General features: G+C 41.5%; 2 long non-coding RNA genes across 3 annotated transcripts; both read left to right on the forward strand.

Annotated features, from left to right (window-relative positions):
- Positions 1-40,228: 40,228 nt before the first annotated feature.
- LOC123384849 lies at positions 40,229-46,788 on the forward strand. 2 transcript variants are annotated; one of them, XR_006596532.1, is made up of 3 exons: positions 40,229-40,505; positions 41,031-41,311; positions 45,244-46,788. It is a non-coding gene; the product is annotated as an uncharacterized LOC123384849 (long non-coding RNA). The 2 variants fall into 2 exon arrangements; XR_006596533.1 differs by lacking the exon at positions 40,229-40,505 and adding an exon at positions 40,650-40,918.
- Positions 46,789-48,710: 1,922 nt separating this feature from the next.
- LOC123384850 lies at positions 48,711-51,194 on the forward strand. The gene is made up of 3 exons (XR_006596534.1): positions 48,711-49,692; positions 49,770-50,680; positions 50,802-51,194. It is a non-coding gene; the product is annotated as an uncharacterized LOC123384850 (long non-coding RNA).
- The last annotated feature ends 20,895 nt before the right edge of the window (positions 51,195-72,089 follow it).

Below are 72,089 nucleotides of genomic sequence, written 5' to 3' on the forward strand. Positions count from 1 at the left end.
CCACTCCTATGCCAGCCAGCTATGTTTGGGAAGAGCACTTTGCATAGAACAAAGGTTCTGAAGGGGAAACATTTTCGGTCAGAAACAATTGCAGTATTATTGTCTGGCCGAGGTTTACTTGCCTCCACTCCCCAGGGGGATAGGGTTTGTGACAAAAAAAATCAAATGAATTAGAGAAAATATCAAGATCATTTTCTTTGTACATCTAAATTGTTGTTGGAGCAAATTTGAAAGCTCACTACTTGGCTACGCGATTTGATAGTTTCCCCTCTCTAAGCTAAACACCTTAAGATTAGGGAGCAGTATGTCCTTCTCTTGTGAGCTGGCTCAGCTCACAAGTGGGCAAAGCAGGTGTCCAGGAATATTTGTTGACACGCTGCCCCAAGTCCTAGTGAATGGAATGAATCTCTCTAGTACCTTTTGCCTCCAATTAAAAGAAAGAAAATAACACACTTAATGTGGCTCTGTTTGGAATAATTTTCGTTCCTCACATCTAACTGTCTTGGTAAGTGTTGGTTTGGGAATCAAATCTGGCCTTGCTATCCAGCCTCTTCTGACTGTGTTATAACCCAGGGAGCTGCTCCAAAACCAGACAGGCCAATTAGTGGCGCATCTAATTTTTGTAATTTCCAAAACCCTCCATCACAATGAGGCTATTACAGGAAAATTAACCTCTAGCAGTTGAAATCACTCAGTGTGGAGTTTAGCCAGGGGCAGGAAACAAAGCTGACTTAAGTAGAAAGAAAGCATGGGGCTTTTCCTTTCCAAGGACCGTGTGAAAAGTCAGCCAAAATGCGAAAACCTTGTTATTCCACTGACTTTCACATTCCTTGGCAACAGACAGCTGAGGGCAGACTTAAGTGAGGGAGGCAATAGAGTGAAATCAGTTTGGAAGGATTGGTTTTCACCCAATGGCCTTGGGTGAATGAGCACGAAGAACGGAAAATAGAATAGAGAGTCAGAGAAAAGAAGAAAGAAAACAGCTTCTAAAACCGTGTCTGGCGCACGGAGACAATAATTGAATGCCTTGATGAATGAATGAAGATTTGAGGTGGATACGTGTCAGATAACATAATAGGTACATTTTTTAAAAATTGAGGGTGACCAGATTTAAAATAAATCCAATCTGTGTTAAGTTCTGTTAGTGAAATATGCCAGGTCCTATTATTGTTATGTTTTAATAAGAAAAAAGTAGTGTTTCATAAATCTGTTTTACAAATTTGTGACTCCCTTTATTCTTTTTTTTTTGTTTAACACAGACCATTAAGTAACCTGACCTGATGTCTTCTCAGGAAGTAAAACCCAATGAGAAACTTCACAGGCTTCCCACTTCAACCAATGCAGTAAACCCCCCTGACAGTCCTTCCTTGAGACAAACGTACAGGAAACACTCACTTGCCTTGCTATTTACCCTGAAATAAATCTGAGTTAGAGTTCGGAGAAGTTGCCTCCTCTACCAGAATAGTCTGAAGTTCTGGATTGTATTTCTCCAACAAGTAAACCTGGTGAGAAATCTCCTTACTTTGAGAGAATTTAGCAGGGAGCTCTATCTGTTTTTACTGGGTTGATGAAACAAAACTTCCAGCTACTTAGTATTAAAGGCACTGACTGCATGTTAAATTTCTTATTGGACCTGTCTGATCCTCTCTCCAGAATGTAGGCTTATTGCCACTTATGCAGACTGGTCAATGAGGCCCAGAAGCTAATGACTGTTTCTCTGGCAATAGCCAATAATTAACTAGAATTTTTATAAAAGCAAGGATGAAAAGATGTCTGGGGGGTGTGGCGCCTGGGTGGCTCAGTTGTTTAAGCTTTGGACTCTTGATTTCACTTCAGGTCATGATCTTGTGGTTTGTGAGATCGAGCCCTGCATTGGGCTCTGCACCAAGAGCCTGGAGCCTGCTTGGGATTGTCTCACTCACCCTCTCTCTCTGTCTCTTCCCCACTCACTTGTACCCACACACACACTTTCTCTCTCTCTAAAAATAAATAAATTAAAAAAAAAAGATGTTTGTGAGAATGAACACCTACCTACCCAGCCCACCATCATGTGTGGACAACAGAACGGAGGCAGTTCAGAGAATTCAGAGTTCCTCTCTGGGACTTGTCAGGCAGGAAAGAAAAGAAACAGTGTTCCTCACACCTGAAAGCTCACATCAATCACCTGGGGATTGTATTAAAAATGAAGATTCTGGGGACGCCTGGGTGACTCAGTCAGTTAAACGTTGGACTTCGGCTCAGGTCATGATCTCACCGCTTGTGAGTTCAAGCCCCGCATCGGGCTCTGTGCTGACAGCTCAGAGCCTGGAGCCTGCTTCGGATTTTGTGTCTCCCTCTCTCTCTGCCCCTCCTCCATTCGCACTCTATCTCCCTATGTCTCTCAAAAAATAAGTAAACATTAAAAAATATTAAAAGAAATGCAGATTCTGATTCAGAAGTTCTGGATGGGTCCAGGATTAAGCATTTCTAACAAGCTTGAAGCTAATGCAGGTGCTACTGGCTTACGGACCACAGTTTGAAAAGCAAGGCATGAGATAACATGACATTGGTTTGGAATCAAAAATAAAGCTTGTAGAGTTCAATCTCTTTGTCTTTTTTTTTTTTTTTTTTTTTTTGGTCCTTATTGCTATCTGTGTAAGCACATAAACACCAGCTTAAGAACACTCAAGCTGCAAATGGTTGTGGCTATAGAGGAATGGAAGTAAAAATGGAACAATTTTGTTGGGGGGAGATCAAGTAAACATTATCCCTCACATGGGACCAAATGGTGCAGAATTCTGTGCTCCTATTTAGGGCTACATCGACTGAAGGTCGATTTACTTCAGGGAAGTAGCTTAACCTTTACAAAAGCACGGGGAAAATGCTGCCGAGATGGGCATTAATCAGAGGGCGGCAGGAGAGTAATCCTAAATGGCTTCCCTTATAGCAATAATAAATAATCAGCAATTTTTACTTTGCCCCTATTTAAAGGCTCTCAAGCTACTTTGCATATTTAATGTCAGGAACCCTCACATTACTAAATAATACAATGAAAGACAGACACTTGAGTGTTATCGAGGAACAGGCACACCATACATCCATGTTGTGAAATATGAACAGAAATGTGTAAAAGGATCAGCTCATCCAACAGAGTCAACCACCAAGCTATGAGTGAACGAAAAAGGCCTGAATTTCACAGAGTCAGGCTTAAGGATCCTTTCGTGAAGCCATTAGAGTAGAAAATTTTCTCATGAAAGTAACAATCGCAAGCAACATGTAAACTGGGGAGGAGACTGTCCTTTCCACAGAAAGGACAGAACCGGGGAATGCCCCAGAAGCACGCATGCTGTGAATTATAGTCTGTTATTTACGCCCTCTGCCAATATGTTTTAAAAGGCAAAAACAATCTGAAGAAAAAAGATTGAACTCAGGATTACACAGAAATACTATATATTGAGATTAGATGATCCAGCCTTATGTCAGCAAATTTACTTTAAAGAAGAGACAATAAAACACCTGGTTAGGGCATGCATGAATCTTTGAAATCTAGAGCTCTCAATTAGAGGAGAGAAATCTAACAGCCACCAGAGAGACAATGAGGAAAACACTCCAGGGATGGATATATGTTTTCTTGTTTAGTGATTAGGAAATTAGAAAAAATAAATAAATAAAAGGATGGAATCAGTAAAAAATCTGCAACATACAAAATGGAAAACAAAGCACTCAAACTGTAGATAAAGAACATATAGGTATGTTTTCTAAAGACACTGCAGAAAATAAATTTTAAAATATATCACGTTGTACTCGAAAATTTCAAAGAAATATGGGCTATATATATTAAGAAATTACAGATAAAATACAAACCCCAAAAGATTAATATTTGAGGCTTGCTCAGAAGCACAGTTTTTTTAAAAAAAGTAAAATAAAAAGAGAATTTAAAAGAATCTAAAGCTATAATCACAAATTTAATGTCAGCACTGAAGCATTAAAGAACATGATTGAATCAGAAATTAAAACAAATTAAAACGCTGTGATGGAGGGCAAACTTGCAAATATTTCAGAATCTATTAGAAAAGAAAAGAGATAAAAACTTAATCCTGGGGGGGGGGTGCCTGGGAGGCTCAATCGGTTAAGCATCCTACTTCAGCTCAGGTCATCATCTCACAGTTCATGAGTTCAAGCCCCACGTCAGACTCTGTGCTGACAGCTGAGAGCCTGGAGATTGCTTCAGATTCTGTCTCCCTCTCTGTCTCTCCCCCCACTTCTCAAAAATAACTAAACATTAAATTAAAAAAAAAAAAACGGAATCCTAGGTATGCATGGGTGGCTTAGTCAGTTAAAGGTCTGACTCTGGATTTCAGCTCAGATCATGATGTCACAGTTAGGAAGTTCAAGCCCCAGGTCAGGTGGTGTGCTGAGGGTGCAGAAACTGTTTGGGATTCTCTGTCTCCCTCTCTCTCTGCTCCTTCCCCTTCACATGCTCATGCTCATACTCTTCTCTCAAAAATAAATAAACATTTTAGGGGCACCTGGGTGGCTCAATTGATTAAGAGTCGACTCTTGATTTTGGCTCAGGTCATGATCTCATGGTTCGCGAGCCCCACATCAGGCTCTGCGCTGACAATGCAGAGCCTGCTTGAGATTCTCGCCCTCCCTCTCTTTCTGCCCCTCTGTCTTCTTGCTCTGTCTCTCAAAAAATAAATTAACTAAAACAAAAATGTTTAAATAAATAAGTAAACAAACATTTTAAATAAATAAATAAACATTTTGAAAAGTGGGATCCTAATGATATATATGGAAGACAAAGAATAGTGATGTAACATACATATAATTGGTGTTTCTGAGAAAGAAGACAAATCAAACAGAAGCAATAATTTAAAATATGATAGAATTTTTCCAACATTGAATAAAATCATGATTCTGCAGATTAAAAACATTCCTAAGTACATGTGAGAATATAAGTAAAGACTAACTTCCACATTAACCTGGTGAAATTTTTAACTCTGAAGCACAGAGATGATTCTAAGTTCTATTCTGGTTATTATTGTTGCAGAAAAAAAAATAGTTTAAAACTGAAAATAATATTGCTACGCTCACAGATTGTGTGGGTCAAGTGTTTGGAAAGCACTCGCTGAGGATGGTTGAAGACAAAATGCACCTGAACTAAAGATATGATTTTTTTCAGGCTTTTGCAGTGGGGAAAAACGCTCATTAATGAGGGCTTTCACAAAGAAAAGAAAGGGGTCTGGGATTTTATAGAGGCGGTATATGGAGCAGTCATCCATGAGTCTAACAGGAGTCGTGAAGAAGGATCGAGAGGGTCTTATCTTGGATAATGTGAGGGCAGAGTGGTCCTTTGTGGCTGGGTGTTTCCTGGCATACCAAGGGTGGGAGTATTTCTCGAACATCACTGCTTTCTGGAAACACAGGGCTCCAATAATGTTCAACATCGTCAATTGCTTATCTCTGTCCCGCAGCCCGTAGGAACTTGGCTGGGAATATTTGATGGCTGGAGATGACTCTGGCTGGAATCGTAGGAAAGCTTCCTTATTCACACACCTGATAACATTGGCCAGGATGTCCTGAGGGCCAAGCGGGCAAACTGAAGTGTGGCCTCTCTACAGAGCCTAGCTTTCTCCCAGCATGTGACCTCAGGGTGGTTGCACTTATTCTGTAGCAGTTTAGGGTGACAGGTGTGCATTTTCCAAGAATGGTATTCCCTCCTGTGGCCTAGTCTTGGCAGTCACATGGTATCACTCCCACCTAACTCTAGTGGTCCAAGCAGCCACAAGCCTGACAAGACCCCAGTAGAGAGGAAATAGATGCCCAATTCCAACTGCAAGAGCATCAAAGAATTTGTGGCCTTTTAAAAACACAGTCCAAACCAACACTCTGACTATAAATGATATATATTCAGCCACAGGAAAAACAAACTTACTCCCCCTAACAAGATACCCAAAATCTCATCTGATCGCAGCAGCGACTCAAAGTCCAGGATCTGATTATCCAAAATGGGTCCAGGTGCAGATGAGGTTCTTCAGGTGTGGGTCCAACAGTATGGTTCCTTTCGTTCTGGCAATCTGTGAGCACAGCAGACTCGTTACCTGGCCCATGCAATTGGAGGGGCTGTAATTCTGAAAGTCACAGGCAGGCAGCAGGCTGGAGACCCGGAAAAGAGCTGATGTTGCTGCTCAAACCCAAAGGCAGTCTGGTGGCAGAATTCCTTCTCTGTTAGAGGACTTCAGTCTTTTCTCCTAAAACCTTCAACTGGTTGGATGAGGCCCATCCACATGATGGAGGGTAATCTACTTTCCTCAAAGTTGGCTGATGTGCATGTTAATCACATCTAAAAAACACCTTCACAGCAACATCGAGACGGGAGTTTGACCAAAAACCAGACACTGTGGCCGAGCTGAGTTCTCACATAAAATTAACGATCACGTTGTTCTTCCCGGTTCTTGGCTCCAAGAAATTTTCCAAGGAAAATTGTGTTTGCAAATGAATAGTGTGGAGTCCAAAGGCCCCTGTATGTTGTAATGTGTACTGTCTCTGTGTCTTTGGGGTAAAGCTTTTGCTTGCTTCCTCTTCCTCTTCCTCCTCGTTGTACAAAGCTTGCTCTCACAAATGTGCCCTGTGCTGCCCTGCATATGCTATAGGAATGAACTCATTCCATCCTCCCAACAGCCGTGTGAGAGAGGTACAACTGTTTTCTCTTCTGTTCAGGGTCAAAAATGAAGCTAGTGGAGAGGCATTTGCACAAAATCACACAGCCTTCCTCGGCAGAGCTGAGATGCTAACCAAGCGCTCCGGCCACACACTTAACCGCTACTGGCCAGCGTATGTCACGTGTAAGTAAAAGCTTCTTTTACTGGCCTGACTCAGCTTCCCTCCATCGACAGTGACAACGCACTCGTATTTTCAGATAACTTGTTAAAATGTAGTCAACGCGGTAGAGGCAGCCGTCTCGGTTATGAGAAACAGACATCTGTCAACTTCAGTTAGAGGTTTCGGGAATGTCCAGAAAGAGCAAGCCCGATGAACTAACAATGTTTTCACAGCGTAAAGCCAAGGGGGCGAGATGGTGCAGGGAATTTGGCCGCACGTAGCCTCAGGACTGTGTTGAGCCCGCTTGAGAAGCAGAGAGATTTCTTCCCATTTTATTATTTCTCTCTGTTCTTTGACAAGAGAAGAAAAGACACGTTGGTAGGCTGTAGCAGCGGTCATGCGTTTGTTAATTACGGTGCTTCTCACATCCAAATATTTGGCTGCTCTCTGGAATTTTCAAAAAGTTGTGAACAAAAAAACGGTCCTATCGCAGAGCAGAAAGAAGAGAGCAGCAGGCACAATTTAAACTGGGCTTCTATTTTTGGATCTTGCTTTTTTCTCCTTCCTTCCTCCCTTTGATTCCTCTGTTGTGTTTTTCCTATTCTCTTTACCTATCTGAAAAAAAAAAAAGGAATAAAAAAGAAACTTTGTATCTACATTTTTCTCCCTTTTCCAATAAGTCAGTAAGTCAAGAAGGGAAGAGACCCACATAAGTTTGAAGGAGGCAACCTCTTCCCAGTGGAAAGACACAGAGGTCTCCAGGAACTGTCCGGGATCTAGAGGGCATTCTCTTTGCCCCCCACCCCACTGCCCTGCCCGAAATTAGAACAGATGCCTCTGCCGGCAAGCCATCTGTTTGGACATGTGCAAGGGCATCCTATGATTTTTGCGTGAGCTCTATTTGCCTGCTTCAACCGTGTGGCAGATTGGAGATATGAAAATCTAGTGTTCAGTAGGGATCTGCCATCACCTACTGATCTCCTCCTTTTCCAGGAGTCTGTTTTTATTTTTTAATTTTTTAAATTAAAAACAAATTTTAATGTTTATTTATTTTTGACAGAGAGAGAGAGAGAGAGAGAGAGAGCATGAGCAGGGGAGGGGCAGAAAGAGAGGGAGACACAGAATCCAAAGCAGGCTGCAGGCTCCAGCTGTCAGCATAGAGCCTGAAGCAGGGCTCAAACCCACGAATGGTCATGACCGGAGCCGAAGTCAGACGCTTAACCGACTGAGCCATCCAAGCACCCTAGGAGTCTGTTTATAAATAGAGTGAGCACACCATATATAACTGCCTCACACCTAAAATTCAGCCTCTGGAATAGGGGACAATAGAAGCTGGAGAGCAGATCAGAGACGCCAGAAAGAGCGCATCATTTTTAACCAGTCATATGTCTGGGCGAGGGACCAACAAAGTAATAATCCCTCCCAGGAGGCACCTGGGACTCTCCCTAACATCTTCCCCTTTCCTCAGCATTGCCCACTTCTGGTCCCCTTACTTGAACTAGATATTGAACCAGAATATATCTAGTGACATTCACTGTAGACCTCTCCAGAGGCCCCTCCTTTCAAAACATTTGGAATGAATTGTCCAGGAACACTTGGCAAAGAGCAATTAAATGCCACTCTGCATGCTTGTGCTTAATTATCTTGTTAGGGACACACTAGAGGTCATTGCATCTAAATGCAAATTTTTGTATTTGAGATTTTTTTTGGATTTGAGAGGTCAAATGATTGCTATTTTATATGGAAAGCGATTGGAGCTGATTAACTGTGGGAGCCCCGATGAGAAACAATGAGACATATATTTCCTTGTTTCTTTTAGAATAGACTCCCCTCCCCCTGTTGTGTTTCCTTTCCTGAAATGTTATTTCTCCTCTTGTGCTGCTGAGCTCATTTTGTTGATGAGGAAAATGAAGATAAATAGCACTTTGAAGAGCAGGTGGCAATGAAGCAATAACATGGCAGGATGGGGCAACTTGACCCAAGACTGGTGCTTGTTCAGTCTGGGGGTTAACTATTCTATTGGTGATTGTCCAGCTTTGGCCCATATTTTACAGCATTATACCCACACTATATATATATATATATATATATATATATATATATATATATATATTTATATTTATATTTATATAAAATATAATATATATTTATATATAATATATATAAATTTTCTACTATGTTTACATATATAATTTATATATATAATAATTTTTATATATACATACATATATATAGATATAAAATTTCATGAACTTACACTTGCCCTCACTATTATAATTTATTTTCTATATTATGCTGCTCCGTTCTATTCTTTAAAAATGTTTAAATGCAGGTTGTAGCCCAGCTAAAAGATTTTACAACCCAATAAGGAGTCTTGATCCTCAGTTAAAAAAAAAAAGAAAGAAAGGAAAAGAAAGAAGAAAGGAAAACATTGCATTAGATGGTGCTCCTGCTCACTGTATTTCTAAGCTTTATTAAATCCCCCAATGAATGATGGAAACAGTGTTCCTAAACAACACTGCCGGCCCAAAGTGCTAATTATAAAGGGTCAGCCTAAAATCAGATAAAGCAGCAGGACTAAGGAAAGCAGGACAAGTGTGCTGCAGAATTTGCTGAAGACGAATGCTTGGCAGCAGAAAGTCTCCCCTGGTAGGGTGGCATTATGTTTAAAAGGATGCCAGCTTCCAAGGGCATTTCATGTTCACAAATGGAAATTCTGGCTGTGTTTGAATGGTTCCTCGGCACTACTCCCTCTCTCCATCACCCCTGCTCTGACTGTTAAGGCCACCGGGGATCTTGCGAGGTGAGGTGACCCCATGTCCAGTGCTGGCCATGGCTATCATTTTTCTCACTGCCTTCCCAACTGAGGTTGGTGTCATTACCTTTCATAACATTCTTTTATGGTAGACACACCTATTTTGCAGATTCTGGTTTGTTGATCAAGATACATCCTTTGTCAGGAGTAGCCCTCGGTTAATCTAGAACCCAAAACATTAATGCCACACAATCTAACTTAACTAAGAGAGAGTGTAGGGAAATTATAAACTCCTTGAGAAAAAGGAAGGAATGGGAGGTGGCAGAGGAAGAAAGGGTAGAGAAAATACTGATTGAATGCCTTCTCTTTAAGACACTTTGTTTAATTTAATACTAATAACCCCATTAAAATGATGGCAATTAATCCTATTTATCAGTAGATGATCTTCCGAAAGGTTGAGCTAAATTTTCCAATGTCACGTAGCTAGTAAGTCATAAGATTAAAATATAGATCTGCCCATTGTTCACGATAGCCAAGATACCGAAATAGCTCAAGTGTCCATCAAGGCATGAATGGATAAAGAAGATGTCATTTATATCCATATATAGATAGCATAGTGACAATGGAATATTTTTCAGCCCCGAGAATGAAGGAATTTCTGGCATTTGGGAAAACGTGAATGGACCTTGAGGACATTAGGCTAAGTGAAATAAGTCAGATGGAGAAAGTCATCTAGTGTATGATATCACTTATGTGTGGGATCTAAAAAAGACAAACTCTGAGGAACAGAGAGTAGAATGGTGGTTACCATGGGTTCGGGGTGTGAAGAAAATGGGGAGCTGTTGGTCAAAAGGTGCAGACTCCCAGCTATAAGATTAACAAGTTTGGGGATCGAATGCACAGCATGGTGATTATAACAAATCATACTGCATCATACCTTTAAATGTTGCTAGGAGAGAAGTTCTCAAATGTCCTCAGCACAAGAGAAATAGTAACTATGTGGTAAGATAGAGATGTGTAGCTGATATTCTGATGGTGATCATTTTTCAGTTTAAATGTATCAAATCACCATGTTGTACACCTTAAATTTGCACAGTGTTAGTGTCAATTATGCTCAATAAAGCTGGAAAAAGAAATAAGAAATAAAAATCTCCCTCTATAGGGATCCTATATTCTCACTTTGAACCACAGAGAGTATCAACTGGGACTTCGACAGAGAAAATCCACTTTCGATATTATACTTCCACCCTCAAAATTTCCCTACACATCTGTAGACTCCAAGGAGACATTTGAAATAGAATAAAAGCTGAGCCTGAGATCATGAGATTGAGTTTTTAGATCACTTGATGGGTCAGGCAAGATATTTCCTTTGGGACTTGAGTGAAGAAGATAAAAAGAGTGGAGAGAAGAGAAGGAAAGTAGGGGACAGTAGGGGAGAAAGAGACATTTAATTAGATACACCACTCAAGGAGAAAAAAAAAAAGTAGGATACGTACTTTCAGATAACAGAAAGTTTTGATCCAAAACCAATTGTTAGCATCCCTTTTCTTCTCTGTAATCACGATCCACTGTGCAGATTTGGACTTTGTTCCTGATTGCTTTAGACATGACCGCTGTTTTAGAGACCTCACCTTCAAAAGCTTTCCATCAAATCAAATGGATGTTTTTATGATTGTTACTTAATGTTTTTGTGTAAGGAAGCTACCTATTTATAACTGAAAACAAGGAGAAATAGTTTGATTGTGGTTTGGGAGTTACTCCCTAGAAAAGGGGCCCTCTGCCAGGTGCTAATTAGATTCCTATCGTATTTTGGCTTCATACTTCCTACACTAGGGGGAGGAAGAGTTGGGGCTGGAGGGGGGGGGGATGCGGAGGTGGCGCATGGAAGGTTTGGAAGATAATTGAACAAGGTAAAAATGAACGCTCATTAAATTCCAGAATACAGGAGGACTCATTTCATATGAGAGGGCTGTAAATATGACTTTTAATGAAGTTACGACATGGTTGCCAATAAAAGTCATTTACTCTGCCGTATTACAGTTAATTATACACAGCTGTAGCCATTTATGGCCTGTCCCGTGTTAGCTTTCCCTTCCCTGCATATTAACCCTTTTAGCACAGATCGCCCAGGAACCAGGAGGTTTTAAACCTAAAAAAAAAAAAAAACCACAAAATAAATAACCCATATGACTCAGGATAGTTATCACGAATTGTGGGAGAACATACCAACCTGCCCCACTTGTCAGCACACCCTCCTGTTCAAGAGCACATTGAGGAGGATCACAGACAGAGAGGGGAGAAGCAAAAAGGAAGATGTATTCTTTTTTTCCTGTTCCCTTCTTGGAAAGGAAATAAACAGTTTCCTTGATTGGTGAGAAAATGTATAGACATAACTTTTTTTATTACTAGTGTTAGGAGCATCCTAAATGCAGTGTAAATGATAGCAGTGTAACAAAACTACTAGAACAAAACAATCATGACAAAGTGAAACTGACATACTGTCTTTAACAGGCTAACTAGCCCTGTTGACAAAAAGCCTATCCCATAACACGGCTGGAAGAGATTTCTGTTTCTGAAGATCTTGCATTCTGAGATGGGTCAATAGTCATAGAAACCCATAGGATAATAGCAATCACAAATATCTCTAACGTATCACGCTTGGTTATATTGGAGCCAGAATGGCACTGCATCCTAACAGCCCTGTCCTAGATGTGCCATGAGCAATGGAAAGATCCTATTCTTCTATTTATTAAGATGATCTCAACAATAGATGCAGCTTTGTCTTTATTCTGGGAACCTGGTTGTTGTGAAGGCAAGGGCACTGCCTTGTGTTTTCTTTATTATGGGGTGGGAGTGGGGGGACCTTACTCAGTGACCAAAACTTACTCAGTGATAGGATTTTGGTTTTGATGGGTGTTAACAGTTTTCTATACGTGAGGACTTTTAGCTACCAGAGTGGCCAACATGCAGTGCTCAGTAAATGTATTTCACAGGTGTCTTTGTTGGTCCCACCCTTCTTGGCTCCCAGAATGAGTTGCCATGTACAGTAAATGGCAGAAGCTTGCTGAGACTGTTTCTCGACTATTTCTGATTCATAACTGTGTGGTTGTCTGGTCTATTTCTGGTTCGTGACTGACGTGAATTATTGCTGTCACTAATTAATGACCGTCTGGTTTCTCTGCACCAGTGTTAAGAGCTAGTGGATTGATACTGTGTTGTACATCTGTAGGATTTCATAAAATTTCCCGACTCACGCCTTCCCATTTCTCACAATAGATCCAAGGAGCAACTCTTAAGAGCCCAGCCTCAACTTTGTGGTTGAGAAAATTGCCCAGTGTCAAACGTTATACCATTGATCCTCTCCCTGGGGAGGAGATGGAGTAGGGCAGCATAGAAAGAATCCTCAAGTTGCTTGTCTGTCTTCCCTGGAGGGGTCGCTTGCATACAGTCCCCATTGTATTTGCTTTTTGAGTAATGCCCTCAGTCTTCTGTGTGTCTATAACAGAAAAGCTTCTTTACAGATGGAAGAGAGTGATAATAAATGGTCTGTTTATAATTTTAGCCCCTTTCCATCTGTAGTCAGACTATTTTAGAACACATGCTTGGACATTTGTTGATCATGGAAATCTGTCTTATTTCTACAGTATGTGGCTACCCAAGACACACATTTACCATTAAAGGGGAGAAAGCATATGCAAATATTAAAAAAACAAAAAACTGAAAGAGTATGGCATGGCTTGCAACGCAGAGCACCTGGCATGGCTTATCTATTAATTGTGTGGATGAACCTGAAACAGGGATGGAGTGTAGATGCACATGAACTTGAGATGGCCTATCTGGTGCCCACAGAGCTCTCATTAATGCACATCGGATTTCCTGAGAAGTTGCAGGTCATCTGTATAATCTGGCTTTTTCCTGTCAAAGTGTCATGAGGGGCGCCGGGGTGGTTCAGTTGGTTAAGCGTCCCACTCTTGGTTTTAGCCCAGATCATGATCTCGAGGTTTGCGGGTTTGATCCCCACGTGGCACTCTGCACTGGCTCACGGAGACTGCTTGGGATTCTCAATCTCTCCCCCTCCCCCTCTCTCTGCTCCTCTCCCACTCACACTCTCTCTCAAAATAAATAATAAACTTAAAAAATTGTTATAAATAAATAAATAAGTCATAAGTCATACCTTCTGAGGATAAACTCCAAAATCCTTGGTCTCCAAACAGATATTCCTAGCTGGGGCTCAAACCCAGGGAAAAGGGCTTGTTTCCCATAGAGAAAGAATACACCCAAAATTTCCCAGCTTGTCCAAGACTTTGATAAGATTCTTTAGACATGTAGTTTGCAATGTTTTGTAAGCATAGCTCTGACATGACTTTGTCTAGCTCTGGAGGAGATGAACAAATTGGAATATTTTAAATTTAAAGGAGAGAAGGAAGAAATTGAACTTTTAATGCTTTAAGTGCACTGGCCTTTTAAGAAAAACTTCTCCACCAGCTCAGAAAAAGTCAAGCTGTGCTGGCAATGGCAGATTACTAGATAAGAAACAAAGAAATGCAAATGAATATAGCTCTCAACAAAAAGTTATAAAAATGCACTAATAAAACCTTCTGATACCCTTTTGGCACATGGTAAATAAATGATGAATTATTATAAGGTACTAGTTTATCTAATATGCCTATTAATCAAGGTCAATCCCTTGATAAATTAGATGGGTGCGATAATTTTGGTTTAAAATTTAGTAATATAATCTCAAATTTTATCACAGCAAGGTACAAAACAATTTAATGTTTCTATAAGATTGGAATACAACTGTTAAATTTATATTTTATGAAAAGCCATTTTATTTTGTACTTCCTAAATTTCCAAGGGTGTTTTGGGGTCAGAAAGATAATCATTATTTCCACACACTGTTTAAAGTTATGAGAACAGACACATACATATTTAAGTGAATTATAATCATGACTGTCTTTTTAAAGACTGGTTTTTGTGAACTTTAGACAATGCTGCAAATCATCTGGGATTGTTTCCTGTACTTGCACTGAGTAAAAATTTAAATGTCATCTCTCTGATGAAATATCCTTGTCTATTTGCAGTTAATCCTTGAACAATACAAGTTTGAACTGCACAGGTCTGCTCGTACACAGGTTTTTTTTCAATAAATACAGCACAGTACTGTAAATGTATTTTCTTTTCCTTATGATGTTCTTGATAGCACTTTCTTTTCTTTAGTTTACTTTATTGTAAGAATACAGTATATAATACATATACAAAATATGGGTTAATCAACTGTGTTATCGGTAAGGCTTCTGGTCAACAGTAGGTTATAGTAGTTAGATTTAGGGAAGTCAGAAGTTACATGCAGATTTTCAGCTGTGCAGGGGATTGGCACCCTTTGTTCAAGGGTTAACCTTACAACAGATTTGCTCTTTGTGAAGCTTCAATTAAGATGGCAAGTTCAATGTGGTAAAGCCATTCTCTGACTAGGTTAATATACAGAGGAGCTAAAGTTAAAGATTTTAAATTTGGTATCTAGATAGATATTTGTATAAAGGCATATTGAATGTATTAAATGAAGAGTGTCTATAAATGATAAACTAGCTGAAAATCGGTCGTGAAATATTCAGTCTGATGTTAACAATAAGTAGTAAAAGTTCTTATTTACATTCTGCGTGATCTGCCCAGAGGAAACTCCTCATGGCATACCCTCATTCAAGAGTACTGTAATATGGATGTGTCTTTTTGATTGCCTGTGTTGGGCTCAGGATTTTGTAAATCAATTTTATTGAAGTATAATTTACATATTTAAAAAACGGACCAATTTTGTGCCATTATTCATGGCACAGTGGATAATGTGTCTGACTACAAAACAGAAGAAAAGATGGCACCATTTTAAATGCATGGTTTGATGAGTTTCAATAAAAGTATATGCTGTGTAGCCACTGCCCCAATCAAGATGTGGAACATTTCCATCATGCCCAGGGCTTCCTTATGCCCTTTTGCAGTAATTCTCCCTACTAACTTGGTTCTAAGTAACTTCTGCTGGGCTTCTGTCTTTCTAGGTTTGATCACCCGTCTTTAGAACACCAGGTACAGTAAAACCTTGGTGTGGCAGCATAATTCGTTCCAAAAGCATGCTTGTAATCCAAATCCATGTTTGTAATCCAAACGACTTATATCTCAAAGCGAATTTCAAGAACCATTGGCTCAGTTTTGATCATGTGACTGACGTTCAGCATCACATACTACTTGTATCGCAAGACGTCGCTCATTTATCAAGTTAAAATTTATTAGAAATGCTTGCTCGTCTCGTGGAACACTCACAGAACAAGGTTTTACTGTATCTGGATTAATATAGTCAGAAGTCTTTTGTGTCTGGCGTCTGTTGCACAGCAGAACTGTTTTGAGATTCATTTGTACTCTCGGCTGTATCAGTTTGTTTTTGTATTGCTGAGTAGTATTCTATTTTATGGTTATAGCCAATGTATCCATTCACCTGTTGATGGGCATTTAGATTATTTACATTGTGGGGCCATTTTGAATAAAGCTGCTATGGATATTTATATGCAAGTCTGTTGTTGGATGTATATTTTTATTTCTCCAGGAATGGTATTCTTAAAATGGGAATTTTTGAAATAAAATTTCTTCAATTCCAAATAAGCCAAAGCTGCTTCTAACTGAAAGGGTAACTTCTTCAGGATTTATATTAAAACATTGCTTCTCTGACTAATAAATTAATCAACACAACGATCATTTCTTTAGTTATTTATAACTTCTAACCATCTCTCAAGGTAATGATAATTGTCCTCTGTCAACTCTCTTTTACATTGCTTTTCCCGAATTTCGGTCCAAAATGAATAACAAAACCATAAGGTACCTTTGCATCTAAACTATCACTTCTTTAAAGGCCTCTGTGTGTCCTCATGTTTTGCTGCCTCAGAAACTGGAAATAATTGGGCTCATTTATATTCACTATATTTTTAATTAGCTCAACACTATATTGAGAGCTGTTCTAGCTCATCAAGATCAAAATAGGGGAAGAGCCGTCTCATCAAAAGGAGAAGCTCAATGTTACTCAGGTGAATTATGTGCGGGTAAAATGTTCTTTAAATATATCTCAGTCACCTACCATGATGACTAGAAACTACTTGTATTCATGTGCAAAGATGGGCACAAGAACTTCAACAAGTTGATTTTAAGAAACTTTAGGGGCGCCTGGGTGGCTCAGTCGGTTAAGCGGCCGACTTCAGCTCAGGTCATGATCTCACGGTCTGTGAGTTCGAGCCCCGCGTCGGGCTCTGTGCTGACGCCTCAGAGCCTGGAGCCTGTTTCAGATTCTGTGTCTCCCTCTCTCTGACCCTCCCCTGTTCATGCTCTGTCTCTCTCTGTCTCAAAAATAAATAAACGTTAAAAAAAATAATAAATAAGTAAAAAGAAACTTTATTTCTGGGTCTGAAATGCCCTTATCAATTGGTGACAATCAGATACCGTACTGGATCAGAAGGGCCTAGGGATCTGTCAATGCCATTGCTAGCCATGATATGCTCTTCACATCAGGATAACCACTGGGTAAGACACTGTGAAATGGCCATGTGTTATCCTCCAATAGAGGATGCTACTCTCTCCCTCATTTGAATATTGTTGGTTACTGAAATAAAGTAACCCAAACTGTTTGGTCTTAGTGTCAGTAAGACGATTCCTGGCTTTTCTGTCATAGTTGCCTGAGGGGATCCACTACGAATTTCACATCAGAAATGGAATCTTATGGAAGAATCATCAAAAGGTTCAGAGCTTCTGCAAATCTGTGGACTTGGTACTCTTGTTACTAATGTTAGAGTGTACAAGATACTCCTGATGCTGTAGGACCAGATTCATGGGTACCTGCTCCCAGCTTGGTGATGCCAACTGCCATCCCTGCTCTTTTCAGTGGCTGCTGAGCCACTGAGGTTTCAATTCTCAGGTGCAGGTGACACAAGACGAGAGGCTGCTTTAAGGAGCAAAAAGACATTTACTGAACAAAGATCCCCGATTTTAGTATTATTCTTACCTGTTTTTCCTTCAGCCCTTCCAACCTGATTAAAGACACTACTGCTTGGGACAGTATCACCACACTTGGCGGGCGGGGTCGGGAGGGGGTGGATAAACAGAAGATACAATAAAGAAGAGGAACAGTATGGACAGAGAAAAACAAAAACAAAAACACAAAGCCCTGCCTGGAAGATATATAAATCTGGTCTCAGGAATGCATTTCATTACAACCAGATGCATCGACTTTTGTGTCCTGTGAGAGAATGTCCCTTGCTAACTGATGGGGTGTGCACAGAAATAAGACATTTAGGCTTAATGACTTGGGTGCCAGCATTGCCTCTCAACAGCTGCCCCTCTGCAGTCACAGAAAACAGTGGTGACCTCACCTCATAGTCCGAGGACCCTCTCCAGGTATTTCTCTGATAAAGTCCTGGCCTTCTCCCTATGTCTATTAAGTTTTTCAGAAGAAATGAAAACATACCTAGTTTTTTAACTTAGGAAACAGATCATTTTTCACAGAGTGGCATGGGGTCGAAAGCACAGACCTTAACATGTTACTCAACCAACAAAAAAGAAAGGAGGCCTTCCTGCCTTAGACTCTGGGGAAAGGGCATCCTGTGTGGGCATGTCCAACAGAGGCACTCCAGGCTCTTGACTGTAACCCCTCAAAGCCCCTTTATGTTTTTTGGGTGAAAGCCCCTTTCTTTCACCCCCCAAATGTAGCAGGCATCTGCATCTTTTTGTTGCAGAGCTCCCCTAGGATGTCAAAACCCACAAGCACATCTATGGAGCCCCGGTGCCTGAGAGTGCATGTTCCCGTGAGGTAGCCTGTCATCAATGACCCTGTAACTTCTTCAGCTCTCAGGTGCCTGATCAGGACAATTCTGAAGTATGACCTATGTCCCCAGGACTCGCAAAATTGAGCTGTGCTCAGTGTGAGACTGTGGTGGATATTTCTTGCTGGTTTTGCCTCCTTCTCCTCTTGGCCTCCCTCCTCCATTCCCCTACCCACTTTTCCTAGGAACACTTCTTAATAAATCACTTTCATGCTACTGCTTGCCTTTCCCCTGCTGGTGGATAACCCATTCTAAGACAACATGGCTCTCTCCCCGCCTTGCTTCTGTCTCTTTGGTGTGCATAGAAATGAGATATTTCAAAGCCTTGCTTTCTAATTCCATGGTCCGGTGTCCACTTCTTCCTACACCAGGAAGAGGCTCCCTGTCATTGCCAGAGCCTTCAAAGTCAGGCATCAGAGGCCTCAGTTGGGTGTTCATGGAAGGTCTCCTCTGCCCACCTTTTTCAAGTTTCAGATAATGAAGGATGGGTTCTGGACACACGCGTGGGGAAGTAGGATCTTCCAAGTCCTATTCAGTGTCTCCATGTGCTAGAACTGTAGAAGATAACTAAATCACCACAGCACTTCCTGAAGAGTAAGCACACCTCAAGGAAGCAAGCCTTTCTTCCTCTTCCTTTTCTTCTTCATTTCATCCCTCTCTTCCTCCCCTGTTCTCCTCCTTCTTCTTCCTCTTTTTTGTTAGCCAACTGAGTATGGTCTAGCTTTATATCAGCAAAAGATTCTTAAACATATGTTTAACCTTGCTTCTGGGGAGAAATCACCAAAAACTCATATTTTAGACCTAAGAAATCCAATAACTATTATCACAGCTTGGCTTATATTACATAAATCACCACTTTAACTATGAGTGACTCTATCTTACCAATGGTGCCAGTGTCTTTTACATTCTCCCTGACGCCCACGTCTTCCTGTTATAGAAGACTGAAGTATGTATGGAATCAACTCCACTTACCTTAAATGTAAGAAGGAAACATAGGGGCACCTGGGTAGCTCGGTGGGTTAAGTGTCTGACTTCGGCTGAGGTCATGATCTCACGATTTGTGAGTTTGAGCCCTGTGTCAGGCTCTGTGCTGACTGCTTAGAGCCTGGAGCCTGCTTTGGATTCTGTGTCTCCCTCTCCTCTCTGCCTCTCCCCTGCTCTCACTCTGTCTCTCTCTCTCTCAAAAATCAACATTGAAAACAAAATTAAAAACAAAAGAAGGAAACATGGACCACATAATCCATTATGAGATGAGTTGTAGGGATGTGAGTTTCTTCACAGTTAAAAAAAAAAAGTCTTCTTGGTGGTAACATATCAAAAACATGAAAAACCTTACTATACGTATCACTTAAAATAACAGTATATTGAAAGTATTATGAAGACACACATTAGATAGTACAGCATCCTAATAATGGTTTAAATGTTCAATATTCTAAGCACGAGAGTAAAGTGGCCATCAGTCTGAATACTGATTCTCATGGCATAAAAGCATAGATGTGGGTTAGTCAGCGTGAGAGATTGGATTGAAGCTGTATTGACCCTAAGATTTAATCTATAATTTACAGTGTGCTTGTTTAATCCAGTCTTTGAAAATAAGTAATTTTATTTTCAAAAGCTCCCTACCTATTCTCAATGTTGCCCACAAACAATTATTATTAAGATAATCAGATTAAATTTTTACTATATTTTTAGAATTAGAATGTACCATCTGCCCTTAAAACCAGTAAGTCAAAAATTGGTAGTTTTAATATTTATTTCTCCTTAATTTTGACTTTCACACCCACAATTTTGGGGAAAGACTATTAATGGACCTAACTGGTAAACATTAATTCCTCAGCCTCCATTGAAGCTAGGTTTGGTGAAGGACACAGTTTTGGCTCAAGCCATGTAAGCAGAAATCATTAGATGTGACTTTCAAGAAAGCTTGGAAGGGGCAAACCCTAGCTGGCAAGGTGTCCTTTTGACCTTCACCCTTTCTTTATTCTTGTCTGCAACATAGACGCAGGTTTAGAGGAACCAGTGTGTAGCCATAAGGCACCATGAGATCAGTAGAATTTCAGGGACCTCAGACCTAACCATTATAATTTGTTGACCTAATACTTGCTAGCATATGCCTACCTGATTCTATGGGAAAAATAAATCCCCAGTTTGTTTAACCCCCTTTTAGTTATTATACTGTGTTTGACTTCTGTTATTCACAACTGAACATAAATCTCTTGAAAAATATGAAGATATTTGTCCAAGCTTTGACCTGAGAACCAGGGTCTACAATTTGTACAGCTCGGATCTATCTCTGTCCAGTTTTTAGATTCACCATTGACTTCTCTGTGTCTTATGTCATTAAAAAAAAGAGTAGACATTGACATCTCTGCTAAATTGAAAACAAACAAACAAAAAGGATGTTACCTCCATAGTGGGACAGTAGAGTCCTTAAACTCCTCGGGTAACCTCCTCCCCACACATATTAACAAACTGACTTCTATGGTTCACCAAATGCTTCTGTAGTACTACCATTGTGTAAGGGGGAAGAATAGAATTGTATTTATCTGCCATTATTTCTTTATGTTAAAATAACTTTGTTCAAATTGGGTTACAATGGGAAGGAAAGAAATAGCTTGATTGAGAACATACAGGCGAAGCAGTAGTCAACAGAGGCAAGAATGCTTTAACATAAGGAATTCTAGGGGCGCGTGGGTGGCTCAGTCAGTTGAGTGTCCGACTTCGGCTCAGGTCATGATCTCATGGTTCGTGGGTTTGAGCCCCACATTGGGTTCTGCAATGATAGCTCGGAGCCTGGATCCTGCTTCAGATTTTGTCTTTGTCTCTCTCTGCTCCTCCCCTGCATATGTGCGCTCTCTCTCTCTCTCTCTCTCTCTCCCTCTCTCTCAAAAATAAATAAACATTTAAAAACAAATAATAAAAATATACATAAGGGTTTTTATCCCACTACACATTGTTCTTCCAGCCAACATTTTCCTTCATTTCTAATTTTTCCCTGATACACAGCCATCCATTTATCAAGTCTATCCATTTTACTTTTCCTGTTTGTTTTTTTTTGTATGTCTGTGGACTTTGCTGTTCCCAGTGATAATCGGGTGTCCAGCAGTTGGGTGAAGCTTGCACCCGATACCAGGATCAGACAAGGACATATCTTTCCAACAGTTGTCGATAATGGGGCCAATGGAAAGGCTAATTGTTTAAAGTTCTGTGAGTGTTCATTAGGAAGCAGAGTTTGAGTAAATTATTCTGTGGACGCAGTGCTCTGCGGGAGAGCCCCATTCCTCAATGCGGGGAGTTTGATATGCCGTCTGCTCGGAGGGGCTTGGATTAGTCCATCTGTTTCTGGTTTTCAGAAACCTGAGGTGAAGAAAATAAATAACAGGAAAAACAAAAATGAAAAATGCCTCTGGTTCCTGAATTGCAGTAAGCCTGCATGCGCTCTTAAATCACCTCTCCATCCAGATGCACCAAACCCTGGCAGATATGCTGCGCAGGAAGAGAAAAGAAGCATCCAGATTTGGCTTTTGAGGATTTTTAAGTATTTAGAAATGTAGCCCATTCTTACATTAAGAAATGACATTTCCAATTATTTTGGCAAGGAAACAAAGGGAGCACCTAATTTATGAAACTATATTCTCCCTTTTAAAGGCTATTCACAAGTTTCCAACTGAGGCCTATTTGTGCCTCCTTTTTTCATAAGCAGGAAGACACAGCTAAGAAATCAGACATATTTGCCTAGAATATGTCTAGGCAATGACATATTTGCAGCCTCCAAATGTTTCGAGTTAACCGTGGAAGAGGGTTTATGCTTAGTGGCTTTAGCTCCAGAAGGCAAAATTAAGACCAATAGGTAGAAATTATGAGGGAGATTTCAGAGCATAGAGAACATTGTAGCCAATGATCTGTTAAGTGTTATGTGAAGTACCTTGAATGACAATGGAAATCCATACATGTCAGAGATTAAAGCAGAAACAGAGGATCAGAGAATCTGGGTTGCTACACACAGGATGCCTCAGTGTGGAAAGGTTAACCTCTGGGGCGCCTGGGTGGCTCAGTCGGTTGAGCGTCCGACTTCGGCTCAGGTTATGATCTCACGGTCTGTGAGTTCGAGCCCCGCGTCAGACTCTGTGCCGGCAGCTCAGAGCCTGGAGCCTGCTTCAGATTCTGTGTCTCCCTCTCTCTCTGACCCTCCCCCGTTCATTCTCTCTCTCTGTCTCAAAAACTAAGTAAATATTAAAAAAAAATAATAAAAAAAAGAAAGGTTAACTTCCATGGTTTTGGCTTTGTCTACTCGCTCTACAACTCACTGCAATGTGTTTTCTATTCTCAGACCTCTCTGAAACTAATATTGGCCTATCTATGGTTAAGGATTATCAGGGGAGTTTCATTCTGTTTTTATAGTTACTTTCCACCAAGAGCCAAGGTTAAGGCAGATTTTTTTTCTTCTTCTCCATTTACTGGTGGGAAGACTGTTTTTAAGCCCTCCCTTTCACTGAAGTTCTTAACCTTAATCACATCTGTAAAACTCCCTTTGTCCGTGTAAGGTGCCGTGTTCACAAATTCCTCAGATTAGAATATGGACAGTTGAGTGGTAGGTGGGAACAATACTCTGTCTACCACAGATTCTGGGTAGTACTGCAGTGGTTGGGTATGTTTTTCTAGAAGGACATGGAATTTCAATACATTTTACAGTCCATAAGCCAGTCACCATAAAATAGTTATAATTCTTAGCACATTATTACAGAAAGGGATTTTAGAGCACAGTGAGTTAATTTTCACTCTTTCTAAAATTCTCAGATTACATACATATGTACATATACTTAGAAAGACCCAGGTAGTGGACCCAGGTAGTGGCTTCAATAAAGGGAAATTGATCCAGTTGTTTCTGGATCAATTTCCCTTTATTGAAGCCACTACCTGGGTCTTTCTAAGTCTCCAGAATGAATAGCCTACTTATAACTGTCTTGTCTAGGCAAATTTATGTGTCTGAATTTATTTTCCTTGCTATCTAATTTGCATGCCCTCTAGTTCTTAACTTTTAAAGAACTTGTTTATTTTTTCTGTTATTTTAAAATTCTGATCTGCTCTGGAAGGAAACAATGTTTTGACCAAAATTTATCTTCTGATGATTTCTAAACTTGAGAAGAAATATAATGTTGTAAAAAGGATGATACCAGGCTGGGCATTATAGAGACAAGGGTTCAGTTCCTCTCCTGCCACTAACTAGTCAAGGGACCTTGGGTTGGACATTTCACCTTCCTGATGGATGAAAAGAAACAGTTTGACTAGACCACATCAAAGTCACTTGCACTCTAGAAAGGGGCTTGGAGAATTCCAGTTCCACTACTTTTTGCTCTGGAGAAATAATCCTTTATTTTAGAGAACTCCAATATAAGAGGATCTATCCTCAGAGCTGAAATCCTCTCTCTCTCTCTGTTCTATTGTGACAAATCTGTCATTGTCATCCTTCCAAGTTATACTGGAAAAAACTAAGGTCTTAAGTCTTTTATGATCAGTCTCTACTTCCCTCATTCATCTCCCCTGCCCCCACACCCCCCAACATACCCGGTGGTGCTGGGTCTCTGGCATTCTGGAGGACAATGGCAATGCTATCTGTGAGAAGCCAATCCGAAATGGCTTCTTGAGCAGCCAAAATCAACCAAGAAGGGCAGAACAGAAAAAAATGGAGTTCTCTGAAATTCTGGATATGAGGGATTTTGTGGAAGTCAGAGGTTTCACATTGCATGAGAATTAGATCAAGTTGAAATTTGAGGGGTTTTTTTTAATGTTTTTTTTACATTTATTTATTTTTTGAGAAACAGAGTGAGACAAAGCGTGAGTGGGGGAGGGGCAGAGAGAGAAGGAGACACAGAATCTGAAGCAGGCTCCAGGCTCCGAGATGTCAGCACACAGTCTGATGCGGGGCTCGGACCCCCAAACTGTGAGACCATGACCTGAGCCAAAGTCAGATGCTCAACCGACTGAGCCACCCAGGCGCCCCTGAAATTTGAGTTTTTAATCATAATAATATTCCTTAGAAATCCTGGGGGAATCTCAGGTCACTTTAATAATCGAAAGTGTACAAATGCAGGACATAGCTCAAACTTACTTGTATAAATTACACTGTAGTAGGCCTTAGGTTATTTTGAATTTATCTTTGCCTTATTTCACCTTCCACCAACTCTCTACCATGGACAGGTCAGATTCTTAGGAATAGGAAGCTTTAGGAACTCTACACTGAATAAGCCTTACTCACAGGATAAAAATCACAAAGTAAATTTAATTAGCCCTTTGATATCCATTTGAATTTAGTAAGGAGGGCAGCCCCCATGAAAATATGTGTCATGACATGACTTTTTTCTTGTTGCATCAAAAATACAAAGTCTGACACCCACATTCTCAAATCGCAAAGTCACTCAGTCCAAAAGCTCAGATTTTGGTTGTTTTGGAAGTGAGGCTGTTTACTCCCATAGAATAATCAATCATGCAACCCATCCAAAGATGACACCTCCCGCTCCTCCCCAACCTGGGGCCTATTTCAGGCAGAAAGTAGGTGGCCTGGAAAGGGAGGTAATTGTAGAGTCTCCTCTCTCATGCCCTAGCTGCTGTTTTCCACTACCACTGAAACAGAGGATAGGTGGAGAGCCAGGACCAGACTTGTAGATGTTTTTGACAGCAATCTGTCACCACTTACTGCAAAGACTCATATCAAGCTCCGTGAGGGGTAGAGGCTGAAGGCCTGCTGATCAAAGTGAAGCGGAAGGACCTTCCTAATATGAGAGATGGTGGAGGGGGATAAGTGGGCAACAATAAACCACCAGCTATCTTCTCCATGCCTCTCTTCTGCTGACCCTTTCTACACCTGCATATTGGTAGGGAATTTCAATCACTGAACTATTCTCTGCTACCTACCATCTTCCAGGTCTATAGGGTGGCCTGTCTCATAATCCACTTTGATATCTGATATGTTTGCCCACAAATCTCAAATGAAACATCTGTTTTAATAGTCTGTAGCAGAAAATCAAAACGTTCACAGAGCAATGGTACTTGCAGGCTTCAGTCTAAGGAACCACCAGGTTGCCCAAGTATAGACGTCCCAGGATCCTTTGAGGACTTTTCTTGACCAAAGAGAATGCTCACCTTTGCTCTGTCCCAGTCCCTCCCTCTTTGCTCCCTTATCTGCTTATGCATCTCAATTGAATTTTTCTTTTTTACAGTTTATTTATTTAGAGACAGAGAGTGAGAGAGAGAGCACAAGAAGGGAGGGGCAAAGAGAAGGAGACAGAGAATCCCAAGCAAGCTCCCTGCCATCAGCACAGAGCCCGATGCGGGGCTCCAACCCACAAACTGTGAGACCACGGCCTGAGCTGAGATCAAGAGTCAGACGCTCAACCAACTGCACCATTTGCCCCTAAATTGAATTTTAACTTAAGTGATTTTGCTTCTCCAGCCAAGTGTATCTTTTTAATTCAAGTAAAAGTTTGATTTGGGAACAACTGGACAAAAAGTCCCAAAGCACCCATTACAGGGCAGGGCAGAGGACCCCTGAGTGTTAGAGGCATAGGGCCTGACTATTCTGAACAACCTCGGGGATTTGCTCTGTTTTCTGGGAGCTTGCTAACGTGGAGACTTTTATAGTGGCAATAAAGAGCCTGAAACTACCTCATAAGCCTCTCTGTAAGACAGCAAGTCCCCTAGCACTTCTCCTAATTAACTTCTAACCTGCTGGCCATGGGGATTTTTTTTCTCCTTTAACTGCTAATGAAGTCTAGAATCTCAAAGTCTCCCTTGATTTTTACCAGAGACTTCTGGTCGTTAATTATGAGCCCTGCATTTTTCTTGCTCACTTGGACTTTATAAGGTGCACTACGGTGGGAACTTACCAATGTTTTGTTCCTATTTAGAGTCAACTCAATTTTCTTCCAGATTCTTTTGCTTGCCTCTGCAGGATCAATAGGCACGTAGAAAAACCACCACCAACAACAAGATATGAAAGCGGGTAAAGAGATTTGGGGATGTGGGGCAGACCAAGGGTGAAGTGTGACGACGTAATAATATGCCATTTCCCAGAGAAATGCTAGTGGTTCTCTTCCTCATTGAGTGAGGAATGTTGGTCTGAGCCCGGAGAAGAGAAAGTTCAATGAAGTGAGAGAATCAGAGTAACAATGCATTCAGATTAGCAGAGGATATATAACCCATTTGAATCAAACATTTATTCACATGTTCATTTATTTGACCAGCACTAATTAGCCACCTTTCATAGGCCAGGCACTTTTCTAGACACTGGGGATGAAAAAAAATGAGCAATTCCTTCTGGAAGATATCTTGTCAGTGGAGACCTTAAGCTCTCTTCCTGAATGACCGCATAATGCCTCAGAGGTCACGTGCCCAGTGCTTCATCCAGTTACACAGGCAAGGGACCCCATTATCTTTGAAAAGATGAAGGACAGTCCCTCACTACTGGACATCTCTCTGCTTTAAAAGCACATTGCTTCCATACTTCCCCACTGAAGGAGAAGGTATTACGATAAGGGGCATCATGATAAACAACAAGATACACCCATTTCTCAAGTCTATAAATTAGATCTTATTTGAAAAACCAACTCCTGCAACAAATATAAATTCAAATGGCCATTGAAGAGCTTAGCATAATTTGGAGATTCTTTCATCCTAGTTATGATTCAGAATTGCCCAAGAAACCAGAGAAGTCACATGCCAACCAGGCTGGAGTGTTCTTCTTTTCAAATGACTTGTGCATTTACCTTAATCGACTGAGACATTAAAACAGAGCTGCGCTCAGAAAAGAACTCTAAAAACAGCTCGTCATGTCTTCGATCTCTTTGACATCTTCCTGGTCGCCACATTTTACTTCTAATGTCCTTTGAGCTATCCAAAAGAAACTTGGGTAAGTACTTACCCTTACCCCACAGCATTTCCAGTTAGAATGATTGACCAACTTCCTTTTTTTTTTGCCAATTTGATTTTGATTGCTGTGGTTATTTTATATTTTTAGAATTTGGCTTTGTTCTGGGAATCAGAGAGCTTCACAGTCTTAGATTGCTTATCCAAGATCAACCCCTCCATCTCTTCCTTTAATGAGGCCAGATGTTTTTTACTTTAATTCTGTTGGTATCTTTGAGTGAGATAAGCAAGCAGGCCAGGGACATGACATTTCCCATTATGTATAAGACAAGAAAATGATTCATCAAAGTGTAGTTTTTTTGTAGGGAGAAAAGAACTTGCTATCCAACCAGATCACCACGAGGTATTTTTAGTTGTAGTACATAAATTTAAGAATTCAGCTCGGTCATTTTCACCTCCCTATGAATGGTATGGGGGTGTACTGGTGGCTTTTTAAATTCAAAGCATAATTTCCAGAAACTTCAAAGTGTGACTCTCATATAAATATAACATGGACCAATTTCAAGGAGTTTATTTAACTCATTAATAAACAAGGAAACCAGTAATAAGGTAAAGGCTGATTCAAAAAGCATTTCAAGGGGCACCTGTGCGGCTCAGTCCCTTAAGCTTCTGACTCTTGATTTTAGCTCAGGTCATGATCTCAAGGCTCGGCTGGGCTCGTGAGGTCCAGCCCCACATGAGGTTGAGACCCTCATGAGTTCGAGCCCAGCTCAAGCCCTCTTCAGGCTCTGTACTGACAGTAAGTGGGGAGCCTGGTTGGGATTCTCTCTCTCTCTCTCTCTCTCTCTCTCTCTCTGCCCCTTCCCCACTCACACATGCCTGCTGTCTTCCTCTGTCTTTCTCAAAATAAATACACTAAAAAAGAAAACATTTTGAGGCTTTGAATTTTTACAGGCATTCTGAAAGATGATAGAAAGAGAACCTTCTCCAGTAAAAGGTATGTTAAATGCAAACCTGACTGGTATCCCACAGGCAACTATTCATAAGGGTTATTTTTTCTACCTAACAGAAACCATTTGCATTTCTTTTGGACCAAAATCTGTAGTTTACACATATTTTACCGAGTCTTTATTCAGTAATTAACAGTGAGTCAAGCCAAGTACATTTCCCTAGAATAAATAATCCTTGGGTGGACCTGTTAAACAATGCCTCGGAATAACACTGAAAGAACGTGCTGCACACCTTGTTACCCGCTCCCCAGGCTTTAAACAATTTTCTTATAATCAAGTGGCAGTAACAATTTCAAAGCAGCCTGGCCTGAGGCAGCTGTGAGGACAGCATCCAGGTGATGGCAACAAGTCCGTGCTTCCACCTTCCCAGTGCCATTTCTGTGCACGTGTATGCAACATGACAAATTTTTGATCTCCTTTAAAAAAATGAATTTGCTTCTCAGAAAGCTTAAACTATGCTGGTCCTTAGAGCTAGCCTTATGAATTTTCTTTTTCTACTATCTTCTTTCCCTTAGCCATCTGTGTTATGTTTTCTGAAGAAATGGCCACATTGTGGTCTCTTCTGGGACCATTCACAGAATGCTCTCCATTGTCCTTCACAGGGGACTTTTGCACACGTGCTTAGAAATCTAGAACATACAGAACGACCTCTCCCAGATATATATCAGGGGGTGGCTTTCCTTCAAGCCCTTTGCAGCTTGTTTGTTTTTAAATATGAATTTAGATCTAGGTTCCTTTTTATTGAAGTCAGTTACATTCCCTGACAGGGTTTCTGGATCATAAAAGAGTAAATAAACCTAACTTGCAATACCTTCTATCATCTCGAGGGAAGGGAATATTAAAATTAATTCTTCCACTTGCATTTTGTGTCCTTGCTTTCATCTTGAAAGTTTTCCCGAGAGTCATAGAGGTCCTTAAAGTCTCTCCTCCCATGCTGAGGACCACAGTGGTATCAGGTAGACTAAACACAGGTGTTACTCACTTTGGGAAACATTTTGAAGAGAGCTCACAGGCATAGAGTTTTATTTTCTACTACACAGTATTCAGAATAAAGGGCCAAACCTTTTGGAATGGAATCAGACTTGATCCTTACTACTGCCAGTCCGTGGGCACATTATGACATCTTACAGTGGCATTGTAATTTTCTCCAATTTAGTAACGAAGGCTAATTATCCAAATAATTCAGCCTGACTATCTGCTCTTGACCACTGCAAATCCCCCTGCTGTTCCTCAAAGCTCTGTTGGTTCCCCATTTCTTCTCTTGTTTTAAACCCCTCACTGTTCTGAGTGCCTTTTATTTAAAGAGAAATTGGATACCTACTGTGTAAATTTCTGCAGGGAGCCCTTTAATGCAGACTGTTGCAATTTCCTCCAGGAATATGCTAATAATTACAATGGGGAGGGACCTGGACTTTGTTATATACGGAGGAGGAATTGTGTGAGAAAAAGAGGGAAAAAAAATCTCAACTTTTTACACCACTGAAAAGAAAACAAAAAATAACAAAAATATAAAAGAGAAAGGAAAACAAACTTATTTGTTAAAGTGCAGGCTGGAAGGAGGCAGATGCTTAGAAGTAGCAACTGTGGCCACTGGTCTTTTGTGCAGGCTCTCAGGAAAAGCCATCCATGAAGAGAGAAGGGTGAACTTTGGTCCCATGGGGAAGCAGGCTGACTTCTGGCCTCTGTAGTCATGGCAACAGCACATCCTCCCCCCCCCCCCCCCCCCCCCGCCTTGTACTGCTGGGGTGTAGCAATGGGACCTACTCCAGTCCTCTGTCCCCTCTGCTGGACGTACAGGTACCTGAATGGCAATTTCACAATCCTGAATTGCTGGTTGCAATTGGTTTAAGGGAGCTTTAGCTTTTTGTTTCTTCTTTTTGTTTAAAAGACAAGTTTTTGAGCTAACTTGGATAGTTGTGCTTCAGCAGAGAGTTTCTGGAAAATAAAAATGGTTTTCTTAGAACCCAACTTGTACTGAAGCGATGTTCATGCACACAGAGTTTGATCAACGGCGCAGACCTATCCTAAGGGCATTTGCGAAGTGGATTATTTAAGGTGACCTGGGCTCTTCTACTTTTATTACCAAGCAGCTTTCAGTGGTCACAGACTGACTTGGTCTGACCCTTTATCACAAAGTTCTGAACACGAAGAACTCCTAGGCTTGTTTCAACCAAGGTGGAGGAAATAAAGAGATGCTGTTTTAGAATTCCTATAGGAGCAATGCGGGGGGAAAAAGAATTATTTCCACATACTGATATAAAAAGGGAAGCATTGCAAATGAGAAGGAATTTGCCCATGATGGAACCAAAGTCAAGTCCCGGCAGGACCCATGATCCTTAAGTTCTTTGCTTATGTTTATAGGTAAGACTTCTGAAACTCTGGATTTGGTGGTTGCTTTAAGGGTTCTTTTTTGAGAAAAGGTGTTAAGAAAGTCAGCAAACTAGAAAAGATCACAAATTCACTTTAATTAAAATAATAATAAAACCAAATCCCAGTAGTACATTGGGGAGTTTCACAGAAGGGGACGTTCCCAAAAGCAACCAAATAATGATAATGTTAATAGTAACCTAACTAACATTTATCGAACCATGTATGTCAGTAGTAAGCATTTTATATGCATTATGCCTTTTATTTAATTCTACTTGACTGATGAGGAAACACAGAGATTAAGGATCTTCCTCCAAAGTCACATAATTTGTAATTGGTAGAGTTACAATTTCAACCCAGGCCCTGGGACACCTGCATCTGAGTTCAGCATCACTCCACTGCCCTCTACTGTGTTTCTACACTATCATTTAAAATCTACGTAGGGGCACCTGGGTGGCACAGTTGGTTAAGCATCAGACTTCAGCTCAAGTCATGACCTCGCGGTTCATGAGTTCAAGTTTCGTGTTGGGCTCCATGCTGACAGCTCAGAGCCTGGAGCTTGCTTCAGATTCTGTGTCTCCCTCTCTCTCTTCCCCTCCCCTGCTCATGCCCTGTCACTCTCTCAAAAATAAACATTAAAAAAAATCTTTTTAATTAAAAAATTTAAAAAATCTATGTACAAGATAGAATATACGAGATCTATACCAGACAGAATAATGAAATGCTTATAAGTTATTTAAAAATCTACTAACTGTATCACCAGGTAGGCAGAAGAACCACTAACCTCACCAACAATCCTAGGCTGAGCTCCCACTGTGTGTCAGGCACTCTGTTAGGCAATGAGCATATACCGTCTCCATTCCTCAGCACAAACCTGTCGCTGAAAGAAATACTATCCCCATCTTATATATGAGAAAATGAGGCCCAGAGATTTTGTAATTATTTGGCCAGGGTTGTATTTCGGCCCCAGACCCAGTTGGGGAAAGAGCCCAAGTGTGCACGATTGCAGAACATTAGTTTTTTCAATGTTGTCCTGCGTTATTTTTCAAGTTTTGCTTCGGGTATAGCTTTAGTGTTACCCAAAGTGACTAGGGACCAAATCTCATTTTCTAGTCCTTGACCTTACTGGCCTACTGAAGTTGTTAATGAGATAGAAGTATTAGAAGTATTGTCTCCAGGGGGCTCCTGGGTGGCTCAGTCAGTTGAGCATCCAACTCTTGATCAGCTCAGGTCATGATCTCATGGTCATGGGATGGAGCCCCACTTTGGCCTCCACACTGAGTATAGAGCCTGCTTAAGATTCTGTCTGTCCCCCTCCTCCTTTGTTCTTGCACTCTCTCTCTCTGTCTCTCAAAAAGAAGAAGAAGAAGAAGTATTTTCTCCAGAAAACATGAAGCAAAAGACACAAATTACATGAGGGGAAGATGGCAGTCTATCTTTCTAACCTAGGTTATCATTAGTAGTTGATTAACTTGATTTTAATTCTTTAATACTTGAATGCATGAAAAATGAATGAATGAACAGGTAAGCAAATGAGACAACATAACATATACTTAATGTCTAGCAGGCAGTAGGAACTGTGAAAGGTGATTTCGTATTTTGATTTCATGTTCTTTCCACCACAGTTCTGCATTTAAGTGACTATTTTTATTATCACTGAAGTTAAGGATGAGTGATTGGGGGTTGGATAGGTTAAATGAATTGCTCTGAGTTTCAGCTAGTCAATGGGACAGTTGGAAATAGGCCTAAGGACCTTTGACCACACTGTTCGAACTATTCCATCCCCGTTTAAATTTCTCTTTAAAAATTTTTCAAGAAGTGTTTAGATACAAAAGAGTCATTTAGAAATATCTGTAAGGAGGGCAGAACAATCATATAAATAGCACCCAACCTCCCATATCCCTGATTCATAAATAAAATATTACCTTAAATTTTAAATTTCCTTGAAATTTCTGTTTCTATATTCCATCCCCTTTCTCTATCAGAGGGTTTCTTGATAGTTTCATATTTGTTTATATTCCTAAATAACACATTATTTAGATGTGTGTGCTTTTGAACTTTAAATCAGTTGAATCAAGCTATATATGCTTTTGTCTTCCTTAGTCCCTTTGTTGACATTGTTCCTGGGATTCATCCGCGGCATTGAATAAAGCTGTATCTAATTTCTTTTTGCTGTTGTAGAATAGTCCATTATAAAACCCTGTCATAATTTGTTTCTCCATTCTACTTTTGATGAATATTTCTGTGTGTGTGTGTGTGTGTGTGTGTGTGTGTGCAGGCGTGCACACGTCTGTTTCTGTTATTTCAAAGAGTGGTGACAAGAACGTGTAAAACACATCTTAAGAGTGAATCCGAGTCATAAAGTTTACACATTATTAGTTCATTAGCTAATATCATATTGTTTTCCCAAGATAATGGATCAGTTTCTAACATTGTACAATTATTCAGCTTCCCCTACATATCCTCCCCAATATTTGATATTTTTACACTTTAGATTTTTACTAATATGATTAGTTTGAAATGCTATCTCACTTTGTAGTTTTAATTTTAATTTCCTTATTATTAATAAGGGTGAGCATCTTTTTTTTAACGTTTTTTTTTATTTATTTTTGATACAGAGACAGACCATGAATGGGGGAGGGTGAGAGAGAGGGAGACACAGAATCTGAAACAGGCTCCAGGCTCTGAGCTGTCAGCACAGAGACCAACGCGGGGCTCGAACTCACGGACGGTGAGATCATGACCTGAGCCAAAGTCGGCTGCCCAACCGACTGAGCCACCCAGGTGCCTCGAGCATCTTTTTATGTAGTGTTGTTGGCCTTTCCTCTTCTGTGAAGTACCTATTCATTTTTTGTTAATTTTTGCCCACTTTTTCTACTGGGTAACTTGCTTTTTTCTTATCAACGTGTAGACCTTTTTATACATTCTGGATATTAAATAGTGTAATTTAATCCATTGCAAATAACTTCTTCTGGCTTACATAGTGATTTCACTTATTTATGTGGACTTGTGATGAACATAAGTTCTGAATTTTAATGTATGTGTATTTGTCAGTCTTCGCCTTTATGCTTGGTTCACAAAGGCCATCTGCATTAATCCAAAGTAATGAAAAGATTCTTCTCAAAGTTTCACAGTTTTTGCTTTTTATATTTTCATATTTAATCCAGCAAAAGTTGATTTTTGCTTATGGTGTTATGCAGGAGTCCAATTAATTCATATTTTTCTGTGTAGATAACCAGCTGTTTCAGACCTATTTATTTTCAATCCTCATGGCTCTGCAATGTAAAGTCTGTATAAATGTAGTTTCCAGCTATGTGCGGATGGGTTTATGGGTTCTCCAGTCTGTTTTTCCAGTCCATTCATTTCTGTGATAGTTCTCTACTGTCTTAATTTTTTACAAGTTTATAGTAATAGTTGATATCTGGTAAGGCGAATCCAATTACATTTCTCTTCTTGGGCAATATCTTACTATTCTTCTACCTTTGATCTTCCCCATAGCTTTTAAAATAGGCTTGTCAGATCCCCCCGGATCTGTTGGTATTTTTGACTAAAATTGAACCACATTGCTAGAGCAATTTGGTGAGAATTTACATCCTTAGCATGGCTTTTTCTTTTTAAATTGCAGGCCCTGCCTGCAGTATGTTTTTCTATTCATTTAAGTCTTTGAAAAATTTTCTTCAATATAATTTTCTCCATATAAATTTTAAACATGTATTGCTTGATTATGTCCTTGGTACTTTATTTTCTTTTTATTTGAAGCCAATATAAAACCTATCTTTTAATAATTACTTTTTATAAATTTTTTGAAACTGTGTCAAATTGCAATGGATTTTTACAATATTTTTTAAATAAGCTTTATGTTTTAGAACAGTTTGAGATTTACAGAAAAAATTGGGAAAATAATACAGAAGGTTCCTGTAAATCTTGCACCCAGTTTCCTCTATTATTACTTACTTATATTAGTATAATGCATTTGTTGTAATTAAGGAACCAATATTGATACATGATTATGTACATCTTTTATTCTAACTTCCTTAGTTTTTACCTCATATCCTTGGTCTGTTCCAGGATCTCACCAGGATACCACCTTGCATTTAGTTACCATGTCTCTGGCTCCAATTGGCCCTGACAGTTTCTAAGTTTCCTTAATTTGATGACCTCGACAATTTTGAAGAGTACTGGTTACATGCTCTGTAGAACACTCTATTGGGATTTGTCTGATATTTTTCTCATGATTATGAGTTTTGGGGAAGAAAACCATAGAAGTGAAGTGCCATTGTTATTCCATTTTATCAAGAGTACGTAGCATGGAAGTTGACCTTTATTGCTGGCTGAGGTACTGTTTGTCAGATTTCACCACCGTAAAGGTACTCTCTTGTACCTCCTTACTATAATGTACTCTGTAAAAGAAAGTCACTACGCCCAGCCCAAGCCTAAGGAGTGGAGACTCATGCTCCACCTTCCTGAATATCTGCATAAATTATTTGGAATTCTTCTGCACCGGAGCCTGTCTCTTCTCCCTCATTTATTTATTTATTAAATAATCAGCATGAAGTCATGGATATTTAATCGATGCTCTGTTATAGCCTGATACTCCTTTATTCATACTGTTGCTAAGATTGTTCTATCTCTGGCCATTTGTAGCTTTTTCAGTTGGCCTCTGTGTCCCTTTGACATATACCGTCATTGTGGATTCTTTGATTCCTCCTAAGCACTGCCTTTACAATGGATCTTTAAAAATATACAGCAACTTTACCTCCAGCCACCTAGCTAAAATCTGTTAACAATTGAAATAATTTGCTTTTTGCTACAACCATATTATCTGCAAATAATGACGGGTTTTGTTCCTTTCAAATTATTACAATTCTTACACCTTTTACTATTTCTTTTGCCTTACTGCACTTAACCAGGACCTTTAATATGGTGCTGAGCTGAAACTGTAAGAGTGGACACACTTGACTCGTTTTGGATAGTTCAACATGTCACCATTGAGTAGGATGTTTGCTGTGATTTTTTTAAAAAAAACATCCTGTATCAAGTTAAAGAAGTTTTCTCCCAGCCCTAGCTTACTGCTTTAGTTTGTTTGCTCCAGAAACAGATTCTGAAATAATTCTTTGAATGCGACAGCTTATTTGGAGATCTCTGGAAACCCCATAAAGGGGGTGCTTATTGAATTAGAATAAAGAAGGAAAGCAATAAAAGGTGCTTTAGAAAGCCAGCTACTACTGACTTTGTTGTTGCAGAACCCATTCCTTAGAGTAACTCAAACTGAGAGGGCACCTGGGTGGCACCTGATTTCGGCTCAGGTCATGATCCCAGGGTTGTGGGATTGAGTCTCGCATGGGGCTCTGCACTAGGCATGAAGCCTACTTAAGATTCTCTCTCTCAAATAAAAAACAAAAACAAAACCAGAGTAACTCAAACTGAGAGAGAGGGAGCTGGAAGTTCTTTGTTGGCTGCCAGGGAAGGAGTAGGGAGGAGGGGTTGATTCTCGGGCACTCTGGTGGGCCGAATAGGCCACAAAGCAAGAACAATCCCTTAGACAGATGCTGCCAAGTACAAGTCCGCCCTGAGCATGCTGAAGCGAGCGCAAGGGTACATGGGCACCAACAGCATCTGGTGACTTGCAAGGATGCTTGTATTGATTATCCTGCTACAAACAGATGTTGGCTTTGTCCAATACACTGTATCTATTGATGGGCATTTGGTTTTTCTGCTCTAATCTGATAGTATTACTACCACTAATATATTTGTTACATATTATAGTATTAATAATTGGCTTTCAAATGTTAAATGATCTTGCATTCTTGGGATAAATCCAACCTGCCAATGTTTTCTTTAGGATGTTTGCATTTCTGTTCATGGAATGAAATTTGCCTATTAATTTTTCCTTTTTCCTATTGCCTTTATCAGGTTTTGGTTTCAAGATTATGGCAAATCTCATATTGTGAGTTGGGACTTGATTTACTGTTCTTAGTTCATGCTCTTTCTACCACACTGGTGTTTTTCTTATAGCCTAAGTCTAAGACAGTAGCCAGTAAAATTATGAGTTAACATGGTGTGGCAATATTGGCAACAGAAAACTCTAGGCAAAACTGGTGTCAACATAAGTGTGTCAGCCCCAACCGCAGAGATAACTAGAAATAAGAGGACAGACACACATGTTAATTTAAAAAAAAAAAAAGTAAGTGTTGAATCTTAGCTTTTTTCTTCTTTATCAGTTTGGTTTTACTTTAGAGTGCCCTCCCCAAAACATATCTAATATTATACTAAGCATTATATTCTAATTGTTGGGAGATAGCTATATTTCTCTACTTCCTCTGCTCCCACACCAATATCCTCACTCACCCTCCCTAATTACTACAGTATTTGTAAAGTTGTCTGGTGTTAGTTGTGTTAGGCCACTGGACCTCTGTCGGAAACTCTTAGAAGACATCAGGTCACCCTCAGGATAAGCACCACATTCTCTGCTCGGGGTCTCTTCAACCAGCAATTCCAGTACGAATGTTACATATGGTTTCAATTCTATAAAAATGATGCATATGTTACGAGGACAATACATATGGCACCCATATTCTATGTGTGACTTTGTAGTTGTAATTATCCTACTCAATTTAACTTTTTTAAGTTAAAAACTGTAAATGGGCTCTGTTTTAGATCTCATTTTTACCTACATGCTGAACTAAAAGACGACCTTGACAAAAATGAATGCTTTTTGAAATCAAATATAGAGACCTTTTTTTTTTTTTTGCCACCTATATCTCTTTCTTAAGCATGCTGTGGACCTAAGTCTATCAGATGCACCCTTGGCCCCTGACCCAGACATTCAGCTCAACCATTGACACTTCTGTCCTTACTGAGGAGTCCTGCAGGGCCCAGGTGCCCTTGTGATTTTGGCTTCAGTAGTGATTCTTCTAATTTTCTTAGACCCCTTTCCTCTCATCCAATTTTACCAAGTCATGGGGCTAACTCCATCTATGCCCCACGTACAAGCTAGCCCAGACACGTTTGTGAAAAGTCTGAATTACTCTCCTTTTTATTTGTTCTGTTCCTCCATCCTCTTCCAGTCTCTTCCCTTTCCTGATGACCCTTTCCCGGTGCCTTTGGATTGAGACATGCCCCCCATTCACCCCCCACCATTAAATTACACAGCCTGAAGACATTTTTTTACAAATGAATACAGTTGACCCTTGAACAACACAGGTTTGAAATGCATATGTCCACATATATACAGATTTTTTTTCAATAAATACAGTACAGGACTAAAAATGTATTTTTCTTCCTTATGATTTTCTTAATAATATATTCTTTTCAGGATACCTGAGTGGGTCAGTGGGTTAAGCATCTGACTTCAGCTCAGGTCATGATCTCACAGTTTGTGGGTTCGAGCCCCATGGTGGGCTCTGTGCTAACAGCTTGGAGTCTGAAGCCTACTTCAGATTCTGTGCCCCTCTCTCTCTCTCTCTGCCCCTCCCCCACGTGTGTGTGTTCTCTCTCTGTCTTTCAAAAAATTAAAAAAAATTTTTTTGAATAATATTCTTTTCTCTGGCTTACTTTATTGTAGCAATACAGCATGTAATATATATATAATATACAAAATACATATTAATCAACTGTTTATGTTATCAGAAAGGCATCCCAGTCAACAGTAGGCTATTAGTAGTTAAGTTTTTTTTTTTTGGGGGGGGTCAAAGCTCTATGTGGACTTTCAGCTGTTGGTACCCCTAAACATTGTTCAGGAGGTCAACCATAGTTTACTCCTATATCCCCTCCTCCCTGCATTTGAAATTCACAGAAGAGCAAAGTTGTAAAGCTGAAGCTATGCAGATATACATGTACTCTGTCTTGTGACTTACCATTCTTGAAGTATATCTCTTGTGCTTCCCTTGAAAGGGCGGGCCTAGGCCGGCGGACTCCATCTTGTTTTGTGTCCTTCACCTTGACCACACCTCCTCCTCTTGAGTAACCACCCCCCCCTCACCTGCCTAACAGGATTCGGACCCTTCCCTAGGCAATCGGCTGAGGCCATAGCCATTACCTCACCAACTGCCCCTAGGCCCCAATGAAACCTTTGTCCTTTTGAAACTCGCTCTCTCTCCCCTGTATCTCACCACTGCGTCGGTGCAGGTAGGGGATTGAGCTCGAGCTAGCTCGAATAAAGGCTCTTTTGCTTTTGCATCAGACTCAGCTCCCTAGTGGTCTTTGGGGATCACGAATTCTGGACATAACACCCTAAGGTTGTATCCTAAATTATTACCTTTCTGGCTCTTCACCCTACACCTGTGCGTAGGACCCATGTGCAGTGTCCTTACAACCTGAAGCACCCATGCCAGACCCAACCGGAACCGCAAATTTCACTAAGCATAGGTTACTGTTCGTTGGCAAACCATCCTCTACTCACGGCAACATTTTGCTGTTTCAGACAATTGAAATTAAGTTTCCTTCCTGCTAATATTTCTGATTTAAAGACCAAGATCTAGACCAAAGTGGGGGGGGGGTGGAAATGGTACCACATGGCTCAGGGTTCAGTATCTAATAGAAACAAGGTGATTATTTTTACCTGGCAGCCTTATTGAAATGATCAGGTAACAGAGAGGATTTCAAACTTTGGTGTATACAAGGATCTACTCAAGAGTTTTTTTTGTTTGTTTGTTTTGTTTTTTAAGTTTATTTCGCCCCGTCCCCACCTCCCCCAATCTTAATTGCTTAAGATACAGCAATTCTTGGTTGGGTCTCTGGGACCTTTGTTTTCCCCAAGTGCTGTGGATGATTGTGAGGCCCACTAGACAAACTTTGAGAACCGTTGCTGGTTGGTGAGAAAATGAGCAAGAGAGAGGCACTCAAAGAATTGTCTGATGATTTATGAGCAGTGTGATTTATAGGGAGCAGGACTTTATCCTGATTTTTTTCAGTTTCTTACTGTTCCAGGCTGTGCAGCACAGAACAAATGGGCATCGCTTCCCCAAGAATGAGCTGGCAACAGCCAACCCTGTCTCTCCCTGCAGAGAGGAGAGGGAGCTTGAAGAAGAAGTTGGCCAGATTTCACAGTGTCATTGTTCTGTTTCAACCCAGACTGGACTTTACTACAATCCAATTCTGATCTCAGCCACTTGGAGTCAGTGCAGACCCCACAAGATAAGGACTCAGTCTTCCACCGGACTGTCCTCACTTTGGATACCAGCTACACATGGAGCCCCCAGAGCCCCCTGTGCTTCTGACTAACTGGATACAATTCAGGAGTACCTACAACCACTTCAGGTTTGATAATTCTTTAGAATGACTCACAAAACCCACAGAAAGTGCTCTGTTTACTATTATAGTTTTGTTATAATAGATACACATAGGGTGCAGTCTGGAAGGGTCTGGGAAAGAGACCTTCTGTGATATTGTGATTTATAATAATATAAATTTGGCCTTTTTCCCTGTTTGGGCACAGAGCTCCTAAAACCTTTGGAATCCCTGTGACAATAGTGATAAAGGTATCTTTTGTTATGTTAATAAGGTGAATTTGTAAAGCACCTGGGTAACCTTAGAATGAGGGCTGGTTGCCAGGGGAACCAACAGTGTGATCTTTCAGTCCTGCCCCTGACCTCTGGGGAGGAAGGTGGGGCTGGAGGTTAAATCCATTGCCATTGGTCCAAGATTTAATCAATCATGATTATGTAATGAAATCTCCCTAAAAACTTGAAAGGAAGGCATTTGGAGAGCTTCCAGTTAGTGAACCTGTGGAGATTTGGGGGGAGTGTGGCCCCCAGAGAGCATGGAGAAGATCTGTGTTCCCTCCCACATGCCCTCTCCATCTCTTCCATCTGACTGTTCTTGAATTTTATCCTTTTACAATAACCTAGTAATCTAGTAAGTAAATTCTTGAGTTTTGTGAGTCACCTCTAGCAAAGTAACCAAGCTGGGGATCATGAGAATCTCTGATTTTTAGCCAGTCACCCAGAAGCACAAAGAACATCCTAGCCTTGCTTGCGATTGATCTCTGAATGGGGGAGGTGGGGTGGGGGGGATGGTTGCAGAGTTTTGGGACTGAGCCCTTAACCTCTGGGGTCTGAATGTACTTCCAGGTAAATAGCGTCGGAATTGAATTGAGGTTCAGGACACCCAGCTGGTGTCAGAGAATTGTTTGGTGTGGGAAGCCCCCCCACACATTGGAATTGGAATTGGAATCTTTACCTCCCATATCCTCTCCCTGTGGAATCAAGGAATATCACCCTCCCAACACATCGGTGTGTTCACCAACCAAGAAGCTCCTTTGAGTTCTGGTGTGCAAAGATTTTTTTGGGGGGGGGGCAGGGGGTTCCATTTTGCAAGCGAGATCAATTAAGTCATTGATTACGTGATTGAACTCAATTTCTATCCCCCTTTCCTCCTTAGACGTAGGGCTGGCCAGAAGTCCCAAATTCCTAATCATGTGGTTGGTCTTCCTGGTAACCAGCACCTGTCCTGAAGCTGTGTAGGGGCCCACGAGGAGTCACCATTGGCATAAGAAAGACACTCCAATCATTCTGGAAATTCTAAGGGTTTTTGCCAGGATCTGAGGACAGAGACCAGATATATTATTTCTTTTATCACAGTTGTGAAAGGCACAGATGTGTGTGTGCCACAGTGCACACTATACATCCTGCTGGAGTCCGGAAACAGAAACAAGACTGATGGTAAGGAGGTTGGAGAGTCCTCTTGGGTAAAGCACACCAGGGTATAAAGCCTGAGACCTCCCAGGCAAGCATCTAAACAAATAGAAACTTTCACCTTGAAAAAGGCTTACAGCATTCCTGTAAGCACCCTCTTCCTGCTTCCCATTTTCCTCTTTTTTTTTTTTTTTTTTTTGGCTTTTTCTTCAGTACCGTAATTGGTTGGAACAGACTGAAAAACTGTATGAGCCCATTAGGACCTTAATTACCTGTTAAAGATGAGAGCATTCAGTGAGGGACAACAGAATTTAATCCTTTGAGGGGAACTAATTGAAATTTCTCTTTTGAATTCATGCCCGAGTAGGTTGGGTGAGGACGTCAAACACAGAAACCGGGACTCAGACATCAGCAATACTAATGCCTTAGGGATGAGTTAGGACATAAAGAGGTTGCCCAGTGAAGGAAATGAGAAGTTCAAGTCCAGTTCAGTGCTTTCTTTTCCTCCTGAGCTGAGGCCTGTGTACTATGAATTTTGAGAATAAAAAGAACCATATAAATGCGGAGAAACATTATCATAATTATTTTCGGCATAGAAATATTTTTAGCTAATGTTATTTTAATAAGAGCTGCTGTCAAGGGGAAGAAGGCAAATCATTTAAAGCAAAAGTTTGTTCTGATGTTCTCTGAATTAATGTCCCTCCCGCCTGTTGTGTTGGCTATTTCAAAGCCTATGAAGCAGCCTAATAGGATAGCAAGCTTGTTATTCGGTCCCAGGGATAATATTGAGAAACTTTCTATGCCAAACATAGCACTTAATATTGCAGGGGAAGGGGGGAAGGTGGTAGGACAATCTCTGTCCCCAGGCAGCTTATGGTTTAGGGGTGTGAAGAACCAGGAATCTGGACAACAAAAATACTAGGCAGAATGACGTCTGGGTGCAAACAAGTCATGTAGGTGCAAAAAGCAGGGCTCAGATAATGGCAAAGACAGATGCAGAAACACTATGTCCTGGGAAGATGGCACTTGAGCAGGTGCTAAAAAGGATGTGTAGAATCATATTGGGTTACAAAGGAAAGGGCATTCTGGGCCAAGGAGAGAGCCCAAACATAGACAAGGGATTCTGAAAATGCATTCAATAAAACGTAAATATCATGGAGTTTTGCCTCGTAAGTCTGATCAAACCACATACTTTACAAAACCGCAGTGACATTTTCTGTGTTAGAAACAGTCTCTTTTCACCCCTCCTTTCTTTTTTTTAAATAACAGTGGTTCTCAAAATGTGGTTCTTAGTCCATCAGCATCAGTATCAACTGGGAGCATTTTAGAAGTACATAGTCTCAGACCCCGTTCGGGGCCTACTGCGTTAGAATCTTTACGGCAGTTTCCAGCAAACTGTTTTGCCAAGTTCTCCGGGTGACTGGATGCGTGCTAAAAGGTGTGAGAACCACGTGGCACAACTCAGTGATTGTTTTCCTTCTTTCGGGTCAATCCTCTTCTGCCTGATCACAAGGCTATTCCCATTTTCCCCTCCTCTTCTTAAATTTCCTGTCTATTTCCACCATTCTTTCTTCTAGCAGTAACTTCCTGCACAGAGGGGAACACATGTCACCAAGAAGGTGACAGCTTTTCTAACAATACACAGCAAAATCAACTCAAGAGCCCTTCTTTACCTCCTTTCCCTCATGTTTCCCAGCAACAAGTGCCCTGCTTCTCTGTAGTCCAATGGCTCCTTCCATTGTATCTTCCACAAAGTCTCCCACACTTGGCTCTACTTACCCTCTCTCCCAGGAATCTCCCATCTTTGCTTCTTTACTGGCCCAATTCTCTCTGCTTATGAATGTGGGCAATCTCCAAAGATACTGAAAATATAATAATAATAATAATAATAATAATAATAATAATAAATTAACAACCATGAAAATCTTCCCTGGGCTCTATCTTCCTTAAAAATTATCGCTCTCCTGGGGTCCCTGGGTGGCTCAGTCAGTTAAACGTCTGACTCTTGATTATGGTTCAGATCATGATCTCACAATTCATGAGATCGAGCCCCATGTTGGGCACTGTGCTGACAGTGCAGAACCTGCTTGGGATTTTCTCGCTCCTCTCTCTCTGCCCCTTTCACTGCTCACACCCTTTCTCTCTCAAAATAAAATAAATAGACATTTAAAAAAAAAATGATCACTCTCTTTCTTCAGTTTTTGATTGTCAAACTCCTTGAATGCAGAAAAATAAAATTGATGCCGAAATTCAATGGTAAGTATTTGGTTCTAATTCTACTTGAGATTTCTATAGCTTTTGATTGCTTTGAATGTTTCCTTCATTTAAGTTTGGTCCTCCTTTGGGATCTGGACTCCTACTGACCCCTGCTTCTTTGATTCTTCTGCTGTCTGTTATCTGACACTTCTGGCCCTTGCTTCTCTGTGCCTTCATCTCTGTTCCACCTGTTTTAAATGGTTCCCTGGCTGATACTGGGAACTTAGATTAACACGACTATCGACTGTATCTTGTTTACCATTAAATCTATGGTCACATTTCTAACTTCCATTCTAAAGTGAAACCCTAATTTCAGCTGTCAGTTGGACATCTGCATATCACAACTGGACTCTCTATCCTGCTAAATTAATTTTTACATCTTAATTCATGTCAGCTACTTAACATATCAGGTTAAAAACTTGGGAGTAATTCTGATTCTTTTATTCCTTCTAAAACCCACATTTATTTTGTTCCCCAAACCCATAAATTCAACCTCAGAAATGCTTATAAATTGTGTCTTATTCAGTTGTATGTCTGCTAGCATGATGCCATGCTGAACAACCCTCCTGCTAAAACAAAAACAAAAACAAAAATATAAACAACCCTTCCCTTATAAAAGGACTAGAATATATACACATACCACCACCACCACCACCACCACCATGATCAAAAATTAAAAAAAAAATAGGGACTCGAAATATTGAGCTTAATAAGTAGAGTATATAAACTAAGTGTATTTAAAATATTTAAAAACAGAAAAGAGTGGATTTAAAAATATGAATAAAAAGCAATCGACCATAAAATTAAGTAGATTTCAAAAAAAAATAAGTAAAACTTTTACAAAGCAAATATATAATTGGCATTAAAACCTCAATAAAAGGGCTAAACAGGAGATTAGATACTCCAAAAGAGAAAATGAGGGAACTGGATAATAGTTTTGAAGAAATTCTCAAGACTGAAATATAGAAAACACGAGCAAAGATATACATAGATATATAAAGAGATTAAGATATATATAAAAGACATTTATATATATATATATATATATATATATATACACACAGAAAGAGAGAGAGAAAGAGAGAGAGACAGAGAGAGAGATTAAGAGCTGTGAAAGATGTAGAAAGATCTATTATATGTTTAATTGAACTCAAGAAGGAGGAGAGAGAAACAATGGGAGACCAAGAGAGAAAGGCTGGAATATTTAAGAACTGATTAAAATTTCTAATCCTCAGGTTCAGAGAACTTAAAGATCATGAGGAGTAGAAACAAGAAAACTTTACCTAAATATCATCATTGACTAAACAGAAGGACAAATATGTGACCTTCATGATAGTCAGAGGAGAAAAATAAAATGACCTCCAGAGGAAGAATTAGAGTGACTTATGATTCTCAAGTTCAAAGTCTAGTATCAAGTGTAAATGTATCTCTCTCCTCCACTCCTCCAGCCTCATTTTTCCCTCCATCATCCCTCACCTGATTTATTGTACATATTTCTAGTCTTCTAGTCTCTCTCTTTCCGTTGCATTCTATCTTGCTGCCCATTGTATCATCACCATATCCACCAAAAGAAACCATTAAAATATAATCATTCCATTCTGCTACTCAACATTTCTGTATTAGAGACACAGTTGCAAATTGTTTATTTCAGGTTCAAGGACATTTCGAAAGCATTTCAACAGTCTTTTTTTTTTCATTTACAGTTTTTTCCAGTTCCCTTGAGCTCCTGCCTTACTGAACCTCTCAACAGATGCTGAAATCACAGGCTCTTGAATGGCTTTGAAATGCTGTTCCTTCCGTAAGGTATCTGCACCACATCCTCTAAGGCTACATTTCTATCCTTGCCTATTAGCATCTGTATTAGTCTGTGAGGGCTACCAAAACAAAACAGCACAGCTTGGGTGCCTTAAACAACATAAGTTAATGTTCTTACAGTTCTGGACGCTGGAAGTCCAAGAACAGGTGCCAGCACTGGTTTCTAAGATATCTGTCTCTCCTTGGTTTACAGGTGGCTGCCTTTTTACTGTATCCTTACACGGTTTTTCCTCTGTACATGTGCGCTCATGGTGTTCCCTCCTCTTCTTATAAGGACACCAGTCTTATTAGATTACAGTATCACTCTTTTGACTTCAGTTAATTACCTCCTTAAAGTCACTAATCCAGGGATGCAAGAAGACGCAATTCAGTCCGTAATGATGGGGAGTAAAATATCTGACCCCTATATATGCCACTTTGGCACGTGGATTATTTTGAGTTGAAGGCAGTCAAGACTGAGAAGACTCTACAAACACTTTTACCTCTCTCTTAACTACCTAAAAATAATTTAGATAGTGGGCCTGGCCCAGAAAGAGAACTCCTACCAGAGATAAATTTCTATCTGAAGACCCACCTATTTGGCAGGGCAAACATCGAATTACCACACATTTGCTTCTTTTCATTGCCCTGTGAATTAGCCTCTTCCCCTTTGAAGCCCCAGGCCCCTTCCCAATTCCTTAACGTAGGATGGCATGTAAGCCTCAACTTACCAATTTGTCCCTGGGTCTCATATTTTTTAGGGAGCTCCTATATTTACATAATTAAACTTGTTCTTCTCCTGTTAATCTGTCTTACATCAATTTGATTAGTAGACCAGCCAAAAGAACTCAGTAAGGTAGAGGGAAAAGTTTTCCTCCCCTCTAATAACAACCTCCCCTTACTTTTTAGGATCCAATTTCTCTGAATCATCCTCTAAATCCTTTTGTGGAGACCCTCAGCACTGTTCTCCCCTGACCTATTGATATTTCTCATAACAGGGTGACTGTACTCATAACCATGAGCGAACGTAGACATACACAGACCTCAAGAGCCATGAGCCCTTTGGGGTCAGGGACCATATTCCTTTCTAATTTGAATCCACAAAATCTAGAATGCGGTTTTATAAAATTACTCAGTACAAGTAAGTAAAAGCAATAGATAAAAAAATTCAAGAGCCTAAAGTACGAATTTGATCTATTGTGGTGTTGTTTCAGGTTTAAAGTAGTACTCTTCTTTAGGCAAACAACTCTATCGATATATGCTTCCTCCTGTGAAAGTGATTAAAATTTACCATCCATGTATGCACACCTACCCAATCTCTGGTTCCCATGGTAACTGTACAAGCTTCACATCTGGTATGGAGACGCTGTGGTGTTTTTTTTATTTATTTTTTTATTTTCTTTATGTTTATTTATTTTGGAGAGAGAGAGGCAGAGTGTGAGCCGGGGAGGGGCAGAGAGAGAGAGGGAGACACAGAATCCGAAGCAGGCTCCAGGCTCTGAGCTGTCAGCACAGAGCCCGACATGGGGCTTGAACTCACGAACCGTGAGATCATGACCTGAACCAAAGTCAGACACTTAACTGACTGAGCCACCCAGACGCCCCTGTAGACACTGTTCTAAAGGGGTGGGGTGAGGGAGGGTGGAAAGGTGATGTGTAGAAGTAACTCCTGTAGACAGCATATTCTTTGTTCTTCATGCATACGTAATGCGTGGGTTTTATAAGAGATGTGGCTCCCCTGGATGAAGCAACTATAGGTACAGTTACATTGGTTGCTTTTTAGGATGTGCTTGCCTCTAACATACCCTAACTAGCCTTCCAAAGTAGCTTTTCTTCTGGCATCCTGTGCTCTCTTATTTTTTTCCTGTGTGTAGGATTGCAGATGAAGATGAAGGGAAACTGGGCAAGGGAGAGGGGTGGCTCACCAGTATTTTATTTCTTCAGGAGATTCTACATAGTAGATGCAAGTTCACTTTTCGAATGGGGTTTTGGAAAGTAAGTTCCGTTGGAAGAGTTTCTTTTATGTAGAGCGGTGAGGAAGGCTACCTGTAACTAACAAAGACCCTTCTCCTTTTCATTGTCACTTAGGACAAATACGAAATGAAAAGAAGTCTACAACAGCCTATTTTAAAATACAGGTTTTATTATTATTCAGATATGTCAAGAGGCAGTGGGAGTGAGGAGCAACTATGGGCAAGAGCCTTTATTATCATTTCTGTAGGAAGGGAATGGGTGTGGTAGGCTTGAGTTTGACCAGGCTGGATACTTTCAGCAGGCTCTGGGTCATAGGAGCCTGGTTGTGTGGTACCTGGCCCTGGGGGTGGGGGTGGGAGGTGGGTTGGGGGTGTGAAGGCAGGTGAATAGTAGCCCTGAGGGGAGTGTCTGATAGAGGAGGTCTTTGGGGATGCGAACTCTGGGTTGATTAGTTTGCACAGAAATGGTGGGCTCACAGGGAAGTCATTTACTGTCTCCGGGAACTGGCTAGCCCTGGGAGAGGCAGTCCCTCCAGGGTCAGGCAAAGTCCCGGATGTCAAAGCAGCAGAATAAAAAGACACGTTTAATACACAACCCATGAAACTCAAACCCACATAAATTTAGGAAGTTTCCAATCTGTCAGAGAGAACAACAAAAGAAAAAGAAATTGGCAGAATGGGGTGGACAAAAACCAAGTATCCCTTCCAAAAAAGTTGTGTTTCTATCTTCCAAAAGGAGTTAGCCCAACAGGTCCACGTGGGGAAAAACTCAGTGGATAGATCGACCACAGACAGCAACAGCACCCCCCAACCGATGAACCCAGCTGATGTTGTTAAGACATCGTCTTCTGTGGGGGGGGGGTCTCTTTTAATTTCATAAGAAAAGAGTTGCTATGATACCTTTTGGTTTTCTCTGAACATAAAGATTAGAAAGCCCTGATTTTTTTTTTTTGTATTAAAAAAATAAACTGAAACACCAAAACCTAATGTCCTGATGGGAGTTTAGTACAATAATAAATGCGTAGATAAAGCTCACCTTGGAACATCACTTGATGTGATAACGGTAATTTTCTTGTTTCCATTCCAAGCCGTCCTTTCTGGGCTGGCACATGTCTTCTCTGCTGTCTGTCCCTTTGGCACCCTGCGAAGCAGCTGCTTATCTGATTCTTTCCGCACACTCGCTGCTGCTGAGAAAAAACATTGCACATCCTGCCTTTGCATGTGTTGCCTTGAATTATCTTTCCGTTTTACCACTTGCTGGAAAAGCGGCATCTCAGCAGTGCCCCGCTCCCCTGGGAAAGACATCCATCAACCCAGACCTGTTTTTCCCCTTAGGTGCCTGTCCATTTTGGTGCCTCTTATTAAGCCTCATAGGTTCCTATTCATCAAAATCATGCCAAGGAAGCCTTGAATTCTTTCGGAGGTGCATATTCAGCAGAATGCCAAGGAAGAGCAGAGATACATGGAAAGCACTGAAAGAATGTGCAAATTAGGCTACCTATTTTTATTCAAAAGACCAAAAAATACAAAGGCATGCATTGGAGTTTTAAATAAAACTCATCTCTGACTCATTAGGAACTCAATGCCTACCTTTCTCTGTTATTAACTGTCCAAGGAAGCAGGGGAGTTAGTGGTGGAAACATAAAGTTAGGGATATCCTGAGGGTTGCAGTTCAGGGGAGAGGATGAATGGACTTTTGTTTCTCTTTCTATCTATCTATCTATCTATCTACCCACCTATCTCCATAGAATGCCTAACACGTTTGAAATAAATGTGAATGGGACCATGTCACTTGTCATGTTAAAAAATATTAGGAGAAAAGTATACTAAGATGGGAAATCATTGTGAATTTGAGTATATGTCCAATGTAATAGATTACCTAGGAACTGATCTGTAATTAGATTTAGGAAGATGTTAATGATTACACTATCTTTAGAGGAAATAATTACCTGGCAATGAGGACATGTCTTGCAACTCATAGTGGCTGGAGGGGGATGTCATCATTGATGGCAAGCTGGAAGACAGGATGCTTCTCCCGAGGGGGGAAAATAATAGATGCACTTGAATTGCTAAAGAAAAAGGGCACTGAACCACCTTGTAGGAGCGGTTCTTGTGCATGTGTGAGTAATGTCTTTGCAGACTACTGGCCTCGATTGGAGGTTCAACTGATGAGGGAGAAACAGAGAGCTGTGTGCCAGGACAGGGGAGGGTAATTCCTATGGTTACCATGTGCAGAGTTCTAAAATTACTGGGCTTAGTGGTTGACATAAAAAATTGGTTTTTGTCTAAAGTGAAGAGTGGTGTGAGACTACAGGACAGAAGGAGTGTGCTTCTGCAGGAAATAAAGGAACAGAGAAAAGAAGAAAGTTTCAAGTGGAAGAAAAGGTAGGTATAATTTTGGCTCTCTCTTTGGGCGAAGTTTGGAGATTGCTTTCTATACCCAATACTCTCTTTGTCCACAGAATGTTACCTTGATAAATGAGGTGACAAGCATTGACGATGGTGCCAAGGATCTCCTTTGAGGGACTGAGCAAGAGAAGAATAGAGAATGCACCCGAAGTCCATGTTGTTGGTCATTAGTTCTTCAGGGAGACCAGCTGGCTCAAAAGAGAAGCGAATCTATCAGGTTTTTCCCCCCATCTTGACATAGCCTGGTTTTTCTAGAATTTGTTTTTTGGCTCTGTGGTTTTGAGATGATACACTCTCCATTATGTTCTTATAAATAGCATTGAAGTTTGGCTGTATGTGGAACTAGCTCCAGCCCCCAGGGAATCATCGAAGGTGGCCTCCGCCTGGATTTGCTTGATTTACATCAATTCCACCATCGGCTATGCTTTCTGGACATATATATGCCGCATTATTTACGTTACTCAGAAGCAAATATAGTATTTGCAAATAAAGTGCTGATGAGATGAGATTTGAGATTTGAAAATGGAGTCAAAAAGGAAAGAATTGGAAGAGATTGATTGATTACATTCATACAGGTTTAAAGGATTAATGTTAGAATGTGTACCTGTATCCTCCCTACTGGAAACATAGCCTGTGCTCCAAGATTATTTGGCTCACTTGTAAAGACATTTGAGCATTTAAAATTCTTATACTTGCTTCATATTGCGCTAGATAAAATGGGTGAGAAAAAAGGGCACAAACGTTGGCAGAAAGACCCTGAAGACCAGAAAAATGGTCTCTGGGTGTAAACTTCCTTTTCATTTCTTTCAATTTATGCTAGGAAAAAGTTACCTTAGAAGAGCCGCACCTGAGGGAGCCTTGGGTATACGAAGATCTCCAATTCAACGCAGGTGTACTTTCAAATTTCCCTCTCACCCATCTCACTGAATATGCAACAAACATCTTGTAATCTGTGCCTTTCGAGGTAAGGCAAATATGGACATAAGCTTAGCTCGCTCTTCAAGGAAAGTTTGAAGATTGCTTTCTAGACCTAATATGCTCTTTGGTGATACACTTTTTTTTTTTTTTTTTTTTAACCTGGAAAGACAAGGCAGAGTTCTGTGCACCAGGAAAAAAAAACAAAGTTTGCTGTCAAAACTGCAGACTATTCCACTGTCTGGCATTTTCCACCCTCCTATCAAGTGGCCTCTCTCTGGGCTCTGGACAGTGTATCCCACTGTCAGCCAAGTGAACTCACTAGAAGCCAGGAAGCTGGCAGCAGCAGGACCTGCCCTTCTCAGACCTGGATTCTCATCTCCTCCATGAAGAGCTTCTGAATTATCCCAATGCTTCCCACCAGCTCAAAAATTGTAATCCCATGTGTCTGTAAAATCTAATGGCAGGGGCCTGGGTGGCTCAGCTGGTCGGGCAGCGGACTCTTGATTTCAGCTGAGGTCATGATCTCACTGTTTGTGGGTTCCAGCTGTCAGCATGGAGCCCGTTTGTGATTCTCTCTTTCCCTCTCTCCCTCCGCTCCTCCTCTGTGTGTACTCCCTCTTTCAAAAAAAAAAAAAAAAAGTAAATAAATAAACTTAAAAAAATCTAATTACAGAATTTTTAAATTTTTTTTAAATGTTTATTTACTTTTTAAAGACAGAATGTGAGCAGGGGAGGGGCAGAGAGAGAGGGAGACAGAGAATCCAAAGCAGGCTCCAGGCTCTGAGCTGTCAGCACAGAGCCCAACGCAGGGCTCAAACCCATGGACTAGGAGATCATGACCTGAGCTGAAGTCAGATACTTACCTGACTGAGCCACCCAGGGGTCCGAGTTACAGAATTTTTTTGTTTTTTTGTTTTTTTGTTTTTATGTTGGCTCTTCTTTCAGAGAAGTGTCAGAAAGGAAAGATTAACAACAGAACACTTACTTTTCAGATGGAGTCACTTTCATAAAGGGGATTATAATAGCAATTTACCATTTCAGCATACGGCCTTTCATAGGAGTGCCTGAGAAAAACCTTGTTCCTAGTAATTTTGCCTTTTTAAAATTAATTTTTAAAAAATTTATTCATTTCTGAGAGAGAGAGAGAGAGAGAGAGAGAGAGAGCACCAGCGGGGGAGGAGCAGAGACAGAGAGGGAGACACAAAATCCAAAGCAGGCTCCAGGCTCTGAGCTGTCAGCACAGAGCCCGATGCGCGGCTCAAGCTCAGGAGCCATGAGATGGTGACCTGAGCCGAAGTTGGAAGCTTAACTGACTGAGCCACCCAGAAGCTGCCCACCCCCCCGCTTTTTTTTTTTTTTTTTTTTTTGGAACTAAGAAGTAAGGTCTTTTGCAAAAATTTAAAAAAAAGAAAGTTGTTCAAAGCATCTTTATAAAACTTTGTGTTTTTTCCCATGGAACATTATTTTAGGGCTTTGAGGCTATAGGTCTCTGGAAGAAGAGGTTTTCTTATTTTATGTGAATGTGTTGCTGTGGCAAGTCTGTATGTATGCATGTGAGTGTGTTTAATCCATTGGCAGATGGAGTCATTTAAAATACTGCTGTTTATCTCAGCGATAATCTCTTTGTGGGATTTGCAAAGCTTGGAAAGCAAGGACTAGCTTTTAAATAGGTGTTTTGTAAAAAGTTGATACAGGCATAAACACAAAGGTTTGCTACAAACGCTGCCAGTTTCCAGCAAGCTCCCGTGCACATTGGCATACACACATGCAGACTCCGGAGGGAACCCTGCTTCCAGTGGTCAGAATTAATTTCGAGAATGCTGATTTTTAATTTGTCATTCCGTATGCAGCCCAGCTCTGGTGAGAATATCTGGGCAGGAGGGACGCACTACCATCCCAGCTCCTGCTGGTTGGTAACACACTAGAAGCAAAGAGGAAAAAATGAGTCCAAAAGAAAGAGAAGGAGCAGCAGGGGTTGTGAATTTCCAAATCTGCTCAGGTTCCAAGATCCTGTGCTTTGATAAAGAGCCTCAGGAGACTAATAGAGGCTGTATTTTCAGTCTGATTTGTGAGATTTTTTTGTTTGTTTTTGTTCTTGATTTTGTGTTTTGGTTTTTCATGGAAGACGTTTTTGCTCTTGTCTGAGAAAATTATGGTATAACACTTTTAGGAACTTAACGCTGAAGCTTGAGCTGTGTGAAGGGCAGAAATGTAGCAGGCAACCCACCAGTCTGAAAATATTGTTTAGACTTACAAAAATACTACAAGACAGGGACACATTTGGAAAGAAAAAAAACATTTTGTCTGTTTTCTCTCGAACTCCCTGATAGAACCTTCCAAATTATAATCCTCTCATTTGAAACTTGATTGCTTTAGGGGCACCTGGATGGCTCGGTTGCTTGAGCGCTGGACTTCAGCTCAGGTCATGGTCTTGCAGTTCACGGGTTTGAGCCCCCACATGGGGCTGGTTTTTTTGCTGTCAGTGAAGAGCCTGCTTAAATCCTCTGTTCCCCTCTCCCTACCCCTCCCCGGCTTATGCTGTATCTCAAAAATAAATATTTTAAAATTTTTAATTAAAAAAAGAAAGAAAATTGATTGTTTTAAAAATCAGCATTTGTTGGGGTACCTGGGTGGCTCAGTCAGTTAAGAGACTGGCTTCGGCTCAGGTCATAATCTCGTGGTTTGTGAGTTCGAGCCCTCCTCAGGCTTGGTGCTGGCGGCTCAGAGCCTGGAGCCTGCTTCAGATTCTGTGTCTTTCTCTCTCTGTCCCTTCCCTGCTCACACTCTGTCTCTCTCTCTGTCTCTCAAAAAATAAATAAACATTAAAATAAATAAATAAATAAATAAATATCAGCACTTGTATATATCAAATTATACCTGCATGTAGTTCAAAGATCTATATTAGTTCTTTCTATAAAACTTGTCACAAAACAACATTCTGACCTTTTCCCTTTTTTAATTGCCCAAGAGCAACACCTTTCAACTCTTCAACTGATGTTCCTTGAATTTACCTATATATCTCTAAAGAACGTGCATTTATTTCTGCTTAATTTTTCAGTTTTAGATATTATCAGTCTTTGACCACTACCTCACCTTTTGGGTGAGATACATACATACAGTATAGTCTTCCTTTTCACACAATCTCCCAATACACTTTTATTATATTTTGGTTACAGTATTCTGTGTTTATATTATGTCTGAGCAAACACACTCTACGGCTAAACCATAATATTTTTATTTTCCTGCACACCATGCTTTCCTCCCCTGGAGTTCATAATTATTTTCCTTTTTTTTTTCCCTTTTGCTTATTTTCCTGTGCGTGTGTGTGTGTGTGTGTGTGTGTATGCGTGTGTTTAATTAAAAATGAAGCTTGGGGCACCTGGGTGGCTTTGTCAGTTAAGTGTCCGACTTTGGCTTGGGTCATGATCTCACGGTTGTGGGGCTCTGTGCTGACAGCTCAGAGCCTGGAGCCTGCTTCAGATGCTGTGTCTCCTTCTCTCTCTGCCCTTTCCCCCATTCACGCTCTCTGTCTCTCCAAAAATAAATAAACATTAACTTTTTTTTTTTTTTTACGAAATAAACCTCTCACCTCTCACCTAGTGGTAAATTTCTACCCAACATGTTCAACACATTAGATGTTCTATCAATTTCATATTTTTGAAGAAACCTTTCCTGGAATTTTCTTATTTGCTGTTATGTGATTGAGATACAGTTGTCATCTTGACATCTTCATTATTATCCTGGTAGTTTCCTTTGCTTCTCTTTGTATTGGATTTCCCATTTTCCTGAATCCCATGTTTCCTTCCTCTTTTGATTATTTGCTGAATTTGCTCAATGGAATATATATATATATATATATATATATATATATATATATATATGTTTGCCTAAAAATGGCTTCATTTTATCCTCACACTTAGGTGTCAATGAGGCTGAGTATAGAATTTCAGATTGAGAGTTATTTGATAGAGTGGGAATTAATTTTTTCAAAAAAGCAGAACAATACCCAGATGTAATAGTCAGCTTGGGCTAAGCTCTGCTGCAGTAACAAACCACCCTCAAAATCTCATTCATTTTGCAACAATGATAGCTTATTTCTCACTCACTTTTTATGCTGTCATCTACAAGTCATATGTAATTAGGATTCGTGTGCCTTGTCACTTCAAGATCTAGGAAGACATAGCAGTTCCTCTCTGAGCCAGGCCATTTTTGTGACAAAGAAAAGACTAAATGGGTTGGCAGTATCCTCTGACTCTTCAAGCTTTTGCTCAAATGTCATTGACTAAAGAATGCCCATGCCGAGTCTGGCAACGGAGTGGGGAATTGCATTTCTAATGCAGGAAGATAATACAGGTTATTTGGCAACTGGAGGGAAGTTATTATCCTCTTACAGGAGGGGGAGTAAATAATTCGAAAAAAAATATTACAATGAAACAGATAAAGGTAATGGTAGGGACTTGATATTTGTCTTCACAGAGGGCTTCACCGAGGCCTGTTTTTCTAGGAGCCTTTTAAAGAATAGGAAAATGGGTGAGTAGTATTTCATAGTTAACATCCCCCATTTATCACCTGTATGTTATTCTTACACTGCCACGAGTATGGTGGGAAGAATGCGTTGATGTTTGCCCCCGCTAAGTCATGGAGATCTATTTTCAAATTTAGAATCGATGGGGACCATTTTGTATGAACTACTGATTAGGTACCAATTACCAAATTGAAAACCCTGGCTTTGCCACTTCAATTCCCTAAATTATATTTTGCGGTTTACAGTGGTACTGAATCAATTGATTCACCAGGCTATTTTGAGAATTAAATTAAAGACCGTACTACATTCAAAGGAACATAGCCAAGTGTTTAACTTATATAAGGTATTCTCTGCATATTAGTTTAATGTGAATTTCTCTAGATTATGAATCAATAGAAGCTCAACATTGTAGACAGAATAAGCACTAAGTATACATTAGCCCTAAGTCTCACATGTTAGAGCCAGTATTTATGATCATCATGAGGAGGCTAAAATACTGCTTTTTTGCTTACTCAAGTCAGCATGCTCATTATAAGCCCATGTGAGCATAGATTTTCACAAATTCTGAATCAAAGGTTGATTTAAAAGAAAGCCAAGGAATGCTTTTCAACCTGCTTCCAATGGCTATTTACATACATGGTTCATGCCAATTGTTTATAAGCTTTTGGGACGTGGGCCTCTGCATATGTTCATGGCTGACATCTTTGAAGAGTAGATTGTGAAGTTTCCCACTGTCTCACGACAGCCTATTCTGCCTGCCAGCCCACTGTGTTTGGCCCTAGTGGGTAGCCTGAGGAAGCTTCCGGGGCTGTGGAGGCAACATTTCCTTCAATCAATTTGAGATGCGAGACGGTAATTTCGAAATTGGTCCCATCCCCAAACGGAAGGTTAGATTTTACTTTTTGGAAATCTGTAGAAGTCAGAGGAACTTTACTACTTTTGTGGGAACTTTTCCTCCAACAACTTTAATTTTAGAAAACTCAAGTTTTGACCTCTGCGCATACTTTGGGGTTATTGGAAAAGAAGCCCCTAGCTTAGAGCGTATTGCTATCTTGGTAATATCAAAAGTAAATCATGTCTGATAGCACACTAATGGCTATTGCTGCCCCTCAGTACTTTCCCCAAGAGAACTGTATTTCCTGGGTGGGAATGATGAAGCTGTTATTTATGGTGTATAATCTTCATAAGGCACTGTCAACAGATACAAGCTCTATTCCTTGATACATGGGTAGCTCTGTCTTCCTCTTTCTCTTTTTCTCCCTCCCCATCTCTTTTTTCCTCCACCTCGATCCTTCTCTTTCTGTCACTTTTTTTTTTCCTTAAGGAATTCATATTGGTGTCTATCTTCTGACATTTGTCCTTACATTTGAAATGTCAGTAAATAATGGAGCACTTGACAGCTGCATAAACACCATATTCAAGTCAGGATCAAAAATCCCTTACCCTCAACATTTTTCTTTCTAATAGAAACCCGACTTATAGTTCTTGGGGGGGAAATTACATTGCTGAAACCTGAAAAAAAATGCATTAGCTCTTGACAAACAACTCTCCGAAGCCTCGGATGTTTGTTATTACTTAATGTAAAATGCTGAGGATGAATATTTGTTCCTCTGGGTGTGAATTGAAGGCTGTTAAATTGGTCCTCGAGGACTGTGGATTTTAGTTTTTGTTTCAGCTTCCTAAGGCTGTGGTAGCAAATGACCAAAACTTGGGCAGCTCTAAACAAGGGAAATGTTTTCATTCCCAGCTCTGGAGGCCACGAGCATGTGATCAAGGTGCTGACACGGCTGCATGTGCTCCAGAGGCTCGAGGAAAGAATCCTCCCTGGCTTCTTCCAGCTTCTGGGGCTCTTGGTGTTCCTTGGCTTGTGGCCACATCTCTCCATCTTTGCATTGCCTTCTCTCTCTCTCTCTCTCTCTCCCTCTCTCTCTCTCAAAACTCCCTCTGCCTCTCTCTTACAAAGATATGTGTGATTGCACTTAGTGTCCACCCAGATAATCCAGATAGCTGCTTCTCTCAAGATCAGGAACTTAATCACATCTTTTGCCAAATAAGATACCGTGACTGGTTCCACTGATTTAATGTGGATGTCTTCCAGTGGGCCATTGTTCAGCTGACCACAGTTCTTATTCTAAGTGCTCATGGCTACAAAGTCAAGGAAATTTTTTCTTTTGGGAATTCTGGAGAATTCTTCCCAATGGGCTTACAACATCCTCTGTTAGGAAGGAGATTTTCCTTCATTCAAGTGCAATCTGACATCCTTAGTCTCTACCCTTCCCCTGCCTCCCCTTGACACCTTCATACTTGATTTCTGACATAGACGCACATGGATTTTCCAGATGCACTGTATCGTTTTTCACATTCAGTATTATCAATGGCCTTTATTCTAAATACATGCAGAGAGTTGAGGCCATCCCAGATTTAAGGTAGCACACAATTTGACTTGTAATGGTGAATCATAGTCCCTCCTGTGATCTGCGAAGAATGATTCCCTTCTATATTTGGTCGCTGAGGGCTTCACTGACTTCTTTTGGGGCTTAGAGACATTTAAGTAAATGGTCTTCGTGTTTAGGGATGTTCACTGGAAACTCATTTTGCCTTTCAGCTCCATTTTTCAGGGGTGAACAAGGAAGGGGAATGCCCATTAGTAGGTATGAGAGGAAGTAGAAAGAAAAGGGTGATACTTGTTCCTCTTTTCCATCACAATGGTAGGAACAAACAATTAAAACAGTTGGGATGTGTGTTCACACACGCGAATAATCTCACAAGTACCTGTAGTAACTGCGCCCTGAACATTAAGTCCAGAACTGGCCTGATTTTCAGATTCCCTGCCTGCGCTGGACCTGGCTTAGGGCTGTCCATTCTTCCCCTGGGGATGACCACATCCACAGTTTACTCCTCAATTCTTAATAACTCCCTGCTTATTTGCCTTCTGTTCCTTCTTGCCGCACTCAGCCCCTCTTTACTCCAAGCCACACAATGAACTGTTTGTGCCCTGACCCATTGCCTGGAATAAGCCTGACAAGGATTGAAATGGAAGGACTACAACAAAGGCATGAGCTCTGGTTGATTGGCTCTGAAATAGAGTCGGGTGAAAATGAAGAAAAGAGCATAGTTTAATGCTCAGGTGGGTAGCTATATGTATCAACGTCTATGTCCACCTTCTGTCACTGTTTCTCATGCCTTCATCACAGGGAACTTATAGAGTGTATATGGATGGATTATCTTATATCCTGGAAAGATACTTCAAATTTCATGCCTTTTTTTTACAGCCTGTCACTAACATCTTTTACCAGCAGCAAGCCTCCACCTCTACATCACAAGGCAAAGAAAACATTGGGTTGCTCAGAGGTAATACATTCAAAGTCCACCTATAAAAGCTTATTTACGGGCGCCTGGGTGGCTCAGTCGGTTAAGCATCTGACTTCGGCTCAGGTCATGATCTCACTGTTCGTGAGTTTGAGCCCTGCGTCAGGCTCTGTGTTGACAGCTTAGAACCTAGAGCTTGATTCGGATTCTGTGTCTCCCTCTCTCTGCCCTGCTTGTGTTCTCTCTCTCTCTCTCTCTCTCTCTCTCTCTCTCTCTCTCTTTCTCTCTGTCTCAAAAATAAACAAATGCTAAAAAATTTTTTTTAATTAAAAAAATAAAAATTAAGAAAAAGCTTACTTCCAGGAAAACCCACCAAAAAAAAAAAAATAGAAGAAAGAGTACCCCAAGTGAGGACACTAATTTACTAAGGCTGCCATAATATATATTTTTTTAAGTTTTATTTATTTATTTTGAGAAAGAAAGAGAGAGAGTGAGAGTGAGAGAGAGAGGGAGCGGCAGAGACAGAGAGACAGAATCCCAAGTCGGCTGCGCACTGTCAGCACACAGTCTGATGCAGGGGTCAAAGTCACAAACCATGAGATCATGACGTGCGCCAAAATCAAGAGTTGGATGCTTAACCACTTAACTGACTGAGCACCTCAGGCACCCCAGGCTGCATAGTAGATTACCACAAACTGGGTGGCCTAACAACAAAATTTTTTTACTTCACATTTCCGAAGGCTAGAAATCTACAATCAAGGTGTCGGCAAGGCTATGCTCCCTCTGGAGGTTCTAAGAGAGAATCCTTCCTTGCTTCTTCCCGCTTCGCGAAGCTGCTGGTGTCCCTCGGCCATGGGAGCATCACTCCAGCCTGCCTCTCTCTTCATGGACCTTCTCTGTGTCTGTGTCTTCCTTCCTTTTCATTGCTTATATGGTTACTGGGTTTGGGAACCACTCTGATCCAAGATGATCTCATCTCACGATTCTTAACTTGATTACATCTGCAAAGGGCCTTTTTTCCAAAGGGGGTCCCATTCACAGGTTCCAGATAGTCCTATCTTTTGGGAGGTCACCAGTCAACCCACTTCAATGACTATTCATTGGCTCTGATTTCTCATGGGCTACAGCTGTTTTTTTCTATACTCTTACTCTGTTCTCTTAAACCCCAGGCGCGAGATTGTTAAAGGAATGACTTGAGGCAGTTATCTAATAAGGAAGTGGGTTTCTTTTTCACAGTGTGCTGCTTTGAGTTGGATTCAATCATGGTAGATGACTGGAAAACACAATATAAAAACATAATATGAAAACTAGATACCCTTTGCTCCCTTTCCATTTTAATGTTGAAGTTTCTACATTTTATATTTCTCCAGCCACAAAACTCATCCTTGTCCCATGTGTGTTTTCTTCTGATATCAAAGAGAAAGATAAATTTTCTTGTCAAAGGTGATAGTTCTTCTGTGGACTTTGATTTTGTTAATGTGAACATAGTTTGGTGAGAACAGTATTTCCACCCATAATTCATTGCTACACTTACAGGTGATGTTGCCCCACACAGCTTCTAAATTTTGTTGTTGTTGTTGTTGTTGTTGCTGCTGCTGTTGTAGGTTCTACCCCCAGCATGGAGCCCAATGCAGGGCTCGAACTCACAACCCTGAGATCAAGACCTAAACTGAGATCAAGAGTCAGACTCTTAATTGATGAAACCACTCTGGTGCACTTTTTGTTAATTTTTTTTTTCCTACAGACCTTCTTATAACCTCCAAATTGTATGGAACTATTGTTTCTAGCACTACAAATAAATCTTTTGGCTAGTTTGCACTTTAGATAGTATTCAAATTCTCTTAAGCTTCTACTAGCCAACCCATTAAGTGGCCATAGGTTTACTTTGAATGATCTGTTTCTACATTTTGTTCCATTTAAAAAAAAATCACACTTTAATATCATCTCTGTGGAAGAGTATAAGTGGTGGATTTATAATCGTTTTGGTTGTACAAATAAATTCCCCTTTGGAAAATGCCCAGCTGCTCTTCTAAGAAATGAATTGACCTTGTTTGACCATCCGCTTTGGGATTAATTAAAAATGATGACAGTATCTTATCCCAAAGACAAAATTATCCTTCCCTTCTTAAACCTTGTGAGGCCCAATGGATCCTTCTTCCGTCAGATATTTCAAGGGTTCAGTTAGTCTTCATACAGGACATTTGGACACTGTTTCTCAAATTTTCAACTGCATGAACATCAACAGGGGATCTTGTTAAAAATGCAGATTCTGAATGAGTGAGTCTGACATGAGGTCTGAGATTGTGCATGTCTAACAAGCTCCCAAAGTGATGCCCATGCTACTGGTCTGTGCACCACACTTCGACCAGCAAGATTTTTGGGTCCATTATGTATAAAGGCAATAAAAGTATGATATGTGGGGGGAAAGGCACTTGGTTGGGGGAAATAATCAGTTTACTTTGGCTCTAGAGTCTTGGAAAATGAGCAGAGAACTTATGGTTTGTGTGAGGAACCTGAACCCTGGAATTCTGGAGATTACTTTTATCATGTAAGCTCTTGCTTTTGCCTGCTCTGCATCCGTATTTCCTTTGAGGAACTTCTTTCCTTTGAGGAACTTCTCCTGCTCCATTTCATGCAATCCTGGAGAGAATGATAATTCTTGTGTTGATTTCCCAACCACCATTAGGAAGTTTTTAAAATTTATTTTTATTTATTTATTTTTTACATCAGGGGTAGTGCATGCTCCAGGGATGAATATGCATACTGCTCTGGATAAATATATGGATTTCCAAGAGGAAATACCTTTTCTCAAGAGAATATTAAGCTGGAGGGATGGGATTCTGGAACTGTTTATAGAAGGAGAAGAAGGAGGAGAAGGAGAGAAGAAGAAGAAGAAGAAGAAGAAGCAGAAAGAAGAAGAAAAAGAAGAAAGAGGAGGAGGAGAAGAAGGATGAGGAGGAGGAGAAGGAGGAGGAGGAAGAGAAGAAGGGAAAGGGGAAGGGGAAGGGGAAGAAGAAGAAGAAGAAGAAGAAGAAGAAGAAGAAGAAGAAGAAGAAGAAAGAGGAGGAGGAGAAGAAGGACGAGGAGGAGGAGAAGGAGGAGGAGGAGGAGGAAGAGAAGAAGGGAAAGGGGAAGGCGAAGAAGAAGAAGAAGAAGAAGAAGAAGAAGAAGAAGGAAAAGAAGAAGGGGAAGAGGAAGAAGGAGAAGAGGAAGAAGGAGGAGGAGGAGGAGAAAAAGAAGAGGAAGAAGAAGAAGAAGAAGAAGAAGAAGAAGAAGAAGAAAGAAGAAGAAGAAAAAGAAGAAAGAGGAGAAGGAGAAGAAGGACGAGGAGGAGGAGAAGGAGGAGGAGGAGGAAGAGAAGAAGGGAAAGGGGAAGAAGAAGAAGAAGAAGAAGAAGAAGAAGAAGAAGAAGAAGAAGAAGAAAGAGGAGGAAGAGAAGAAGGACGAGGAGGAGGAGAAGGAGGAGGAGGAGTAGGAAGAGAAGAAGGGAAAGGGGAAGGGGAAGAAGAAGAAGAAGAAGAAGAAGAAGAAGAAGAAGAAGAAGAAGAAAAAGAAGAAGGGGAAGAGGAAGAAGGAGAAGGAGAAGAGGAAGAAGGAGGAGGAGAAAAAGAAGAGGAAGAGGAAGAGGAAGAAGAAGAAGAAGAAGAAGAAGAAGAAGAAGAAGAAGAAGAAGAAATTTCATCATACACATAAACAGAGTAGAAATTTGATCAGAAACTGGTGTGTATATGTACCATAAGAAGGCTTTGTTTAATATATAAAACCTTTGTCCCTGCCTCTAGACATTCTATTTCATTGGGCCTGGAGTCCAGGGCCAGAGTCTTCATAGATCAACTGATGTAGAAATTGCGTTTCTTTGTTCAACTTTGAGGCATTAATTTTCTTTTCTTGCTTGCTTCCCTCCCTCACTCTTCTTCGCTGCCTTCAGTCAGAGTTCTCTTCTCTTCCTTTCCAGTTTCTTCAAGAAGGTTTATGGCAGGGCGGAAAGCAGAAAAAAGTTACTTTCCTAGGGATGTACGTTTCCAAAAGTCTTATTTCCTAGACTTGAGGGATGTGAAATTAACATCTTCTATTTTGGTCACATGCCAGCCATCAGGTGACATCCAAGGAAGGGTTCACTGCAGGAAGCATCTGGGTTGATGGACACATAGAAACCCTTGCCAAGAGTTCCCAAGTCCCTTGATGTGGACAGAAACCAGCAGAGTCGCCGTATCTGGAGGGCCGGCAGCTCTGTATGGACACACATATGACTGATGTGTCCATACCACCTAAGCGGACAGTGGCCAAACACTAGCTGCCCCTGTACCCCAATGCCCTGATACTTCACAAGAGCCTCGTGTACTGTGGCACAAATGAGGGTCTTTCATTATCATCCCCAGGAATAATAATAACTCTAACATCATACTTTCTTGTTCCGAGCTGTGTTCTCAGAGCTTTAAATAAAGTAACCCATTTATTCCTTGCAGCAACCCTGTGAAGAACGTATTATTAGCTTCATTTTACAGATGAGGAAACCAGGGCACAGAGAAATTAAATAACTTGTCACGTAGCAAGTAGCCAAGCTAAGATTCAAACACAGAAGGTATGGTACCTGGCTGAGTCGGCTCAGTTTACTATATAACAAAATAGCGTCGTTGGGTGGCTTAAGCACCAGATAATCTCTCACAGTTCCGGAAGTGGGGAAGTCCAAGCTCAAGGTGCTGGCTCATTCAGTTCCCTGGGAGAGCTCTCTTCATGGAGTGTGGGGAGCAGTCTTCTTGCCGCACCCCCCACATGGCAGAGCGAGTGAGTTCTGGTGACTTCTCCTTTCCTTACAAGGGCACGAAACCCTTCACGGGGCCCTATGCGCAGAACCTCATCTAACCCTAATTACCCTCCCCCCACCAAGCTTCATCTCTGAATACCATCACTATGGGGATTATGGCTTCAACATATGAATTTGGGTGGGGTGGGGGGTGCAGGTAGTACAAACATTAAGTCTAGAATAGAGCTAGAGCCCATGTTCTAAATTAAAAGATCGCAGGTGGCTCAGCTGGTTAAATGCCTGACTCTTGGTTTCAACGCAGGTCATGATCTCCCGGTTTGTGAGTTCGATTCCCGCTTTAGGCTCCAGACGGATGGTGTGGAACTGGCTTGGAATTCTCTCTTTCCCTGTCTCTCTGCCACTCCACTGCTCGTGCGCACTCTCTCTCTCTCAAAATAAATAAATAAAGTTAAACAAACAAATCTATATAATTCTGGGAGAGCTGGGTTGTGGCCTGAGACTCATACTTCTGCTAGAAAGCACAGGTGCAGACACAGTGCCCATATCGTGCTGCCATATAATGGGCCACAGATAAACTGCATGCACCTTACATATTGAATAGTCAGTGCTGTCATCTCGGGGCTGAGGAGCAATAGTCCCAGGGAAGTTTCTCTTGCGGATTTGGACTCCGATCCACCAGTTCCCGTTGAATCACCACTGAGTAGAATGCACAAGGAATGACGGATTGCTTGGAAGCTACTATGCCGTGTGAAGAAATCAGGGGGTGCGGGGGGTGGGGGATGAAGGCTGGAGGTGGGGACAAGGACATGAAACGAAGGAGCTGGCAAAAGAAGAGAATGTCCCCGGGCTCCAAACTGTAAAGAAAGAGCCTGCGTGGAGACGGAAGGGGGGCACTGATACCATCACGTGCTTGGCAGCCAGGTGGTTTTAAGCCAAAGGGAGCTGAAGGCACGTCTTTCATCCCAGGTGTTGCTTATTAAGGAACATCCTTCTTCCCTTTGCATCCCAGCGAGGGCTTCTCCCCACATCTGTCGCCAGTGCCCACAGCTGTCTGACAGGGTTGGGGGGTGGGGTGGGGAGCAGAGATCAAAGCCGGTACCCAGAGGAGAGGAAAGGAAACCCTGCAGCAGGAGAGCAAGCTGAGACGCGGAAATCCAGCATGGAGCGCGTTCTGGCCGCCCGAGGCCCCCTGGCTGCGCGCTCTCCATCACTCTGGGGTCCGCGCTGGAGTGACAGCACGGGAGAGCAAGCAGTTCCCGGCCAGTTACGAAGTACTGCACTGACATCATTCGCCTCAAACTCAGAAACGAGTTAGAGCAGGTGCAAGGTAATCCCGGTAAGAAGGCATCTCTCGCTTGTGTCGCTTCCCAACAGGTACCTGTCACCCTTATCCCGACCAGATGCCTGAACCCCATCCCCCGCTCACACCTTGAGCCAAGGGAAGTGTGTTGTTGAGGGCTTACCCCGTCCCCGCCCCGCCCCCCCCCCCAGGCTCCATAAGATTCTTTCTTACTACCTTGATTGATCCTTTGCTGCAACATGCAACTAGAGTATGTAATTCAGAGGAGTAATGACACAAACGTGGATTGAGTTGGGGAACCGCTTGGCTTTACCCCGGAGACAAGAACACAAGGCGGTTGGGAACACTGGTAAGCAAAGGACAGAAGGAGATGTGAGCGGGGAGAAAGAAGGATCCTAATAGAACCTGTCTGGCGGAGGATGTCATGACGAATTTGGGGATTTGCAGAGTAGAACAGGGTGTTCCCTGCAGCTTGCTGTGACATATCCGCGCAAGAGGCGGTCGAGTGGGGCAAGCGTATTTTAAGTGCCGGTGGCTTATGAATGAGACCTTCCTTTGGAACTTTCAGAAAGATTTTATTATAGATTTCATTTGCTTTTCCGTGGGTTCTTTGGACACCAAGCTGCCAGGATCCAACCCGGTCCGGGAGCTCCTCAAAGCAAAAGGGGGCTAGCCCGATAGGTGGGCTGCACGCCAGTGAGGGAGAGAGGTGCAGCTAACCCCTAGCTAGACTCGGAAGTGGACAAGCGTTGGTCCGTTTTCTCCACGCAGCAGTCCCGAGCAGATGCGGTACCCCCGTGGGCATGCATCACACCGACAGTCACCTCCAGCTGCTGCGTCCTGGCTGCTAGAAGGTTGAGAGCAGCTATCCAGGGGCAAGCTGCCTTATGATTGAGCAGTGGGGGGAGGAGGGGGTGTCCGGCGGCGCCTCATCACCAGGTCCTTCCTCCCCACTGCCCGCCGTGTCCCCTCTTCCCAGGGAGGGAGCAAGGCCAAGCTCCTCCAGCGCAACCTGCCTCCCCCCAGCTCCCTGAGAGTTATGGATCCACCGCCGGGTGCAGGGGCTGCACGGAGAGGCTTGTTGTTGACAACAACATCCCAGATAGCTGGCTTTTGTTTTAACGGCGTCTTTTTCATCCTCAATCGAGAAGTCTGTCATAACAAGCGCCTATAAATTACCGCCAGCACTCCCGTTTTACCACCTCCAGCCTTTCCGCTGTGATACAGGGCCCATCAATCTTGTGGGCCCATCTCCCCACTCCAGAGAGGAGGGGGCCCGGGCCACCTCGCCGCTGCGCACTCCTGCACCAACTGGGTGCCCTCCACCTGCCAGGCTCTGAGTGCCCCACCAGCACGGAAGTGGGGCTGCACTGGAGTTTAATCAGACCCTGTCGGGGGGGGGAGCATGAAGATGAATGGGGTTGGGGACTGAGGGTTAAGGGTGTCCAGGGGAAGGAGAAGAAACAGGTCAGCCGAAGTTAGGGCTCAGAGGAGCTAAATATTTCAGAGCCTGGAATTGGATAGAGATATTTGCAGGGGTAAGAGGGAGAGTGGGGAGAAAGAGAGAGAGAGAGAGAGAGAGAGAGAGAGAGAGAGAGAACTTTGTACTGATAGATGCACAGACCTCAGCAGGTTCCGGCAGCTCAAAGGATAAGAACTTGTTCATTATTGATTTCCATCCATGTTTGATTAGAACTAGAAATGGAGGGAGAGCGTAACTCTAAGCCCTGGGCATACTTTGATGTTTGCAATAAATCAGGATCCTAATAGTTTTTTTTTTTTTTTTTTTTAAAGGGCGTATATATCTAATGCTTTTCCTCCTACATCAACTCAGGATGAATCCTGTGTCTTTTTCTCCCTGCGAAAAATGAATGCCAAGACCTGAGAACCCAGGAAATCCCCGCTGATTCAAAACACAATGAATAAGTACATTGATAAATAATATACAATGATAGATAAATACAGCTACTTCCTACGGAGGACACTGGCTGTTGAAAACTGCCCTCGCACATCCCTGTGGCCTTGCTTCTCTTCCCTGGGTCAGCGAAGACTGAAGGCCTTACCCATTCTTTCCACCTTCCTCTAGTGATCTTTTCTCCACCTTGATGTAGCTGAGTCTCTGCCACAAAGGAGAGAGAGAGGCAGCTGGGAAGCCAAGGAAGCGGCTTCCTCTGAATTGTGTGAGGGCTTTGCAAGTTTATATTAACTGCCAGCCAAAGTTGAAACTGCAGGGAAGGAGGCAGGCGAATGTGGGAGGTGGGATTAGAAAGGGTTTGAGAAACCCCATTCCTTTCCTGGGACAGACATCTGAGTGACCTCTGAACACCCATGGCCTTCGTGTCCCCTGGACACCGTTAGCTTTTGTGGAATTTGCTCCCTCTTGGGCTCTTTCTCTCTCTCTCTTTTTAAAATGTTTATTTGTTTATTTTGAGAAAGAGAGAGAGCATGAATGGGGAGGGGCAGAAAGAGGAGAGAGAGAGAATCGCAAGCACATTCCATGCTGTCAGCACGGATGTGGGGCTCTGTCCCATGAACCTTTGAGAGCTGAAACCAAGAGTTGGTCACTTAACCGACTGAGCCACCCAGGCGCCCCGGTGTTCCTTCTTTTTCGAACAGGTTCCTAAAACCTTTCCCTGACCAGAGGCCAAGGCCATTTCCTTCAAGCTCCCTGTTTCTTCCCACTTCACTCCTGCCTCCTCTCCAGATGCCCTCACTACTCCTCATTGAATCCCCCTGTCTCCTTTTCCTCTTTTTATGCACTCACTAGAGTTTTACAGAAGCTCAGTCAATGATTCCCTAATATTTCCTTTAACACCTCTCTAAATTCTACACCCAGTTCCCCCAAGAATCTCTCCTCCCTTGTGACACAATGATGATCACAAATATTCTGATGGTTTCTACCTCTCCTTCTTCTCCCTCTCTGATCACCTTGGCTCTGGTGCTGCCTTTCTACCTCTTCCCTGGGTATTGGCACGTACATATCCTGTGATCAATAAAACGCAGTGCACTTTGATTAACATCAACACTGTTTCCTTCAGCTCAAAGTCTCAGATATATCTTTGACTCTTCCCTCACTTATATTTTTACTTTCCCACCAATCACCGTGTTCTGTGAACACTCTCTACACGACGTCTGGGATCCCTTTCTTCCTTTCCATTCCCATTGTTGCCAGCCCTAGACACTCTTACCACTCTGCCTCTTGCTTGGAGACATATGTGTATAGCTCTGGGTTTCCTGGCTATTTCTCTAAACTCTAGTTCCTATTTTAAGCCACTCTGAACAGCTGTCATACACGTTTGGCTTTCTTCCCCTACCCCACCCCCACTCCCAGAAGGAGAAACCTTCTAGTTTATGGGAAATCCCAAAATAATGGGAGGCAGAGACTTCACCAGACTTCACCATAGTTACTAAAGGGAAGCAAGTTTGTATATCTCCTTTCTGGTTACTTCGAAGCTAGGGCACGGGCGTGCGACCTGAGCCTGGCCGAATTTATGGTCCTACCAGGAAATTCGAATCCTGAAGGAACAGCACAAAGACAGGGAGAGTGAACAATAATTTGTGGCGGCAGAGCAGAGTTCAGCGACGTGGCCAGAAATGATCAGCGGTGGCAGGGCCCCGCAGCACTTCCTGACCAGGATGACCTAGAATGGGATCTTGGCTGTGTTTTTAGATGCCTAGCCTATCTGGAATCCTGTCTCTCTTTTCCAACCTAATTTTGCACGCTTCCCGTCAGTTCTGTGAGTGTCCCAATGTCCTTTCAGCAAGCTGCATTCTTTTTTAAGTTCTCCACTGGTGCTTCCCCACGTGGCCCTGTGTGCCATGGTGTGCGTCCCATCTTTAGGGATCTGTGAGCATCAAAAAATTCTTCCTTTCTGATAGTCATTTCCACGTCTGTGGGTCTTACCTTATCGGATTAAAACAAATCCCAGGAACCCTGAAGACACCAGGTTTTATAATGACGTTTGCAACCAAGAACCCCAACTGGCGTAATTCTTGTCCTCTCAGAGTTTGGGGGATGATCAGGAGTAGGAAAATACTACAACTAACTTCAGAGGGGTTTTGCTGAAAAACAACGAAAGGCAGTCTCCTAGATCTCCAAGGTTAGGAAACACAAAACAAAACAAACAAATAAATAAACAAAAAGAGATTTGGACCAGGAAAGGTGGGATCCAGGCCCCTCTGTACTATCTGTCAGACTTGTGATGGCTTCTCTTCTCCTCTCCTTTCTGTCAATCCTCTGCTCCATCATTTTCTCTTCTGTTACAGCCTTTCTTTAATTAACTGTCATCATGCGGATGGCCTGAAATGGCTGCCCTAACCTGACTCAATGTGATCTTTCAGTTGACGCACCATGATGTGACTCCATGCTCAGCAAACTACCTACCATGGGCTAAATCCTGCCTGACATCTGTTTATGTAAATAAAGTTTTATTGTAACACAGCCATTTCCATTCACGCATGTATTATCCATGGCTGCGTGCACGCTGCCGTGACAGAGCTGAGTAACTGTGAGGGAGAGCAGATGGCAGGCAAAAGCAAAATATTTCCTATCTGGTCCTTTCCAGAAAAAGTTTGCTGATCACTCATTTACTGATTCAATCTCTCTGATACCCAGCTTCTCATTGCAGGTAAGACAGTAATAGGTTCAGCTCTGCTTAGATTTCTACCCCTAATCCAGTCACGTAGGACACAGTGGATGTGATATTGTGTCGTTCTTTGGAATATCTTGCTAAGTTTGTGGTGAAGGGACAGGTGTCTAAGAGAAAAAGAAGTCAAAGAGAAAAGAGTGAATTGATCATCGTTGCTATGTTAAGCGTAAACCCATCATTTTTATCTTTACCACACTGTTCAGGAGCATATGATAGCTCCCCATTTCTCACTCAGATAAAAATTGCATGTTGCTGCATAGCTTTTGAAGTGATCTTCATTCTATTTATCTGATCTTACATGAAAGTGTTAGCTCCTTTGTCTCCCGTCCATCAGAAATCCATGGCAGACATCAGACGTTTGGGGCTCGACAACTCTAATGGTGGGGAGAGGAGAAGATGGGCTGGTCAGGTTGCAGACTGGGGGATGGGCTCTCCCAGGAAGCAACTGAATGGTCTAATACTCAAAGGTGCATAGTAACCAGTGTCTGGTTTGGGCAGGAGTTAATACCTGAAAAGGTCCAAGAAAAATCAGTGGAGACTATTAAAGAGAAACTCCAAGTATTATCTGCTCTGTCTCCTGAAATGATCGAAATCACTGAACTCAAGGAGCCAGAGCATGCACATAAAACAGGATCCTACCCCTCACAAGACAGGCCAGCCACGGCTCCCCAGCCAGGCACTTGCAGATTCATGGAGAGTCCAGTGGGAAACTAGAATCCTGGAGACAAACCATGGTGAAAAACACTCATTGGTGGAACACAAAAGTGAGGGGAATATTGAAACACCAGCATTGGGTAGACAAGCTGGTACTCAGTAATTACTCCGGTTATCTGGACACCTGGTTGGAAGGGAACACAGCTAATTCCTGGCTCTGACAGCCACTGGAGCTGAGGCTTCACGCTTAGTCCCAGTGGGCTCTGCTGTGTAATGGAACATTGCTGAAACTTCAGATGGCAGGAATCAATGGCTCCATCTGAGATGGGCTGGAAAAGGGAAAGTGTTATATTAAATACTTCTTTTCTACCACTCCACAGTGTAGCTTTCCAATACACTGACTAGTTCCTTTCTTAGCAATGTGAGCCATCACGTTCGTCCTAAAGGAAGAAGCTCTACGCACACTAAGTTCACCCACCTCTGATGCCCGCTCCTTCACCGTCACCACACAACACAACACGCTTTGAGAATCTACTATGTGTAGGATATTATGCAAAAGGCTAGAGCGACATGTTAGCGACATGTTAACTGTGTGTTAACTCCCGGAATTAAAAAGAAATAAAAACAAAAAAAGCACACGAAAGGTTAGGGAACACAGAGGATGAGGTGTAAAGTATGACCACATTTTGTCATAATATGGAGTCTTGCTAATGTAGGACCTCTTCTCTGAAGGCTTTTAGAAATGCAGATTATCCAGTAGTTATTTGCATTAGGGTTGTTCCTGTCATAAGGAATAGAAACCCAAATAGATTGACTTAGACAAAATATAAAAAAGGAATATAAATATGACTATGAAATATAAAAGAAATATAAATATGACTGTGAATGTCAATGATGAAGAAAAGAGGTGACCAGTTTAACTCAACAGTCTGAGAGCAAAGCTCAGAGGTAAGCTGTTTTCAGGCATGCCTTTTCTCAAGGGCTTAGATAATAATCGTGTTTGGTCGTTTTTCATTCCCTCTTTTGCTCTCGTTTCCAACTCTTGGCTCTACTTCCTTTATGTTGACTTTCTTCTTAAGCACGTTCCTCTTAACTGGTGCCAAAGATGACTACAGACAAGTCCCAGCTTGTATCTCGCTGTCCCTATAATGCCAATGAGAGCTTTCCCATCAGTCCCAACCAAGTGCTGGGAATGACTTGCATTGACCCAGCTAGGGTCATGTCCCCAGCTCTGAGCCAGCTGTGAGACAACATGTAGTTTCACCAAGAAGAGAATCTTCGTGAAGTTCGGCATGCCCTGTAACTTTGGTTTGGGGGTGGGGGTTAGGCATCAAGTGACATCATCTCTCCAAATACGAGAAGACACTAGATATCTGAGTATCCATGGCATTAGAGGTGGGTGAATTTAGTGTGAATAGAGCTTCTTACTTACTTACTTAGTTACTGATAGACCCAATTTGTATTCTCACCAAGGGACTCAGAACCAGAAGCCAGCCACCATGACTTTTTAAGGGCTTTTCATCATTCCTAAAACTCATAATATCGCATATTTGATAATATGTTCCAAGGTGGTTCTCAATGACATGAAGCTGCTTAAAACAAAATGAGCTGTTTTCTAGTCTTTTGGAAAAGCATGAAAGGAGGCTCAGGTGTGGGGCATAGAGGAACAAGCAGAAATATGGGACTACTGGAGAGCACAGATTGACCAGAGTGGTCTTCACAATAATGAGGTCATTGATCTCCAGCCACAAGAGTCCAACCGTTAGCAGATAATGCCACTGTGGGGTGATCCCACACTGCTCACCATGAAGTGATAAGCCTCTGAGCCATGGGTACCCATCAGAGGTGCCCATCCAGAGTGGTGCTGACTGGGACTAAGTGAATAACTGGGCACTGGATGAAGACATGGTCTACCATCCTCACACCTCAGAGACCACAGTTACACGGCCATCAATGCCACTTCTTATGCCATCTCTCCCTCTTCCACTGTCCATATCATTGCTGACCTTGTTATTGTGTTATGGAGCAAATAGTGCCCTGAACAGTTGAAATTTGTAGTCTCTGCTTTCTCAGGTCTCAGGAGCTACTGCCTATAATAGGATCAGAGTCCTATCTGGAAAGCTGGGAGTGGGAGAAATCAAGGACAATGCCTCAGAGTAGGGGCTGAGAGGGACACGAGGAAGACAGGGAGTGCGGATTTGTGTGGTGCTGACTTAAGACACAGAGGCAGGCCTACAAGTTTCTAGACTTGGC

Source organism: Felis catus, chromosome B1 (assembly GCF_018350175.1).
Source record: "Felis catus isolate Fca126 chromosome B1, F.catus_Fca126_mat1.0, whole genome shotgun sequence".
Lineage (NCBI taxonomy): Eukaryota > Metazoa > Chordata > Mammalia > Carnivora > Felidae > Felis > Felis catus.